The following is a 70,396-nucleotide window of genomic DNA, read 5'->3' as shown; positions in this document are numbered from 1 at the left end:
TAAATAAGTAACACACAGTAAAATGTTTATCCTGGCATGTAGTGAATACTGGGACATAGCTTTGCTGTTATTTTTGGCTATCATTCCCATCTCCTAACAGTATCTAGCTTGTAGTAGTTGCTCAATAAATGAAGAAATGTGGAGGGAGGGGAGAAAATTACCTTCCATCTCCTCCCTTGACATGAAGCCAAAAAAAAATGCTCTTTTATCAAGGTAGCACTCCAGATATAGTGTTTGTTTGCTGTTTCCATTCACCCTGAACTTATTGTAGAGCCCTGCCTGGCTTCAAACTCATGATCTTTCTAGCCTCCTGAGCGCTGGGATTACAAGAGTGTCCTCCCATGCCTGCCTTTCACTGGCCTCTCTTAAATTCTAGTTATGATCTGTTGTTGGGATCCCAGAGTCCTTCTCTAGTCCTCTGCTCCTGAATAGGGATCTGAGACAGACCTCAGATTTCCTGTTCTCAGTCCATAGAGTCCACTCATAGAGTGAAAAGGGAATTACAGGTGTTCTGGCTGCAAAAGCCATTCCTGGCTGGGTAACCTTGGCCATTTTGCCTTTCTGAGCACCCAGGTGGCAGTGCTACAATACAGAGGGCTGGGTGAGAGGTGATATTACCAAGTTGCACAGAGACTGTTCTGATGAGCTTCTTCCCTGAGACAAACCACTGCCTGCCCCAGAAGAGTAGGTAGGGCAGAGTAGGAGCTGAAGGACTAAGGACCCCCAGGATTTGAGATCCAGAAGTTACCACCGAAGAAGGATGTGCTACAAAGCACCCAAGCCATGAAAAGATGACACTCCAGACACCCCACCTACAATGGGACTAGGACCATGAGTATAGCTCAGGGCATTCATGTTTCTCATTCATATGCAGTTGAAGAAATTTAGTTAAAAAAGCACAATTCAGGTGTACACCAGTGGCTCATGCCTGTAATTTTTGCCTTTCAGGAGGCTAAACTCCAGAAGATCATGATTTGACACCAATGGGGGGGGGGGGGAGTCTGCAAGACTCCATCTCCAATTAACCAGCAAAAAGCTGATTGGAGACATGATTCAGGTGGTAGAACGCCAGTAATAAACAAGCTGATTGAACATGAGGCCCCAGAGTTCAAGCCCTGATATCAGCAACAACAAAAATGTAGAACTTACAAGGCACCGGTGACTCATGCTTGCAAACCTAGCTATTCAGGAGGCTGAGATCTGAGGATCACAATTTGAAGCCAGCCTGGGTAGGAAAGGAGTTGTGGCTCAAGTTGTAGAGCAGTAGCCTTGAGCTAAAAAGCTCAGGGACAGCAGCTAGGCTCTGAGTTCATGTCCTATGACTAGCACACACACACACACACACACACACACACACACTAAATTTTGTACTTTTTTGTGTGTCCTAAAATACTATTCTTCTTTTAATTTTTCTTTCCCAAATCATTGAAAAATTTAAGAACCGGGGCTGGGAAGGTAGCTCAGTGGTAGAGCGCTTGCCTTGCATGCCTGAGGCCCTGGGTTCGATTCCTCATAAGAAAAAAGAAGAAAGCTGGAAGTGGCGCTGTGGCTCAAGTGGTAGAGCGCTAGCCTTGAGCTGAATTGCTGAGGGACAGTGCCCAGGCCCAGAGTTCAGGCCCCATGACTGGACCCCCCCAAAAACAATTTAAGAACCAGGTTGGATGTAGCTCAGTGGTAGAACACTTGCTTAACATTTGAGAAACCCTAGGTTCACCCCACCCTGAGTACTGCCAGACAGAAATGAAGAAAGGAAGAAAGGGGGGGTGGGGGGGAGGGAGAAAGAGAGGGAGGGAGGAAGGAATGAAGGAAGGAGAGGGAGAGAGAAAGGAAAGAACGAAAGAAAGAAAGAAAGAAAGAAAGAAAGAGAAGAAAGAAAGAAAGAAAGAAAGAAAGAAAGAAAGAAAGAAAGAAAGAAAGAAAGAAAGAAAGAAAGAAAAGAAAGAAAGAGAGAAAGAAAGAAAAGAAAGAGAGGAAGGAAGGACGGAAGGAAGGAATGAACAAACGAACGAAAGGGAAGGAAGAGAGAGAAGAAGGAAGAAAGGAAAGGAGAAAGGATAGATGAAAAGAAAATGGAAGAATCCTTCATAGTTTACTGGCTGGGTTGGTACAGTCCATAGTTTTCTGAGCTCCCTTTTTAAGGCCCCAGTCTTCTATGACTCCTCCAACAGTGCCCCCTAGCAGCAGATCCAGTTCTGGGAGCTGTGGACAGCTTTGGCAGGCAGTTTGCAAAGCCCTGACTATTCTGAGCCTGCTGCATAGGTGTTACAGGCTAACAGAAGAGCACAAGGCACCCAGCCTGAATCTTTACCCTGGAGGAGGGGAGTTGCTAGTACAGAGGGAGTATCTAGGACAGGTTCACTGAGGATGGAGGATTCTAACAAAAGTTGGGGAAGATCCACGTCATAAGAAACCTTACCCTTTCCAGTGAATAAACCATTTCTGTCCAACTTGCCCTAAGGAAGTAGAGGAAAATGTGGGCCACTGGGAGAAAAAAGGCACTAGGAAAAACGTCAAAGAGGAAATGGCATTAGACATGGGATTGAAAGAGTAGGAATTCTAGGTCTAAAGCTCCCCTCCTCCTTTCCTACACACACACACACGCACACAGAGAGAGAGAGAGAGAGAGAGAGAGAGAGAGAAGCTATAGGAAGCTGGGTGCCAGTGGTTCATACCTGTACTCCTAGCTACTTAGGAGGCTGAGATCTGAAAATCATGGTTCAAAGCCAGCCTTGGCATGAATGTTGGTGAGACTCTGATCTCCAATTAACTATCAAAAATGGTGCTGTGTCTCAAAGTGGTAGGGCATTCTCCTTGAGCACAAAAGCTCAGGGACAGTGACTAGGCCTTGAGTTCAAGCCCCAGGACTAGCAAGAAAAAAAGGCTTTTCAGACACCAGAGTCTCATGCCTATAATCCTACTCAGACTTGATACCTGAAGATCACAGTTCAAAGCCAGCCTGGGCAGGAATAGCCATTGCCACCCTTAAGTGAGGCTGTGCACCAGTGGCTCATGCCTGTAATCCTAGCTACTAGAAGGCTGAGATCTGAGGATTGGGGTTCAAAGCCAGCCTGGGCAAGAAAGTCCATGAGAACCTTTATCTCCAATTAACCACCAGAAAACTGGAAGTGACACTGTGGCTCCAAGTTAGAGCGCTAACCTTGAGTGAAAAAGCTCAGGGACAGCACCCAGGTCTTGAGATCAAGCCCCACTACTAGCTAGCTAGCTAGCTAGCTAAATACCCATTACCAACACACACACACAGTCTTGCTTATGCCTGGGTTAACGTAGATTGCAGTCCTCTTATTTGTGCTTCTTTATATTCCTAAGACGGCAGGTGCATGCCACCACACCAGTTACTGATTAAGATGACATCTATTTATTTATTTATTTATTTTATTTTTTTGTTAGTCTTGGGGCTTGAACTTGGGCCCTGGCCACTTTCCCTGAGCTCTTCTGCTCATGGCTAGCACTATATTGTTTTGAGCCACAGAGCCACTTCCAGTTTTCTGGTGTTAATTGGAGATAAGAGTGTCGTGAGCTTTCCTACCTGGGCTAGCTTTGAACTACAATGAACCGTGATCTTCAGATCTCAGCCTCCTAAGTAGCTAGGATTAGAGGCATGAGCCACCAGCACCCAGCTGTTGTTCTGTTTTGTTTTATTTCTCCTGAGTTGGCCTGGAACAGAGTTCTCTCCCATCACCTTCCAAGTAGCTAGGATTACAGACTTGGGCTGCCTGGCCAGGCTGCAGTGGGGCTTTTCAGCAAAGAGGAGGGACTTACATCACTAGCCCTGTGATGGTCCAGGAAGAAGTTGGCGAGAGAAGGTGGCAACATGGAGAAATAACCTCCACGTGACAGGTACTTCAGAGTCTCTTCCCCAATCTGAGCCTCAGTTTCATTGTCTGTAAAATGAAGGGTTTAGCCATGACAGATGTGGGAGGTGACTCCCAGTGCTAATATTTTCCAGTTTGATGACTGCAGCTTTCTGCAAACATGCATAAAATAGATTAGTTTTAGCAGTAGTAAAACCCAAACTGAAAGTCAGATTTATCATTTTAATTAAATATACTTTACATTCTCACTTTCTAGTGAGCAAAATGTTCCCCCTATCAGTTTTCTCTTTGTGGGAGATAGTCATATCTGATTCTCAATTTCAGAGAATGCAAAACTAGCCACCTTATAAGAGGATACACAATTAGCAACCCTCTAACAGAGTTTTGTTTTTTTGTTTTGTTTTGTTCATTGGTTGTAGGATTTGAACTCAGGGCCTGGGTGCCATCCCTGAGCTTTTTTTGCTCAAGGCTAGCACTCTACCACTTTGAGCCATGGCTTCACTTCCAGCTTTCTAAAGGTTAACTGGAGATAATGTCATAGACTTTCCTGCTCTGTGATCCCTGCAATCATCAGATCTCAGCCTCCTGAGTAGCAAGGATTACAGGTGTGAGTCATAGGTGCCCGGGTAGATTTTTCTTAACAGAACAGTTGGACTTAATTACAGGAAAACAAAAAGAGTAGAAAAACAAAGTGTTGCAGAGGGCAGGGTCAATCTGGTTCTGGGACTTGAACTCAGGGCCTGGGCATTGTCCCTTTGCTTTTCTCACTCAAGGCTGGCACTCTACCACCTGAGCCAGAGCTCCATTTCTGGCTTTTTTGGTGGTTAATTGGAATTAAGAGTCTTGTGCACTTTTTTTGTCTAGGCTGGCTTTGAACAATAATCACCAGATATCAACTTCCTGAGTAGCTAGGATTACATGTGTCAGCCACCAGTGCCCAGTCTGCAAGTTGTTCTTAGAATTAGCTGAAGAACATGAGGGGTACACAAACAGGATCTGTGTTCCCCAACCCCACAGTTCTAGTTACTTGGATGGCAGAGATTGAGCCTAGGAGTTCAAGGTCCATGCCAGGACTATATAATAAGATTTTGTCTGAAAAAAAAATTATACTGTGTGTGTGTGTGTGTGTGTGTGTGTGTGTGTGTGTGTGTGTAGAATAACTAGCTAGGGGCTTGTGACTCACACCTGTAATCCTAGCTACTCAGGAGACTGAGATCTGAAGATCACAGTTCAAAGCCAGCCAGGCAAAAGTCCGTGAGACTTAACTACCAAAACCTGGAAGCAGAGCTGTGGCTCAAGTGGTAGAACACTAAAGCTCAGGGACAGTGCCCAGGACCAAGCCTCAGGACTAGCAAAACAAAACAAACAAACAAAAACTTTATCATTGTCTCTAGCTGGAGGCAGAGAGATTTTTTTTTTTTTTTTTGGTCCTGTTGTCGGGCCTGAACTCTGGGCCTGGGCGCTGTCCCTCAGCTCTTCAGCTCAAGGCTAGTGCTCTACCACTTGAGCCACAGCGCCACTTCCGGCTTTTTTCTTTTTGCTTATGTGGTGCTGAGGAATCGAACCCAGGGCCTCATGCATGCAAGGCAAGTGCTCTACCACTGAGCCACCTTCCCAGCCCCTGGCAGAGAGATTTTTTTTTTTTTTTTGTCGGTCGTGGGGCTTGAACTCTGGGCCTGGGCGCTGTCCCTCAGCTCTTCAGCTCAAGGCGAGTGCTCTACCACTTGAGCTACAGCACCACTTCCAGTGTTCTGGTGGTTTATTGGAGATAGGAGTCTCACGGTCTTTCCTGCCGGGGCTGGCTTTGAACCGCGATCCTCAGATCTCAGCCTCCTGAGTAGCTAGGATTACAGGCGTGAGCCACCAGCGCCCGGCTGGCAGAGAGATTTTTGATTCAGGATCTGGAAGTAGAAGTTTGGCTCCCTCTTTCATCCAGGATGGCAAAAGGCTCATTGTTCTCTGGACTTCAGAATGCTCTAGCTAGCCACTTCGCAGAATACAGAAAAGTAATGAGATAAGCGTATCTGGAAAGACTTAGGAAAACAATAAAGTGTAAAGCCCCCATGCAAGCACCCTATTTTGGAGCCTCAACTTGGACTCCAGAGCTGCCCTGTTCCCACCTGGATAGTCATTGTGTCCTCTCAGCATGGTTCACCCAGTGTTCTTCCTTTCTGCCATCCCCTTCTGCTCCCAGGTCCCCTCAGAGTGACAAGAGACCAGATCCTTATCCAGGCACTCTGTTTCCTAGGCTGTGGGCTGGACAGCTTCAGATTGTAAATTAACTTTCCTTGCTATCAATTACCAGATAAATCTGGGCGGACGTCCCTGGTGGAATCAGAAGGAGAAATGAATCTCTGAGCTTCAAGAAAGGTCTAGCGCCTCCAAAGTGGTCCGAGGCTAGGAGTAACAGAGTTTCTGTTTGGCGGGGAAGGCAAAAAACTGAAGAAATAAATCCAGGAAACCCCTCAATACTACCATTTCCTCACAAAGAGGCCAGGAAGTGTGGGATCTCCAGGTTTCTTCCAGCTCTGGGGTTCCCTGACCTTGTCTTAAGATGGCCGAGTGTAGTAGGTTCTGGTGGCTCACACCTGTAATCCTAGCTACTCAGGAGGCTGAGATCTGAGACTTATGGCTCAAAGCCAGCCTGGGCAGTGACATCCATGAGACTCTTATCTCCGAAAAACTACCATAAATAAATAAATAAATAAAAGCACCAGAAGTGGAGCAGTGGCTCAAGTGGTAAAGTGTTAGCCTTCAACAAAAGAAGCTCACAGACAGTACCCTGGCCCAGAGATTAAACCCTAGGACCAGAAGAAAAAAAAAAGCCGGGGAGGGGGGGGAAACATAGGGGAATGTGGCTTAGTTGTAGTGTGCTTGCTTAGCCTCCATGAAGCCCTGGATTCGATTCCTCAGTACCACATAAACAGAAAAAGCCAGAAGTAGAGTTATGGCTCAAGTGGTAGAGTGCTAGCCTTGAGCAAAAGAAGTTCAGGGACAACACACAGGCCCTGAGTTCAAGCCTCAAGACCAGAAAAATATATATATATATATATGGCTGAGTTTCTACTCAGTAGTTGCCTGTTCTTCTTCTTTTTTTGGGTCCAGTTGTGGGGCCTGAACTCTGGGCCTGGTCGCTGTCCCTCAGCTCTTCAGCTCAACGCTAGCACTCTACCACTTGAGCCATAGCATCACTTCCAGTTTTTTTCTTTTTGCTATGTGGTGCTGAGGAATCGAACTCAGGGGCTCATGCATGCAAGGCAAGCACTCTACCACTGAGCCACCTTCCCAGCCCCTGCCTTTTTTCTTTTTATTTATTTACTTATTAAATTTTTGCCAGTACTGGAGCTTGAACTCAAGACTTGAACTCAAGGCCTTGTGCTCTCTCTTGACTTTTTTGCTCAAGACTGCTGCTCTACCACTTGAGCCACATATCCAGCTTTTTGCTGGCTAATTGGAGATAAGAGTCTCATGGAATTTTCTGCCTGGGCTAGCTTTGAACCTTGATCCTCAGACCTCAGCCTCTAGAGGATCTAGGATTATAAGTGTGAGCCATTAGGCAGCTGGCTGTTGCCCATTATTTCTAATGACAAGAACAAATATAGACACTCTCAGAAAGCTGAATAGAAACTAAGTGGAATCAACAGAGTAATCTTTGCAGAGACAAATGGCATTCCCTCCACAGAGCCCCACCCATACAGGAGCTGTGGCCCCTCATAATTCAAATCCACAGTTAATTAAAAAGGGGAGCAATCTTGGACTCTGCCCAATTGGCTCTGATTCTATTCTAATCCTTCAAGCTGCTGACATTTGTCCATTTGTCTCTCTTTGAGAGAAAGGAAAAAAATTCAAAAGAAAAAAACCCCTCTATTCTGCCACTTTCAGAAAGAACCATACCTTGAGCAACAATGCTTCATCAAAAGCATAAAGAATTGAAATCTAAACTAACGAGGCAGACAGAACAGGACAATAATGGCTTCTCACTTTCAGGGGAAAGCTGAAATCCCTAGTACTTTCTATTTACAAATAGGAATTGCTTTCCTCAAGGCACCCTGGCCTCTGGCCTTCCAGCCAGCAAGCCTTAACCTCCAGAGGCAATGGTTCAGCTTTGTTTAAGGCTGTTGAAAGGTACTTCATTCCTGTAATCCTAACTATCCAGGAGGCTGAGATCTGAGAATCATGGTTCAAAGTCACCTGGGCAACAAAATCCCTGACACTCTTATCCCTAACTAACCAGCAAAAAAAAAAAAACCAGAAGTGGAACTGTGGCTCAGTTTGTTCAGTGCTAGCTTTAAATGGAAAAAGCCAAGGGAAGCTCCCAGGCCCTGAGTTCAAGCCCCAGTATGGACACTCTGCCCTCGCACTACCCAAAGGAAACAGAGTCCTCATCAGTAAGATTCTTCTCTGAAGACTGCTCTCCTCCAGGAAGCCCTCAGGGATTGAGCAACACATCAGTATTACCTGTTCCTTTGCTCTTTGGCTGAATATGCTCCCTTTGGGCTAGCAAGAAGACTTCCCTATCTCTGTGGGATCTCAAGAGAGAACTCTGGGAGATATTTGGGAGGTGGAGGTTGGGGTGATGTCCTGCTAGCCTAGCAAAAAGTTAGCAAGACCACCATAAAAATAAGTTGGGCATGATGGGGCATATTGTGCAGTTGATGTAGGTAGGAAGAGCATAATCTTAGGCAAAAGCACAAGACCCTACCCAAAAAATAAATAAAAGAGGTTGGGGACATGGCTCAAGTGGTGGATAGCCTGCTTCAAAAGTATGAGTCCCTGGATCCAATCCCAGTACCAACAAAAACAAACATATAAAACAAACTTAAAAACAAAAAAAAAGCAAATTTGGACTAAGTAGAAGGTGAAATGAGAAAGAGGAGGGAGGTTCCTTCCTTTCTTCTGAGCTCATAATGCCTCCCAAAGTGAAGGTATTCAATTTTGGCAAGACATCTGGGAAAAGAAGACACCAGAGTTGTGGGGTTTTGTTTTGGTTTTGATTTGTGTGCCAGTCCTGGAGCTTGAACTCAGGGCCTGGGCACTATCTCTGAGCTTTTACTCAAGGCTATCACTCTACCACTTGAACCACAGCTTCACTTCTGGCTTTTTGCTGCTTGTTTCTCAGATTTGTCTGCTTGGGCTGGCTTTGAACTGGGATCCTCTGATCTCAGCCACCTGAGTAGCTAAGATTACCAGCATGAGCCACCAGTGGTTAGCCTGGGGCAGTAGATTCTAAACTGAAGGGTATAAGGGGAGTACAGTTACTCTGTGATGATCTTTTGTTGTTGTTGTTGTTGTTGTGAAAATACCCTACAGAGGGGTTACAATTACGTGGGAAAGGTAATGAGTACATTTCTTATCAAGCATTGTTGCCTCCTCCTTTGTTTCCCCTTCCTATCCCTTCCCATCTCCCACTCCCCCCACCCCCATGATCTTCATGAAGGCTTTGGAAAAATGCACACACACACATATACATTGATGCAGGCTGTTGATTTTGGGGTGTACATTCATGTAACTGAACAAACCTCTGTGGTTTAGAGAAAGTAATGCATGAGGCAGGGTAAACGAAGTCCAAGAACGGCATCTTTTTTCTGAATATCCCCATAAAAGCCAACCTGGAGGACCAGATCATGGCCCTCTGCCATTCAATCTCAAAATCCTGCATGGGGAGGGCCATCTTCTTGTCTGATTCAGGCCCCTGGGGCAGCTTCCTCTCCCCCTCATCCCTAAACTCTGGTCTTTCAGCTCCTAGCAAAATCCCTGGGCTGCCTTTGGATGTATATTAGCATATCTAAAACCCACATTTACATTTTTACAATTTAAAGTCCCAGGAAACAAGTCAGAGTCCAGTCCCCAATCTATTAGTTTGAAGAAAGCCTTCAAGTGTGAAGAGCAATTGGTACTATCAGGTTCTGTGAACATCCAGGTACCTGGGTATGTCCTTGTGTGTCCATGTGTATCTGTGTGTGTTTGTGTGTGTGTATGTGTATGTGTGTGTGAAAGAGAGTGAGAGACAGAGATAGAGACAGACAGAGAGACAGAGTGACAGAGAGAGAGAGACAGAGACAGAGACAGAGAGACAGAGAGAGAGAGAGTGTGTGTGTGTCTTGGGTACAGCTATGTTCTCCATCTGGCCTGTTTTTTTCCCCTCAAAATGTTTTTCATGAGCCCAGAACTGGTGGCTCACACCTCTATTAGCTTCTCAGGAGGCTAAGATCTGAGCAGCTCTGGTAGAAAAATCCATGAGACTCTTACTAACAAGCAAAAAGCTGCTGGAAGTGGAGCTGTGATTCAAGTGGTAGAATGAATACCCAAACCCTAAGTTCAAGCCCTAATACTAGTGAAACAAAAAAAAGGTTGCATGCCTGTGAGTCCTCCGTCTGTTGTGTATCTAGGCACACGTTTGGAAGGCCTCAGCCATCTCATTTGTAATATGAGAAGGATCAGGGGAAGGTTGCTGGGGCTAATGTAGGGTTTGCTCCTACAACAGAGTACACAGAAGCAGGCTCTCTCATTCGGTGTCAGTTACTATGTGATTCCAGCCTCTGTCATTATGCTTCTCTGCTCACCTATTTTGGGCCATGGAAGAGCTTGAAAGAAGTAACAATTACTAGCCTGGGCATTCAATCAGCCACCAGTGACAACAGTGGCAGATACTGCGGGTGGTACATTCTCTCACTTAGCCTGCAGGCTGAGCCAGATACTAGGGAAGTAGGCCCTGCGATCTCTGCCAGGGCTGGGGGCGGTAGGGGGTGGGGAACAGGAAGGGGAAACAGATGCCAGGGCCCTCCAGAGAAATGAAAGAACTCAGAACCAGACAGGCACCCCTAGACAGGTCCCAACTGGACTGCCCAGTGCCCACTCAGAGACCCACTGGAATCTTCATTGTCATGGAGACCACATCAGAGCTTCCTCCTCCCCCACTGCTCCCCACCTAAACTGGTTCCATCCGCTCAAAGCTGGGACTTGCTTGGGCTTGTCTCTCCTTCCTCTGGTAGGACTCAGGTGCAGATCCATTCCTTTAGTCTTTATTGTGCCTATTCTCTTGACAAACTGATTTTTGTATAACCCTCTGGTTCATGAAAATGGTTCAGAAAAAGTTTATAAAAAACAAATGAGGGGCTGGGAAGGTAGCTCAGCGGTAGAGTGCATGCCTTGCAAGCATGAGGCCCTGGGTTCAATTCCTCAGCACCACATAAACAGAAAAAGCTGGAAGTGGTGCTGTGGCTCCAGTGGTAGAGCGCTAGCCTTGAGCTGAAGAGCTGAGGGACAGCGCCCAGGCCCAGAGTTCAGGCCCCACGACCAGCAAAAAAAAAAAAACAACAACAACAACAACAAATGATACCTCTTCCAGGCCCTAGGATGTTTGTACCACGAAGCTGAACCAAACATAGGGGCAAGGATGCTTAAGGAACGAATTCAAACTATCATGGAAGGGTTCCTGGAGGAAAAAATACCCACTGATGTGAGCCTCAAAGAATATTTTATCAGAGAAGAGAGGGGCATTATTTTTTAACAGCCAAAGCTGATCTTGTGGAACAAGCTTAAACAAGGGATCAATAGTCTAGTCCCAGGTTCTGTTCCCAGTTGGGCTCAAAGAACCTGCATGCACCATTTTATCTCTGGACCTCCACTACTTCATCTGCAGAGTGGGAGGGTGTGATTAGATATATTTTGAAAGCAGACTCTTCTCAAACACTTGTTTGTAAATCTTAGCTATTCAGGAAGCTGAGATCTGAGGATTGAGGCTCCAAGTCATCTTGAGCAGAAAAATCTGTGAGACTCTTATCTCCAATTAATTAGCAAACAGTCAGAAGTGGAACTGTGGCTGAATGGTAGAACTCTGGTGTTGAGCAAAAAAGCTAAGGGAAGCCAGGCACTGATGGCTCACACCTGTAATCCTAGCTATTTAGGAGGCTGAGATCTGAGGATCACGGTTCAAGGATAGCTTGGGCAGGAAAGTCAGCAACAATCTTATTTCCAATTAACCACCAGAAAACTAGAAGTACTTCAAAGTGGTACAGCACTGGCCTTGCACAAAAAAGCTCAGTGACAGTGCCCAGGCCATAAGTTCAGGCCCCAGTACCAATCCAAAAAAGGAAAGAAGGAAAGAAGGAAGGAAGGAAAGAAGGAAGAAAAGAAGAAAGGAAGGAAGGCAGAAAGAAAGAAAGAAAGAAATCAGCCCTTTGTGATTAAAGAGAGTTTCCTTGTGAAATCATAAACTAACCCTGGTTTTCCTCAAAGAAAGTTCATACACATAGAAGATCCAGACAAGTCCTGGAACAGCCCACCCAACTCCTGGCAGATGCTTGTCTAGGTCATAACAGCTGCCTACCTGACACCTGGCACTGTGTTTGGCATGATAATTATTGAAGTGATGACTGAGTAAATGACAGGAAGAATGATGACTAGCTTCTTGGACAAAACTGAAACCTTTCTTGTCCTTAGAGCATCAGATCACTTGGGGGTTGAGAGCTTCTTCTTTCTAAAAATGCATCACTTGCTTTCAGATAGGAGGGGAGGTGGCTCAGAGGAAGTTCCCCTTTCAGAAATTATCCATCCTGGAGTCTCTGGTTTTACAGCAATCAATAGAAAGTGGGTCACAAAACAGCTTGGCAGAGCATAGATCCCTAAGGAAAAGCCTGGATTCTGTGTCAATGTACATTTGTGGAGCACCTACTGTGTATCTGTTGCTGTCACATGGATTTATTAATTTATTCCTGTCCCCAGAGGACTGCTCAGAAGACCTTCAGGGATTGAAGCCATAAACTATAGTCTTGCTGATTAGCTGAGAATGACCTCAGGTGAGTAACAACCCTTTCCGAGCTTTCACTGTCATTATCTGTAAAATGGAAACAAAAGATCCACCGCACCAGGTTATAGGGAAGGAAACGAGCACGTGGAAGCAGAGCGCTTCATAAATGCTAATTATTGTTCCTCCCACGCATTCCCCCCGCCAGCGCACACACAAACATGTTCACATCACACATACAGACAGGTGCCAACGCCATCCGAAAGAACTGACCGCTACTCAAACTCAAGGCCAACTCAAGCCCAGTGGAGAAATTGCCCGATCCTCAGCTTCCCTCCTTTTTTCTCCGTTCTTTATGAATGAACTCGGGCCGTGAGGAGTTTATTTTTTTATGAATGGAAGCTCGGGACGTGAATGAAGTTGGAGCCAGCCCCTACATCCTCATTGGTTCTTACGTCTGGGAAACTCCGCCCCCAGGCTCGGCTGGACGAGTCTCCGGATTGGCGGGCGTGCCCGGCCCTGGGGTTTCATTCACAAAAGTCAATGAAACAAAGGGAATGGGGAGGCGGGGGGGAAGCGCGAGTCGAGGCCGAAGCAAAGGAAATGCACCAATCAGCTGTTCCCCCGGGCTCACAACTGTCTGCGGCGCCCGGAAAACAAGCCGGTGCGCGGGGGACCCGGGGCTGGGACCGCCTTGCTCCAGCCTAGCCCCTCGATCCTTAGAGTCGTCCCTAGTGTATGCTCAGCATCTCCTGGGACTCCAGCGCAGACGGCCGGGCCTCAGGTGAGGCTACAGAGGGCCGGGGGGGAGGAAGGGAGGGTGTCTGTGATTCCGGGCCCCCCCCCCCTTTGCCTCCTACACACCGCACTCTCTTCTCACCACCCGCCTCCGCAGATTCCAAGGCCTGGGGTGGGAGGTGTTGGGATTTGAGGTTGGAGGGGGCGCCGGAGTCGTGGGCGTGCGGATTTGTGTGCGCTCCTGCGCGCGCGCGCGAACACACACTCACATACACTCACACACACACACGCGCGCGCGCGCGCGCCCGAGTCTTATGTAACCTAGCCCGAGCAAAGCAGGTCTGTAGAAAGCAGAAACAGCGATCACGGCCCCCGGGAGCAGGTGGGACCTCCCTTGGCGGGAGCGAATTACAAACCTAGAAAGGCCCCGGGAGGCCGAAACCTCCCTCTCCCGCTGTCCCAGTGAGTCGGAGAAGTTTCGCCGTCGGACCCAGACCCTCAGGACTGACCCCTCCCCGCCATCCCAATCCCCTCCCACCGCAGCTCTCCCCCTCGGACGGTGTGCGAACGCAGCCCCCCCCCCCCCGCCCCCAGGTCTCTGCCCCCGCGCGGGGCCCCGGCCGTGTAGCCGCAGGGAGCGGCCGGATGGAGCGGAGGATGAAAGGCGGATACTTGGACCAGCAAGTGCCCTACACCTTCTGCAGCGTGAGCGCCGCGCCCGCCTCTACACCCGCCCCTGCCCTGCTCCCCGCCCCTGCTCGCCCCTTCCCCGCGATCTCAGCGGGATCCTGAACGCCCCCCCCCAATACCCCCAACCCTATCCCCCCCCAGACTAAACGCCTCTGGGTAACTCGAGGGCATTCTCCCCCCTTCTCGTAGAAATCTCCCGGAAATGGGAGCTTGCGTGAAACGCTGATGGTCCCGCAGGGGAAGCTCATGGACCCGGGCTCCCTACCTCCTTCCGACTCCGAAGGTAAAGAACCAGAAGAGACAAACCGCGAACCCCTCCCCACCCACACGCCCCCCCCCCCCCAACCCACCCGGCCAATCCTGAAAACATTCACCCAAGAGGAATGTTTTCTAAAAGGACTCACTCTCCCTGGGACTCTGTTCATCTTTTCAGTCCTGCTCCCAGTGGGGAGGGGGTCATCGCGCCTCGCTGGGGCTCTCCCACCGTATTCTCCTCCACCCCAGTACCAATTCCATTATCCACCCCTCAGATCTCTTCCAGGATCTAAGTCACTTACAGGAGACGTGGCTCGCTGAAGGTAAGTTGTTTTGTGGCTTTTTCTATGGGGGGGGGGGGTAGTACTTGACGTTGCCCACTTCTTCTGTCCCCTTCCCTGACTCAAAGCTTCTCCAAAGCCCCCTCCCCAAGTCCCCAGCCACTCCACTCTCCTTAGTGTTCTGGGTGGACACTTATATTGATATTTATTTTCTCTGCCCTGAGCCAGGCTTGTGTAACTAGGCCTGGGGATGAATCAGACCATTGTGTGAGGTATTTGCTTATTTGAATGGAACTTGGCCCCAGGCCCGTTTTCCTCGTTGAAATTTTCATTTGCAAAGTTTGTTTGGCAGAAAACTCTATGCCTAGGTGTGTGTTGGGATGTTGAGGTGGGAACAGTGAGGGATAAGGAGAAGGAGCAAATAATTTGTTACTTATCTTCCGGAGTTACCAAAACATTGGTTCTTATTCCCCCCCCCCCCTCCCTTGGTGCCTATTCTCAACTCTGAGGGCCAATTTACTGCCCAAGCCAAAAGAACAACAAAAGTTTCAATAATTCTTTTCTTGGTACTTTGGCAAAGAGCACCCAGGACTGCCTCCCCAAATAGCCTTGATTATAATTCTAATGGCAACTGGTTCTCTCTCCATCCCTCCTGAATACCTCCACCCCCAGGCCAGTTCCCCTCTTCCTGTATGCTGTGTGTGTGTGTGTGTGTGTGTGTGTGTGTGTGTGTGTGTGTGTGTGTGTGTTGGAAGTGGGGGAGGATGACTTAGGAAGCTGACCAGGATGGGGCCAGTGGCTGGAGCTGGTCAGGGTGGGGCAGTGTGTTCTGGTTGCACTTACTGGAGTGGTGCTGCAGGTGGGAGGCATTTTGGTAGTTTAGAGAGACTCTGAGAGGAAAAGGTTAACACCCCCATCTTAGCTAACATTGCTTTTAACACTGAAAACCAAGAAACCAAAACACCAGGACACCCTCCACCCCCACTTTAGGGTTTTTCTCTTTCTCAGGGTCTCCGTTTCTTTAACGTAATATCTCTCTTAGGAAAATTTAAAGCCTAAGTCCGCCTCCCCCAGGACACTCTGTAGAGGTAATTTAGGTAGGCAAAAAAGACCCCTGACCAGATCCAAGGACGGGAGATTGGGTCTGTCTCGGACATCTCAGTGCCTCCAAAATATATTCTGTTGACAGAATGACTTATCACAGAGTGTACCCTGAAGGGATTTGCTAGAATAAAGTAGACTGATGGACTGTGTAGGTGCTGGAGGAGTATAGGTTCTGGAGTAATATGCACATTTTCCCAGGTGCTGTCATGTCCTGTGTGCCCAGCTCAGAGTTAAACAGGCAGAGACCTTTGCTTGGTCAGCCCACCCCTCTCCAGGTTCCGGGGCTGGGCTGGAGCTGAAGAACTGGAGGTGTCAATTTCCATGAGCTTTCAAAGACTTCCTTTCCCATCACCTGATTTCTGACTTCAGTCTTGGCTTGCCAGGCTCCCTTCCTTGTCTGTCAACTGAGCTCAGTGGGCTGTTCCAGGACTGTGAGCAAGGGGTAGGCTCAGGGTGGCATTTTGGCAGCAATTGGCCAATTTGTGCCTGGGTTTGGGATTGGAGGGGGGTTGGAAATGTTCTTATCTTTCAACCTTGGGAGCCCTACCCTTTAGTGGTGGATTCAGAGATGGTCCATGTGTCTGTGGGTGTCATTGTGCCTCTGCATGTGTGTATGTGTGCGTGTGTGCATGCGTACGCGCGCGCATGTTACATGCTACTGCCTTGGGAGTCCCTGTACATTTAAATCCAGTGGGTGGGGAGGTGGGGGTGGGGAAGGCAAGGCGAGGGGGGGGGGCGCTGGGATCTCCTTGGTTCCTTCTCCTTCCTTCTGAGGGAGCAGCTCAGGTTCCCAGCTGGCAATGGATGGCCAGGCCTGAGGGGGGGATGCTGAGGCCACTCGTTCCTTCTCACTCTCTCTGCGGAGACAGATGCAGCTGCCGGGGCCCTGTCCCCCTGCACCATCTCAGCACCACCCAGGCCTCTTCTCCTGCCTCTTCCCACCAGGTCAGTGTCCTCTGCAGCCCAGGGGGAGCTTTGGGGTTATAAGGAGGGACTGTCACCATTGGAAACTTGCCAGTGATGGGGTACATTAGGAAGAATGGGGGCTAAAATACAACCCCCCCCCTTTCTCTGCTTGGTTTCTTCCTAAAGCCCCAATTTGGAGAGAAGCAATGGATCCTTGTAGTGTGGGTGTGGCTGGGCAGAATTTGGGAGATGACCAGGCTGGATCGGAGCAGGGAATCTACAGATGCAGATATGATTGCGGTTTCAATGACTGCTGTCTGGGCATTGAGGATGAGTGTTGATAGGGCCGTGTGTGTGTGTGTGTGTGTGTGTGTGTGTGTGTGTGTGTGTGTGTGTGTGTGTGTGTGTTAGAAACCTTTGGGGTTGAGTTTTCCTTTCCAGACAGAGGGGACAAAATGAGGCTAGGAGGGCATTTCTGGTTTCTGAATGCTTGGGATCTGTTGAGATGCCTAGAGACTGCTATGGGGAAAGCTAGGCTTAGGCTAAGCCTGAGATGGGTCTGACGTACTTGGTCTGGTTAAGGGTTCTTTTCCAGGCTCTTCTGGAGTCTTTGGGAACCCTTGAGGACTCAAGTAGTAGGGAATGTTGACTGGGCCATGTGTGTCCTTTGTATGAGGCTGGGGTCTGGGAATTTTCCAGCAGCTTTGTGGCTGGGTTGCAGGGTCTTTGATCTCTCTATTACTGCATGGACATTGTTGGGGGTGTACTGTACATGAAGGCATATAGATTTTTCTAGGAAAACGGCAATTAGTGGTTTTGATCAGAATCTGAAGACGGAGTGTGTGCTCTCCTTTTCAAAGGAATCATCATTCCCAACCCCTCTCCTAAGACTCCCACCTGCTAGTCCCTTGGCTCCCCTTCCCTCCAAGCCATATCTATAAATAAGAGAGAGAGAGAGAGAGCCCTCAGTGTGAAGGGCTGCGGCATTGCTGCGGGAGTGTGAGTCCCTGTGCATTTGTGCTGGTGACTCCACATGTCTGTCTCTTCCTCAGGTTTTCCCAGTTCAGTGCCTTCTTCTCCATCTTTGTGTCCATTTCCAGAAGGCTCCTGGAGACCAATGTCCCCTCCACAGATAGAGAACTGGTTTCTCCCAGCATAGAGCTGCCAGGGTGGGGGCAGGGTAGGGTGGGAGCTGAGGCCAGTGGTGTGACATAATGGAGCCAACGCTTTTCTGGTTGTCTCCAGCCCCTTCAACCTATAATTGGCCCTCCGGAAGGTAGCAGAGCCTGTATGGGATTAGATGTGTGGCTTATTCATGGACTGTAAGGCTGAGATGTTTTAACTTCCAATTCTTCTGGGTCCCACATTGAGAGGCCTTCAAGCCCCTCCTCTATGTTTACTGACTTTGGTGGCAGGGAGGGGGAGACACTCTAAAATTCTCTTTGTCTCTTTCTCTAGGCACTAAGCTGGTTTGGCATTTTCCCTTCCCCCTCCTTAATCATCTGCCATGTTCCCAGGCAGATCAAACCTACCTTAGTGCTGGGGGCACAGACCCTGGCATATTGGCATCGTAGTCAAAATGCAGCCAAGTCAACAAATACAGTGGTGACCTCTCAAAACCAAAGATGGTAATTCAGAATTCTCCTGCTCTCCAGGAACGCGCAGTTCTGGGTTACGGTTCCTATTTCTATTTTTGTTAATAGTCTCTGGGTGCCTGTGGGGCCTGTCCTATTCCTTTGGGAGAAGGCCAGTGTTTGGGGGATCAGCTGTGCAGGGGTTCTGGGAGGGAGATGGTACCACCTCTTTTGGGGTGTGATCCATGAGCTGGGGAGAAGGCTTTCTCTTTGGAGTTTTGGCTAACTTTCAGGCTGGAGGCAGGAGGAAAGGCCACAGGGCTCTCTCATCTCGAGTCCAGTGACGTCAGCAGGAGATGCCCCTGGCCCATTACCTCAATGGAAACGGATGGTTAATGAGCCTCAAGAGGGGCCCCAGAGTGCGTCAGCCACTCCCAAGTCCTGCATCTCACCTGCCCTGGGGAGCCTCTTGGCCTAAATCACAGGGAGGAAATGTTCACCCAGTTCCCATCACCCCTTTCTGTCATCTATGGAGTATATCTTGGATCAGTAGACTAGAGTGAACTTGGTCTTAATACCATGAGCAGCCTAGCAGATTTTTCATACCTTTATTTATCCAGTACTTTCCAAATGAGCTTGTTTTTAAGGATTCCCAGGAGCCCTTGTTACAAATTCAGGTGCTTGGGCCACCTCTGGCCCAGGATAAAGCCTGGAGTTTCTAATAGAGCCCAGGTGATTATTGAATAAGGCCAGTCAAGGGGTGGCTCCCTTTGGGTTGTAGATGTGAGGTGTGTATGGGGGGGGGGGGAAATGTATGTGTGTGTGTGTACACGCGCATGTGAGCATGTGTATGAAGGGATTTAATGTCCTACCAATTTGTTTGATCAGTTTAGGATTGTATCTTATCTTGTCACAAGTTCTTTTTTTCTGTCCTAGGGATTGAACTTAGGCCTGAACACTGTCCCTGAGCTTTTATTTTTCCTTTTTCTTAAGGCTAGTGCTCTACCACTTGAGCTACAGCTCCATTTCCAACTTCCATTTTCAGATGTAGGTGTGTGGTTTATTAGAGATGAGTCTCATGGGTTTTCCTGCCTAGGCTGGCTTCAAATTATGATCCTCAGATCTAAGCCTCCTATGTAGCTACAATTACAGACATGAGCCAACAGCATACTACTACAAGTTCTTTTGTTTTTGTTTTTGTTTGTTTTTTGTTGGTCATGAGGCCTGAACTCTGGGCCTGGGCACTGTCCTTCAGCTCTTTAGCTCAAGTCCAGTACTCTAGCACTTGAGCCAGAGTGACACTTCTGGTTTTCTGGTGGTTAATTGGCTCAAGTGGTAGGGTTAGCCTTGAGTGAAAAAGCCAAAGGGGAGTATAAGGCCCTGATACACCAGAGTGCTGGGGAGTGACAGGGAGGGAGGAGAAATCTACCACAGGTGAGCAGGGCCAGAACATATGAGGCCTCAAGAGTTTGAATTTCATCTTTTAGGCAAGAAAGAAACAGTTTAATTGCTGTTATAAAAAGATGACTTCAGGCTAGGAAGGTGGCTCAGTGGTATAGTGCTTGCCTTGCATGCATGAGGCCCTGGATTCGATTCCTTAGCACCGCATAAGCAGAAAAAGCTGGAAGTGGCACTATGGCTCACGTGGTAGAGTGCTATCCTTGAGCTGAAGAGCTCAGGGACAGCGTCCAGTCCCATGACCGATAAAAAACAAAACAACAAAAGCTGGGCTGGGAGTTCAAGCCCTAGGATGGGCACACAAACACAAAAAAGATTATAGAGAACCTCAGCTGGCCAGTAGGAAGCTGGGAGGAGAAGCAGGGCATTGTGATAAGAGGCTGTGGCTGAAGTCCAAGTCAGAAATTGTGGAGACTTGACCTGGCCTCCTCCCAGGTCAAGAGGAGTGTATATTTGCATACGCTGGGGGAGTAGACAACTATCTAGTCTGCTTGTATTCCTTCGTTACCAAGCTGAGATCCTCAGATCTCAGCCTTCTTTAGTGGCTAAAATTATATGTCATCCACACCAAGCCCTTATTATTTGTTTGTTTGTTTGTTTTATTTGGTCGGTTATAGGGCTTGAACTCAGGGCCTGGCACTGTCCCTGAGCCTCTTTGTGCTCAAAGCTAACTCTCTACCACTTGAACCACAGCACCACTTCTGGTTTTCTGGTGGTTAATTGGAGATAAAAGTCTCAAGGACTTTCCTGCCCAGGCTGGCTCTGAACTGTGATCCTCAGATCTCAGTCTCCTGAGTGGCTAGGATTACAGGTGTGAGCCCCTGGTTCCTGGCTCCTTTTTATTTCTTGAACCTTTTCTTTCTTCCATTCTACCACCTTTCCCAAGTTCTAGAACTCTTGGGCATCTCTCAGAATTTACCTGGGAAATGAAATGCAGATTCTCAAGTTCAGAATCTCCCTCATTTGATTGCAAGTGCATAGGATCTCATACATTGGGACTACACCACATGTGATTTCTGTGAGTTCTGAGGGAGCTTTGTAAACTGTGAAGGTGAAGGGCAGATCTGTCTACACTTCAGAAAAATGGGAGGAAGAGAGACAAAGCATCTAGGAAAAGCCTACAATCTACTCTAACAGGTTCTCAGAATCTTGTCTCCTAGATATGGAAAGCACCAGCATTTGGGATGGAGTTGCTCTCAGTCTAAAGAAAATTCTAGGCCTCTCCTGAGCTGTGCTTGTCTTCAAGGTGGCAGTAATACTGGTGTCTCCTAGAGACTGCCACCCATGGCTCCACCCAGACTCACCTCTAACCTCTCTCTGCAGCTCAGGTACCAGACAGCGATGAGCAGTTTGTTCCTGATTTCCATTCAGAAAACTGTGAGTAGAGAGTTCTGGGTAGGGGCTATGGATGTGGCTTAGTAGTAGAGTGCTTGCCTAGCATGCATGAAGCCCTGGGTTTGATTCCTCAGTACCATATAAACAGAAAAAGCTGGAAGTAGTGTTGTGCTCAAGTGGTAGAGTGCTAGCCTTGAGCAGAAGGAGCTCAGGGACAGTGCCCAGGCCCTGAGTTCAAGCCCCAGGACTGAGGGGGGAAAAAAGAAAGAAAAAAAAAAAAGAAAAGAAAAAGAGAGTTCTGGGTAGAGGAAATGGGGTCCAAGGTGGGCAGGGGTTGGGGAATGTCAGGAAGTAAGTCATATAGATAGAGTAACCTAAAAATGGCTTGCTCTCTCATAAACAAAAGGTAAAAGTCAGGGGCCCCCATTTTGGGGTTTAGGTTCAAGTCCTAAGGTAGGAACTGGGAGATGACCTTTAGTTCAAATCTGGGCTTTCCCTTCCCTAGCTGTGAGATCGCAAAGCAGATGCATTCTCTCTCCCATCCTCCATTTCCTTATATGTGCATGAGAAAGCCTAGGCCAGTTCATCAGGGCCGAGTTCTAGTTTTTTATTTTTATGCAATTTGGGTGACTTGGCCCCCTCGAAGACTGTTGGAATGTCTGTAGACATTTTTGGTTTGGATGTAAGCAGCATCTAGTGCAGAGAGGCTGGTAGTGCTGGTAATACGATCCAATATACCAGTGTCTATAGTCATGCCTGGAATCCCAGCGAATCAGAAAGCTGAGATCTGAAGATAGAGGTTTAAAGCTAGCCAAGGCAGTAAAGTCCATGAGACTTTTATCTCTTAATTAACTACCCAAAGACTGGAAGTGGAGCTGTGGCTCAAGTGGTGGAGCACTAGTCTTGATTGAAAAAGCTCAGGGACAGTGCCCAGGCCTTGAGTTCAAGCCCCACTATTGGGGTACACACACACACACACACAAATATCAACTGACAGTGCTCAACAACAACCCCACCTCCAAAATACCTGGGCCCAGTGTCAGTACCGTCACTGTCGAGAAAAGATGCTTGGATATCAGATGCTTTGCTCTCCCAGCCATCTGCAGCAATGAAATGAAGCATTGAGAAGAGCAGGTACCAGAACCTTCCGTTCCACAGCATCTGACTGGACCACAGGAAGCCAGGATATCACTCACAGTGGGGCTCAGCCTGGTGGCTGGAGCAAGGGCCACAAGAAAGGCCAGTGTTCTACACAGATAATTGGCAGCCTGTATATAATGTTATTCGGCTGATATTCAAGTAGGCTAATATCCAACCTGAACCAAAAAAGAAAAATTTCTTTTTTTATAGCCCCAAATAAGAAAACGTAACTTTCTCTTGGAATTTTCTAGGGTATTCAGGAAAACCAAAAGCTCTGGTTGGAGATGTTCACTTCTACAAAGCTGCCTTCTGAGACTGGAGTTTGCATTAAATGCTGAACTTTGTGTTGCTGTTTTAATTGTGTGTGTGTGTGTGTGTGTGTGTGTGTGCGCGCGCGCGCATGCGCACGCGTGCCAATACTGGGACTTGAACTCAGGGCCTGATGTTTTTGGTTACCTTTTTCACTTGAGGCTGGTACTCTACAACTTGAGCTATAACTACTTCCAGTTTTTTGCTGGTTAATTGGATACAAGTGTATCTCAGATTTGTCTTTCCAGGCTGGCTTTGAACTTGATCTTCAGATGTTAGCTTCTTGAGTAGCTAGGATTATAGGCACGATCCACATTTGGTTAATGTCAAATAAAACTACACATAATATTTAGTAGCCAGAATGTTCCAAGTGTTTGGATCTCAGAAAACCTGGAGAAGAGGCCTCATCGAAGTCACCCAGCAGGGCCTCAGAGAGCAGGTGTCTGAGTTCTACCTGTCTCTTGAGTGACACATGCTGGCCTTGCCCTGTCCCCCACCCCACAGTAGCTTTCCACAGCCCCACCACCAGGATCAAGAAGGAGCCCCAGAGCCCCCGAGCAGACCCGGCCGTGTCCTGCAGCAGGAAGCCACCACTCTCCTACCACCATGGAGAGCAGTGCCTTTATTCCAGGTGAGTCCTAGTCCAGGTAGATGAGGTTTGAAGGGCCAAGTTTCTGGATGTGAGAGCTCTCTGACACAGGATAGAGGCGGGAAGGAGAGGCACCCATGAGCTAAAGCAGCAATGAAGATCCAAGTTAGACTTCAGTGAGGACTTGCTAGCTCCTCTTAAGGGAGCAACACAGCTAATGGTTACCTCTAAGGAGGCAGAATGGACCACTCAGTGGATGTGTGTTAAGGTCGAGGGATCTGCTATCATCCCACCCAAAACTGTTGCTCTGTGCTGGGGAGAGTTGTTCTCAAGGTGAGGCTCAGTTTTAGGATTAAGGAAATAAGAATAGTAAGTAATTCGTTTGGTGTCAAGCATAGTGGTACATGCCTATAATCCCAGCACTCGGGAGGCTGAAATAGGAGGATCATGAATTTGAGGCCAACTTAGAGTACTTGAGAACTTATCTCAAAAAAAAATTCCTATGTCCTCACTTCCCTAGTGGTGTAGGGCTCAAAGATGCTTGCCTAGCTTCTCTGCCCCTCATCCCCATCTCCCCCAACTTCAGTGCCTATGACTCCCCCAGACAAATCGCCATCAAGTCCCCTGCCCCTGATGCCCCCGGACAGTCGCCCTTGCAGCCCTTTCCTAGGGCCGAACAGCGGAGTTTCCTGAGATCCACTGGCACCTCTCAGCCCCACCCTGGCCATGGGTACCTCGGAGAGCATAGGTAAGGAGACAGACCCACTGCACACTTGGGGACCCAAACTTGTCCAATCTGGCTTTAATCCCTGAGTTCTCCACAGAGACCTGGCATGTGGGAGGAGGGAAGAAAGGAGACAAGCTGGGAGTGGCAGGCTTAGGAGGGGTTAATGTAAGATTTTCTTCTCTTCGTTCTCCATCCAAATCCAGCTCCATCTTCCAGCAGCCCCTGGATATGTGCCACTCCTTCACGTCTTCTCAGGGAGGGGGCCGGGAACCCCTTCCAGCCCCCTACCAGCACCAGCTGTCTGAGCCCTGCCCACCCTACCCCCAGCAGAGCTTCAAGCAGGAGTACCATGACCCCCTGTATGAACAGGCTGGCCAGCCAGCTATGGGCCAGGGTGGGGTCAGTGGACACAGGTACCCAGGGGCGGGGGTGGTGATCAAACAGGAACAGACGGACTTCGCTTACGATTCAGGTAAGATACGCTTTCTTGGGGTGGGCTCTGAGGTGATCTTGTGGGTTTGCCAGGTGAGGTGGCAAGTGCCCAGTTAAGCCCCAGTAAGTCTCTCCAATAAGGTTTTCACCTTCCTACCATCTGTTTACCAACCCACCCAATCGCTTTTATTTTCATATTTGAAAGAATTGTCATGGGCTAGAGGCATGGTTCGAGCTGTAAAGCACCTGCACAAAACCCTGAGTTCAAACTTCAGTGCCAACAAAAAAGGTTGTCATTTTCTAGTTAGGAAAGGGGCACATAGATTTTTGCCTTTGGGTAGCTTGTGACAGTAAGAAAGTTAAGGCATTTATTTCTTTTTTTCTTTTTTTGTTGGGCCTGGGGCCTGAACTCTGGGCCTGGGCACTGTCCCTCAGCTCTTCAGCTCAAGGCTAGCTCCCTACCACTTGAGCCACAGCACTACTTCCGGCCTTTTCTGCTTATATGGGGCTGAGGAATGGAACTCAGTGCCTCATGCACACAAGGCAAGCACTCTACCACTGGGCCACCTTCCCAGCCCCAGGCATTTATGTCTGTTTAACAGTTATTCAGGGTTTTTAAGACTTGGAGTTGGAAGATACAGCGATGAGTGGAATCTATCATTGGTCTCTGTCTCCAAGAAGTTTAAAAATATGAATGAACTTAAATGAAGAGAACTATCAACTTAGAGCTAGCAGGGATCAAAGTTCTCAGTAGGAACACAGAATTAATGTGATTTCCTCATCTCCACTCTGCTTCTCGCCCCTAAGCTGGGTACTGGAAGTAGGGACTGTGTTACATTCTAGTTCCACCTGGCTGCTGACAGAGGGGAGATATACTCAGCTACAAGTTCCTAAGTAGCTCTAGTTTAAAGCCTCAAGCAGGAGGCAAAGCCAATCTCCAGAAGATCCAGGAAAACTCTGCCTACTCTACTTGCCTCCTGGCTGGTTACATTGTTATTAGCCCCAAATCTGCTATTTTGCATGGGAAAAATAAAGCCTGAGATTAGAGTAGGCTCAGAGCTGGCTAGAGCTTTACAATTTTTTCGTTTCCTGGTGCCCACAGAACCAGGGGCAGGGGGATGACGCACAGACCACGAAGCTGCTGGAGTTAGAACCAGATGGGGTGCTCCCCATCCTCAAATTTAAGCCTTAATTTAAGCCTGAGCCAGGCCTGGCAGTGTGATGGCTGGGTGGGAGGAGGTGGAGGGAGTTCTTGCTGCTGACCTTCAAAGGCTGTAGACCAACCGGAGGGTATCTTGTTACGTGCCCTTGAACTCCTGTCCCTCCCCCCTCCCCTGAATGGAGTCAGGAATTCCATTCACAAAATGGAGGCATGATTGAATCCTAAGTCCCACCTCCTTCCCCGGAGGTGTCGGGTTTCAGCAGCTCATTCATAGGTGGGAGTGGAGTGGGGCGGAAAGGGGTTGGAACTTGCACTCGTGGCGCTTCCAAAGGTGGAGCAGGGAGTTTCGAGTCCTGTGGAATGGAATGAAATGGAATGGAGTCGAGTAGAGTGGAAGGAAATGTCCATCAGACCCCAGAAAACGGCTTCATGCCCGCTGCTTCTTCACAGATGCAGAGAGGCTGGCAGGCTGGTGCATTTTTTTGTCTCTGTCTCTCTCTGATATACACACACACACAGACTGGGAACCTGACCTGCTGACCGGACGCGTGCTCATTCCAAGGGAGTCTTAGGCGTGGACACTGAACCCTTTCCCCGGAGGTTCATCTCTCACCCTTTCCTCCCCCTGAACTCACAGGAAACAGCTGTTCCCAGGAATCCTGGGCCTTGTGGGACAGCTTGCCCAGCCCCAGCTGCTGCCATCTATGCCCTCTGCCATAGCCCTCAAGCTGAGGGGCTCCCCCTCCAACTTCCCCTGGGATTTGGTGGTGGGCAGGACAGTCACCGGAAAGCAGGCTGGCAAGAATGCCTTGAATGTGTGTAGGGCTTCCTCCTCAGCCACCTATAACACCAGCTTCTTCCCCTGCAGATGTCCCTGGGTGTGCATCCATGTACCTTCATACAGAGGGTTTCTCCGGGCCCTCACCAGGTGATGGGGCCATGGGTAAGATAGCCCCTTACTTTCCCAGCCAAACCCTCCAAGTTAGGGGAGGGAGAGTAGTCTTAGGGGAAGGGGAAAGTTCCCTAGCCAGGAATCTCTTTAGATTCTGGGGAACTCTAAGATCTGAACAACTCCTAACTTCTTCCACAAGGATATGGCTATGAGAAACCTCTACGACCATTCCCAGATGATGTCTGCGTTGTCCCAGAGAAATTTGAAGGTCAGCAAAGTGATTTCATGGGAGGGTCAGGGTCTTGCCCTCTTCCAGCCCCCACAGGATCGCCTTGCTTTTCCTTTAAGAGATCAAGAAAGGGGCCCCTAAGAAGACCCTTGGGGAGGCCCCCTGGGAGAAGGGAAGAGGTTGGTTGAGAGAATAGAAGACACACACCTTATGCCTCCTAATTTCATGTCCTTAGGAGACATCAAGCAGGAAGGAGTTGGAGCATTCCGAGAGGGGCCACCCTACCAGCGCCGGGGTGCCTTGCAGCTGTGGCAGTTTCTGGTGGCCCTGCTGGATGACCCAACAAATGCCCATTTCATAGCTTGGACAGGCCGGGGGATGGAGTTCAAACTAATTGAGCCTGAGGAGGTGGGTCTCGCAGACATCCCCATCCATACTTGCCCACAGCTTGGGAACCTGGAGAGGGTGTCATGCACCTTTACAATTGTCCTTACTCTGCTTAACCTGAATTCTTGCCAAGCCAGATCCTGAGAGCCAGCTGGGCTAGTTGCAGGGCTAGCTTAACTCCTTGAGACAACAATTCCAAGTGTTCTTTCTGACCTGTCCCCCACTGTCCTCCACCCTAAAACTTGTCTCTTTTGTCCCCAGGTTGCCAGGCTCTGGGGCATCCAGAAGAACCGGCCAGCCATGAATTATGACAAGCTGAGTCGCTCTCTGCGATACTATTATGAGAAAGGCATCATGCAGAAGGTCAGGACTGGGGGGGAGGGGGGCCGGCACAGGACAAAGGAGAGGTGGCAGTGGCTGTGGGGAGGGAGTAAGGGAAGGACATGGAGCATTTCTCAGCAAATTTGTAGGAGCAGAACATGAATTAGTCAGAGGGCCCAGGACATGATGGGCAACCTCAAGATTCCCCTCAGGTAGAAATGTGCTAATGAAGCTGGGTGCTGTGGATTACAAGCTTATCACCCTAGCTATTTGGGAGGTTGAGACTGAGGATCATGGTTTGAGGTCAGCTGGAGCATAAAGTTTGTGAACTCCATCTCAACCAAGGGCTGGGCACTGGAGGGTACACTTGTTATCTAAGTTTCAGGAGAAACACAATGGCCTCTCTGGGCATGAGAAAACCGATGCATGAAGGAGCGGAGGCATGACTCAAGTGCTAGGGCACCTGTCTTGCAAGCACAAGACTAAACTCTCTAGTATATTTAAAAAAAAAAAAAAAATGCGCTAAGAAACTAGAGATTGCAATCAGAAGTGAACAAGGACCAGAGACATGAAGGAACTGGTTTCAGAAGGGAACTAGTTTGGGAGGGAAAGGTGGCCCAGCCTTCTACCCAGACCAAGACGAAGGCTACATTCTCTAGTCCTGTCCTGAGGTAGAGGTCATAATGGCTCACCCAGCCCCTCTCTTTCCATAGGTGGCCGGCGAGCGTTATGTGTACAAGTTTGTGTGTGAGCCCGAGGCCCTGTTTTCTCTGGCCTTCCCGGATAATCAGCGTCCAGCCCTGAAGGCTGAGTTTGACCGGCCAGTCAGTGAGGAGGACACAGTCCCTTTATCCCACTTGGACGAGAGCCCTGCCTACCTCCCAGAGCTGGCTGGCTCTGCCCAGCCCTTCGGCCCCAAGGGTGGCTATTCTTACTAGCCACCAGTGACATCCTCCTTGCCACAGGTAGAAGATGCCCTGTGTACGTATTGATGAATCTGATGTTGGGGAAACCCTCAATCTGAAACCCACAGATGTCAATGGGGAAGGTCCCCCAATGTCCCATCAGTCACCTTTGCCCCAGACTCTGGGCTGCTCGCCTGAGTCTTTAGGGAAGGACAAGTGGAGAAAGGCCAAGTCCAGAGGCAAGGTCTCAGAAGTTCCCCCTGATGTTTCACCTCTGCCCCAGGTCAGTTCAGACTCTGCCTAAATCCTCAGATGTTTAAGTCCTGCTCCCCTTCTCCCAACACAGATAACAAGCCTTTGTTCTGTTCCGGGGATAGAGAAGTGTCCCAACTTCATCCTGTCAGGGCCCAGAGGTTCCCTAAGCTCCCCAGTTGTTCTACTGCAGGGGACCCAAGCGTGGACTCTGCACTCCATCCCAAGCTATGGCCCCAAAAGGCCAGGCTGTCCTTTCTTGGTGCTCTGTGCTCCGTGCTCCCAGAGGCAGGAGCAGGTGGGGTGTTTGGTGGAGGCAAAGGGCATGGGGTTCTGCTCCAAGGATCCTTTGTCTCCCCCCTGCCTTGTCCAGGCCCACACAGGCCTGGGATTCCACCTCCACCCCATCTGTCAGACCTTAATAAAGGCCCCTGCTCCTCACTTCACTCTTCAATCTGCAGTTCACTGGCATGGGGCAAAGACCTGGGGTGGAAAGAGCTCTGGCTTCAGGGACAGATGACTGAAGTTTAGGGTCTGTAACACTTTTCCTTGAAGATGTGGGAAAAAAGCAATTCACCTCTGACTTTGATATTACTCTGAAAAATGGATTTCATTATACTTGCTCTTCCCTCTCCCAGGGTTATCATGCCAGGATGCCTAGTAGACAAAAAGTGTTTTATAACTCAGTAAGGGCCCTTAGCCACCGTTAGCATGGTCATCATAGCAGGCTGCCTCCCTCTGGAGTTCACTCCATGATCACACTTGCTCCTATGACCAAGGTTGCCTCATGTGTACCCCAACTGACCCTCCTTCCAGCCTCAGATAGAGACAAGGTTTTGGAGAAAGGCATCAGGCATGGGTGTAGGGGTAGGCCAGGTCCATGGTAGGCCAATGAAAGAGACTCAGGGCAAAAGGCAGTGTGGATGGGTAAAAAAGCTGACAGCTAGAGGCAGTGTGGAGGAGAGGAGCAAGCAGTGGGGTAAGATATGAGGGGCAAAATGGGTATGGCTAGAGAGAGACCCAGTACAAACTGCTTACCAAGAGAGAGCAGAGATAAAAACTTAAGTTTCCTATTCAGTGGAACCGCAGAGGTGCAAAGGTGGCACTGGTCCAGTTCTGTTAAAAGTCTGAACCACCTCTGACAACAGCCTCAGGCTAGCACCAATCCAGGACCTGGCACACTTACCAACATGACTATAAATAAAAAGCAACATTTTCTTTCCCTAGGAAAACATCAATTGTCAACATACCAAAAATTTAGAGCAAAAGACAACATCTTTTTTTTTTTTGTCCTGGAGCTTGAACTTTAGGTCTGGGCACTGTCCCTCAGTTCTTCAGCTCAAGGCTAGCACTCTACCACTTGAGCCACACTTCCGAGCTTTTTTTTTCTGTTTATGTGGTGCTGAGGAATTGAACCCAGGGCCTCATGCATGTGAGGCAAGCACTCTACCGCCAAGCTTCCTTCCCAGCCCCGACAAAATCAATTTTAAAAAACATGTTTTAAAAAATAGATATAATTTAATTCTGTAATAAAGCCAGGTTATCATGTTGGGAAGAAGGTACAAAATGTGTGGAAATTCAAGGTCTGGTGCAAGAGTCCATTAAAAAAGCTCTCCACAGGCTAAGCCATTTGCTCCCTGTTCTCATCTGTTCCTTAAACTGCAACTCAGAGCTCTGCTCAAATCCTCAAACATGGAGGAACACTGCTCTGCTAGAAAGAACAGCCACCAGCCAGAGGAAACTGGCCAAAGGAGGTGCTCCAGTGGGCGTAAGAGCCTGCAGAGCAGGCTCTTATGGGAGTGGCATATGTGCACAGAGATGCTGCACATGTTCAAGGCAGCAAACAGCATCCTAAACTAGGATCCTGCTAAATTAGGGGAAACTATATTGTAATGGCTAGAAGACTCCTGTTGTGTGTGTGCACAGATACCCCACATCTTCCTGGGCTGTCAGTCATGTGAAGAACTGGTTCCACTATGTGAGAGCAGCCTCCACTCTGCTGTCAACATGGCTATTCTGAGGACAAAAGCACATTGTGATCACAGAGAAGGGACCCCAACTTGGTGATAAATGTGGTCAAGAAACACCCACACAGTGGGGATCTTACCTACCTCCAGCAGAAGGATAAGCTGCCCTGCTGTCCCTCTGGCCTACTAAACAGCCTCTTTCAACCTAAAAACCCAGCGTCATCTTCTTAGGTACCAAGAGTGTCAGTGCTGAGCACAGCTGGGACAGGTCTGGCCACCGCAGCCAGGGGCTGCTCCAGATCAGGGAGATCCAGGCTCTAATAAAAACGGGAATGGGGTGCTGGGCCTTGTTCAGTTTCATCTGGCAGTCCCTGCACCGTCTCTTCACAAGGCCTTCCAGGATGCCGACACACTGGCCCTTCATTGCTGGCCTGGGCTCACTGAGGAGCTCACTCTAACAGAATGGAGAGGCGCTCACTCAGCTTAATGAAGGGCCAGGGATCTGCAGTCAGCACGCTCCCTGGCCTACATTCTCTCTCTTGGAGTCTCTGAACTGTGTCTTTAGGGTGCTTTCTCTGCTGCCAGGGACCACACACATTTCTTTATACTCTAGAATGTCATGCAGTCTCTGGCATACAAGTCTAGTATTTACGCAATTTCAGAGTTTACTAACATACAGGGGTAAGCAGTGGGTGCCCAATCTTTCAGGGACTTCAAAAGTCTTACCCAGCAGGACCTGCTGGGCCTCTTCACGTGCTTTGCAGGGGAACACTAGGAGGTGGTCATTTCCCAACTAAATGCTAGGGGAAAACAAACAAAAAACAAAACAAAAACAACAACAACAACAAAAAACAAACTAAAACCCACTAAGAACAGCCCCAGAACACAAATCGGCTGTTTTTCTCTTGGGGTAGGGGAGGGGAAGGAAGGGGAGACTTCGACTCTAAAACCCCCTTAATTAAGTCCACTGAGGATGTCAAGGGGAAAAAAATATTCAAAAACAATGCAGGGTGTATTCACTGGATGTTTCCAAAAGAATGAGGCACAATATACATGGAGAGAGGGGAGGGGAGATCCTCTGTGTTCACACGTGGCATCTAAACTATCAGGTGCCAGACTGAAACTCTGTGGCACATCGACTGGCAGGGCTGGGCTTGCTCCTCCAGGGCTGAAAGGTCTACGCTGGGCATCATGTCAAAACCCAAGGGTTAGACTCTGGTTTCAGGGGTTTGTCTTTACCCCGATTCCAAGCTGAGATGCTAACCTTTCAGCAAAAAGAAACAGAAAGAATCACATTCTTGTTTCCTTGAAAAAATAAGTAATTCTAGGTCAAGCTAAAGGATGGACAGGAAATGATGGGCAGGAAATGAGCCCCCACTGGAACAAGCACTGTGGTTCTCTCCTCCAGGGAGCACCAACCGGGAGACATCAGGGTTCTCGTTGGTCTGTCATGTGTAACACACTTGCTTACTCCCCTTTTCTATCCCAAGGATGCACAAGCTGCCCCTTTCTTGAGGATGATGTAATGTGTCCCCAGGCTGGCTGTGAGACCCAAGTAGCCCCAAAACTTGGGTGGGTTGGTGGCTATGGTCAAAGCCAGGCTTACACCAGAGAAGAAGAGTCACGTGTAAGAAATTGCCATTAAGACATATAGTCACAAGACAGCTGTATGTTCCATATCAGCTTCTCATCAGCAAGAGGAAGGCTAAGCCCTGGCCATGTTGCAGGATGGGCAAGTGGACAAGCTTGCCTCTCAGCGTCGCCGGAAGGCCCGGGATATTCTCCAGGCATTTGGCTCCTCGTAGCGGTTGTATAGGGGTTCGAGTCTCTGCTGCTTCTTCTGCTTGCTTAGCTTGGTTGGATCAGAGACCTTGAAGAAGGCTGGGGCAAACTCCACGAGCCACCGGGGGTCAATGGTGGTGACTTCACGCATGTACTCCTTTGTGGTCAGCACCAGTTCATGATACACCACCCTGAGGGCAACAGATATGACTCAAAGCTTGGATCACAGGCCCCATTCCAACCAACCTGGTCCTCAGTGGGCCACAGCTAGCCAGGTACTTGCCCTCTTATTTCTGCTTGATTCCATAAGAGACTGGACTGTCTATGACAACTAAACTGCCATACTAGGTGCCTACACCCCTCAAACACAAGAAAATTCACAGGAGAATATCTTCTAGTCTTAGCTCTGGCTTGAAGTACTTAAGGGACATGGATCCAGTGCTACCCTTTTCTCAGGATCTGTTTCTTGCTCCATATATAAGAGGGTGGTTTTTCTGATGGTTTCCACAGAATCCTTGGTTTCTGTGGAGGGACTTGCAAAGTACTGCAAGGAGATAGGGCAAGGTGGCAAGAGTCTAACCCTCCTTCTGCTGTGGGAGCAGGGTGGTTTTGTTTTTAATATTTTATCAAGTAATTGGATAAACAGGTTTCAACTCCAGAAGTCAAATTATGAATACAATGTTATCCCTTATCAATGTCACCCTCCATTGTTTAAAGCAAGCAGGTTGATGTTAAGTACAAGTTTTCCATAAAAGTCCAAGTTTTTTACACATGCTACTTAAAACCTTTTTTGTGCCAGTCCTGGGGGTTGAACTCAGGCACTGTCCCTCAGTGTCTTTACTTAAGACCAGTGCTCTAGCATTCTGATAGTTAACTTGGAGATAAAGAGTCTCACAGACTTTCCTACCTGGGTTGGCTTTGAACAGTAAACCTCAGACCTCAGACTTCTAAGCAGCTAGGATTATAGGTGTGAGCCACCAACACTCAGCCTCTTAAATTATTATTTTCTTTTTTGACAGTCTTGGGGCTTGAACTCAGGGGCTGAGCAGTCCCTGAGCTTCTTTTGCTCAAGGCTAGCACACTACTACATGAGCCACAGCACCACCTCTGGCTTTTTCTGTTTATGTGGTACTGAAGAATTGAACCCAGGGCTTCACGTATGCTAGGCAAACACTCTACCACTGAACCATATTCCCAGTCCACAGCTACTCAAACTTTTAAACCATTTCACTAAACATTTTTTCTTTTCTTTTGTCGATTGTAGGGCTTGAACTCTGGGCCTAGGCACTGTCCCTGATCCCTGTATTCTTCAGATCAAGGCCAGCGTTCTAACACTTGAGCCACAGCACCACTTCTGTTTTTTTGTTTGTTTGCTTGCTTTTGCCAGTCCTGGAGGTTGCACTCAGGGTCTGGGCACTGTCCTTGAGCCTCTCTGTGCTCAAGGCTAACATTCTACCACTTGAGCCACAGTACCACTTCTGACCTTTCTGTTTATGTGGTACTGAAGAATCCAACCCAGGGTTTCATGCATGCTAGGCAAGCACTCTACCACTGAGCTACATTCCCAGCGTGCTCATGCTGGCCAGTAGTGAAGCTTGAACTCAGGGCCTTGCACTACTGCTTGGCTTTTTCACTCAAGGCTGGTAATCTACCACTTGAGCCACATCTCCACTTCTACCTTTTTGCTGGCTAATTGGAGATGAGAGTCTCAGATCTCTCTGGCTTCAAACCCTGATTCTCAGAACTCAGCCTGCTGAGTAGCTGAGATTATAGATGTAAGCCACTGGTGCCCAGCTGAGTTTTTCTCAAAAGTGCTTGGTACTGTGCCTACTCAGGCTAGTACTGTCCTAGAAATATAGTAGTGGAGAACACAAGGGCAACACCTGGAGATGTATATGTTCTCTCTGCTCAAAAGAACCCCTAGGACCCAGAAGCAGCACCTACCATTCTGGCTGTCTGTTGAAGAGCGCACTGGAAGGGTGGATGTAAACCACCTGCTGGTCGATCAGGGTCCTATAGCCCTCCTGCGGGTCTTTCTTGGCAGCATTACGGAAGAACCCACTGCAGATGGCCTTCTGCACTCGGACTGTGGACTTGCCACAGGACACCACATCCAGCTTGTGTCTATCAGGAGAATAAGAGCAAGAACATGAAGTGACTCTTTCAAGTGTGCTATCTTCCAGAATGAAAGTGCCAGTGCTCCCAACATAAGGCTTTCAGAGTAGTTTCCAGGATCTTCCTCTCACAGCCCCAAGTGTAGCAGAGAAACTCCACAGCAGGTTAGATGGAGGTGCTGTAAGCCAGACACTTCCTTTAAGCAAGAATTCTACTCCAGACTAGTAACGTTCCAGTGCCTTATAAACAAAGCATTTTTCAACCAACAAACTGCTTTCCTCTTAGAAATTTTGTGTGTGTGTGTGTGTGTCATGAAGCCTGAACTCTGGGCCTGGGCACTGTTCCTCAGCTCTTCAGCTCAAGGCTAGCACTCTACCACTCGAGCCAGAGTGACATTCCCGGCTTTTTTTGCTTATGTGGTGCTGAGGAATCAAACCCAGGGCTTCATATATGCAAGGCAAGCACTCTACCACTGAACCACCTTCCCAGCCCCCTCTTAGGAATTTTTTGAGCTGATTATTAGCTTGTCTGGGAAGAAGAAGGAATACAACATGGACAGAAAAACTAGGAGCAGTGAGAGGACAGGTGCTTTCCAGGTCCATTTAGAGACAAACATGTGACACTCAGCCCAGACACATTCCTCACTTACCTGTCCATTATGCCTAACATCTGCTTACGGATGTCCTGGGCCCGGCGCAGGGAACGGGCCTGGATAAAGTTCTCGTAGCACCATGGGTTGGAGAACTTGTTGTTTTTCCAGGAGTTGTACACAGCCAGAAGGGTGAGATGGTCCCCTTCAGTCTGGTGGAATTTGGCCTTCTTCTGATCTGCGAGGGCTTGCTTATCCTGTCAGGTGGTGTGACAATGGTCATTTCTCACCCAACAGCTTCTAACTGAATATCCGAATTACTAGGGAGCCCTACCCAGCCAGTCATGTCAGCAGTGCCCCATCAAGCATCACAGTGGCAATATGATGAGTCTACCCACCCCTGTCTGAACTGGGAGCTAAACATCCTACCTTGGGCCTGTAAAAGACATTCTGCACTGACAGCATGGACACAATGGTCAGCATTTCTTCACTGCAGCCTAGATGCACAGACATGATGAGCATTTTGCACAGCATTGGTTCTAGAGGGAACTCTGCCATCTAGAGGGAGAAGAAGAAACTGTACAAGTGAGACACTGGACAGAACGACTATAGATGTTCCCAAATTGTTTCCTTTCCCAAGTAAACCCCAATGAAATGCAGGTGACCAAGAACATAACTACTAGCCAAGTATGGTGGCTCATACCTATAATCCTAGCTACTCGAGATCAGGAAGATCAAGGTTAAAGGCTAGCTGGAGCAAAAAAGCTCATAAGACACCAAACTCAATCAACAAAAGGCTTGGTGCAAGCCAAGCACTGGTGGCTCACACCTGTAATCCTAGCTACTCAAGAGGCTGAAATCTGAGGATCACGGTTCTAAGCCAGCAGGGGGCAGGAAAGTCTCTAAGACTCTCATCTCCAATTAACTACAGAAAAAAGAAGCCAGAAATGGTGCTGTGGCTCAAAACTGTAGAGCATTAGCCTTGAACACAAAAGCTCCGGGACAGCACCCAGACCAGAGTTCAAGCCCCAGGAATTGGCGTGCACACAATTTAGCTGTATGGGAAGTATAAATTGGAGGATCTTGGTTGAAGCTGGCCTGGACATAAAAGCTAAAGCAAAACCCTATTTGAAAAATAACTGAAGCAAAATGGGCTGAATACAAGGCTTAGGTGGTAGAGCACTGGTCTGACAAGCTTAAGTACCTAGTTCAAACCCCAGTACTGCCAAGAAAAAGAGTATAAATAACTGCCAGAGGACCACAATTTGAAATGAGCCCAGGTAGAAAAGTCTGTGAGATTTATCTCTATTAAACTAATAACAACAACAACAACAAAAAGCTGAGAAGCTAGAAATGTTGCTGTGACTCTGGTGGAGCACTAGCTTTGAACAAAAGAAGCTCAGGGATAGCAGCCAGGCCAGAGTTCAAGCCCCAGGACTGGCATACACACACAAAAAAAAGCATGTGTGGGGCTGGGAAGTTGGCTCAGTGGTAGAGTGCTTGCCTTGCATGCCATGAGGCCCTGGGTTTGAGTCCTCAGCACCACATAAGCAAAAAAAGCTAGAAGTTGCACTGTGGCTCAAGTGGTAGAATGCTAGCCTTGAGCTGAAGAGCTGAGGGACAGTGCCCAGGCCCAGAGTTCAGGCCCCACAACCCGGGGGGTGGGGGAGTAGGGAGCATCTGTAACAGGATCCTAAGTTTATAGCTATTCAGGGCTACACAGCAAATTCCAGGTCTAACTAATCTACGTAGCAAGATCTTGTGATAATTTACACATGTAATACCAGTTACATGGAAGGCAAAAGACTGGAGGACAGCAATTTGGGGCCAGCCCAGGCAAAGTTAGCACTAGACACTATCTGAAAAGCAAACTAAAAGCTGAAAGGACCTGGGGAAAACTCGTAACTATTTATTGCTGAATACAGAGACTTTGAAAGGATGTTTTGTCTGTTTTTGAGATAGGGCCTTGCTTATATAGCCCAGGCTGATCGTGTATGCTGAGGCTCCTAGGTTTTAAGACACTTCTGGGTGTGGTGGTGCACACATGTAATCCCAGCACTCAAGATGCTGAGACAGGAGGATGAAGAGTGTAAGTCTAGCCTAGACTACATGGCAAAACCCTGTCTCAAAAAAACAAAAATTAGGGGGGGGGCGGGGGGAGGCTGGGAAGGGAAAACAAAGGAGGAGGCTGCAATGCTTGATAAGAAATGTACTCATTATCTTGCCCATCTAATTGTAACCCCTCTGTACAGTATTTTCACAATAAAAAATAAAAAAATTTAAAAACAAAAACCCAAAAATTAGCTTGTTTTTTGTTTTTTTTCTTTGTCAGTCATGGGGCTTGAACTCTGGGCCTGGGCGCTATCCCTCAGCTCTTAGCTCAAGACTAGCGCTCTACCACTAGAGGCACGGTGCTACTTCTGGTTTTCTGGTGGTTAACTGGAGATAGGAGTCTCATGGATGTTCCTGCCCGGGATTGCTTTGAATCACAATCCTCAGGTCTCAGCCTCCTAGGGTAGCTAGGATTATAGGCATGAGCCAACAGCACCCAGCTTTCTGTAGTCTTTCTCAGCCATAAAATACCTGGCCTTCTCTAGAAAATCATTTGTAGTAGTTGTTTTAAGGAAAAAATTTTTGGCTGGTCCTGGGGCTTGAACTCTGGGTGTGAGCGCTGTCCCTCAGCTCTTCAGCTCAAGGCCAGTGCTCTACCACTTGAGGCACAGTGCTACTTCAAGTTTTCTGGTGGTTTATTGGAGATAAGAGTTTCATGGACTTTCATTCCCAGGGCTGGCTTTGAACTGCAATCCTCAGATCTTAACCTCCTGGGTAGCTAGGATTACTAGCCCGGCTAGTTTAATTAAAACAAAGACTAGATTAATATATCCTGAGTAAGATTAATTATGAGTAAAAATCTTTTTGTTTTAGGAAGAATCATTTTAAAGTGATTGTAGAAAACTTCAATTTAAAAAAATATCTAGCTTGGGGATTTAGCTCAGTGGAAAAGCACTTGCCTGGCAAGTTTGGTCCTGAGCTCTGGGAGGTGAAAAAAAGTAGCTGGGCATGATGGTGAACATCTGCAATCCTAGCAATTAAGAGGCAGAAGCAGAGAAATCTAGAATTCTAGGTTGGGGCTGGGAATGTGACCTAGTGGTAAAATGCTTGCCTAGCATGCATGAAGCCCTGGGTTCGATTCCTCAGTACCACATAAACAGAAAAAGCGAGGAGTGGTGCTGTGGCTCACATGGTAGAGTGCTAGTCTTGAGCAAATGAAGCTCACGGACAGTGCTCAGGCCCTGAGTTTAAGCCCCAGGACTGACAGGGAAAAAAAAAAAAAAGGGTTCTAGGTCAATCTGGGCTATGTATCAAAGCTTCTCCAGGATCTCAGAGCTTACTTTTGCAAAACAAAGAAAATGGTAGAAGGCTGGCTTGAGAATCTTCATAAAAGTACTGGAAGTCACATCTGTCACTTACCCTGCGACCCAGGCGAGTAAGCAGGCCCTCATCATCCAGGGCCCCCAGTGTATATAGCTGCTCCATGGCTGTGATCAGAGTTTCCATTGGTGGGGCATCCATAAAGTCAAAGGACAGCAGGTCATTAATGCCCATGGCCTAGGATGGAGAAAAGAACGCAGAGATAGAAGTGGGGGTGGGAGTCAGCCTCACCATGTTAGTGCCATGGATGGAGGTCCTTTTAACTTTCTTTGCTTTGCCTCAACTGCCATTAGGAAGTACCAGTAACCTCCAGGATAACTCTGAAAACACTTCCTCAAAATAACAACAAATATAATTCAAAGACATATGACACAACTAAAAATGGGCCAAGAACTTAAAGAGATATCTCCAAAGAAGAAACACAAAGGCAAACAAGCCCTAGTAACCAGAGAAATTGCAAAGAAAAAAACACAATAAGTGCTGAGGATGCAGGACAGTGCTTGCCTAGTGCTGGGTTCAATCCCCAGCACTGCAATAAACAACCAAAAACCATGGTAGTATAAGAAACTACTTCATAACTACTAGTAGTAACTTAATAAAAATAAATAAGACCAACAGCTGGGCCCCAGTAGCTCAAGCCTGTAATCATAGCAACCCAGGATGCTGAGATCTAAGGATCATGGCTAGCAGCTAATCCAGGCAGGAAAGTTCATGAGATTTTTATCTCCATTAACTAGCAAAAAGCCAGAAATGGAGTTGTGACTCAAGTAGTATAGTGCCAGCTTTGAACAAAAAAACTAAGGGAGAGTGCCCTAGGTGAATTCAAGTTCCACACACACACAAAGAAAAGGTGATGAGGGCTGGGAAGGTGGCTCAGTGGTAGAGCGCTTGCCTTGCATGCATGAGGCCCTGGGTTCGATTCCTCAGCACCACATAAGCAAAAAAGAAAAAAGCCGGAAATGGCGTTGTGGCTCTAATGGTAGAGTGCTAGCCTTGAGCTGAAAAGCTGAGGGATAGCGCCCAGGCCCAGAGTTCAGGTCCCACTACCGGACCCAAAAAAAAAAAAAGAAAAGGTGATGAGAGCCAAGCATGTGCCACCAATCTACAATCCAAAGCAAGACAACTGTGAGTTTGAGACCAGCCTGGGTTAGACAGCAAGACCTTGTCTCAGGGAGAAGAAAAAGGATTACAATAGCTGCAGTATAGCTCAGTGATAGAGAAAGTGCTTAGTATGAGGTCCTTGGTGACAATACCATATTTTGTTTTATATGCATTTGATAATAATAATAATCAAAGAAGACAGTATGGCAGCTTGTCCTCTTATGTATATCATCTTTACTGTGCATCTATGAGGCTCAATAGGTGGTAGGCATGTAAATATGACTTACATATCTGTGACCTTTGCTCTCAAGAGTTCATAGTGGGTGAGGTCTGTGCTCATGAAACCCAACACAGCGTGGTCTGCCTGAATGGTGTCTGGGACATTTGTTAGCTAACACTGGATAAAAGAAAGAGAGTGATGTACTCTCCAAGTGTGTGTAAAGAGCAATGGGGTAGGACCCAAGGTTTTCATTTCTTTCTCATAGTAATCATGTTCATAAACACAGCAGGTGTTCAATAAATGCTTATGTGTGAATAATAACTATAAGGAACCATATTAGCAATCATTAAACATTGTGCCAAATGCCTTTCCTGATATTGTTCCAGTAACCTTTCTAACTACTCCCTGTCTGAGACAGGATTATAGATAAACTTGCCCATGGTCACATAGCTTAGACAAGAGGCCTGAGTCACAGATGCCACTCTGCTGGCACTACCAAGACAGAAGCAGGCTTTTTTTCTGAAGCTCTGTTTTAGTTTCTTTTACAGGGGATTAATAATAAATGGCAAGAGAGCACTCGGCACCAGTAAACTGCCAGGGCTTCAGGGCAGCACTGGCGTCGGGGGACATGCCATCAGCTGGGAAATTATTCATTCAGCTGCTCCTGCCAAAGCAGAATGAAGGCTCTCACTGGGGACCTGGAGAGGAAGAGCAATGATTCCGAATGAAAACCAAGCCCCCCAGAGGCCAGCCTGAAATCCACACTGATAGCCTTCCCCATATCCCTTGCAAAGATATTGGACAGGAAAGCTTTCCCCTCCTGAAAAAAAAAAAGGGGGAGAATCTGAAAGCTAAAGTGATTGAGGTTAAGTGTGTTTGTCTACAAATTGGCAAGGATTTTTTGGTTTTTGTTGTTGTTGGTTGTGGGGCCTGAACTCTGGGTCTGGACCCTGTCCCTCAGCTCTTCAGCTCAAGGTGAGCACTCTACCACTTGAGCCACAGCGCTGCTTTTGGCTTTTTTCTGCTTATATGGTGCTGAGGAATTGAACCCAGGGCCTCATGAATGCAAGGCAAGCACTCTACCACTAAGCTACCTTCTCAGTCCATTTTGTTCTTTTTGAGAAAGTGCAAATTTCTTTGTAGAACACGCTCCTAGCTAAAACTTATAACAACTAAATACCCTGCTGATGATTATGGGAAGAAATCAATGTGTGTTCAAAGCAGACATGCCAGCCTCGCCCCAGACCGGCCGTGAGGAGGCTGTTGGCACAGCCATTTCATTTCACTCAAAGGGACTGGTTCCATGAGGTTACTCAAGTATTTAACAACATTCATAAAACAGATTCATTTACAACAGCCAGGGATTGAACTGTTGCAACAATCATTCTAATAAGACAGTGATTTCTACCTTGAGGGACAGTACGGTGCTTGCCAAGTTGGTTCTCTGAATTTCTGGCACGTTGGTGGTCAGCATTTCATCTCGGTAGGCACGTTCTGTGTACAGCCTGTAACACTTCCCTGGGCCTGTTCTCCCAGCTCTGCCAGCTCGTTGCTTAGCCTGAGCCTAGGGGTGAACATAGAAATGCAACATGGCTGTTACATATTGCTTAACACTTTGCCCAGGAAGTCTGTGGAGGGAAATGGGCATGTAGCAACTAGCAAAACCCAAGATAGAGATGCTTTAACTTCCTCTAGAGCCATTTCTTTTTTTTTTTTTTTTCCTTTTTTTGTCAGGCTTGAACTCAGGGCCTGGGAACTGTCCCCAAGTTTTTCTGCTCTAGGCTAGTGCCCTACCACTTGGAGCCACAGCTGTACTTCCAGTTTTCTAGTGGTTAAATGAAGGTAAGAGTCTCACAGACCTTCTTGCCTGGGCTGGCTTTGAACTGTGATCCTCAGATCTCAGTCTCCTGATAGCTAGGATTACAGGTATGAGCCACCAGTGCTCAGCTTTCTAGGACCATTTCTAAGACTATGACAAATACTTTTCCCAGCCTTCTCCACTCAGAATTTCAGGCAAGTTTGTTCAAGGCTGGCAACTGCAAGAAAGAAAGATGAAGAAATGAGAAAGCAGAAAAGTAACAAAATACAGTTACAACCAAAACTGTAAAAGAACTAAACTATATTAATCATACAATGATTTGTATATGTGTGCTGGTCTTGAGGATTGAATTTAGGGCCTGGGCCACATATCTCTGAGCTCTTCAGCTCAAGGTGATCATTCTACCATTTGAGCCACAGTGCCACTTCTTGTTTTCTGGTGATTAATTGGAGATAAGAGTCTCATGGACTTTCCTGCCCGGGCTGGCTTCGAACCACAATCCTCAGATCTCAGCCTCCTAGCTAGGATTACAGGTTAAGCCACTAACGCCCAGCTTGTGCCACGCCTCTTGAGTTCTTTTGCTCAAGGATAGCTTTCTATCACTTAAGGCACAGCTGCACTTCTGGGTTTTTTTGTGTGCTTAATTGGAGATGCGTCTTATGGACTTTCCTGCCCAGGATGGCTTTGAACTGAGACCCTCAGATCTTATCCTCCTGAGTAGCTAGGAACAAGTGTGTGAGTCGCTGGTGCCTGGCTATTCTGCACCATTTAAAAAATCATGTTTGTACTAGGTACTGGTAGATCATACCCATAATCCTAACTACTCAAGAGGCTGAGATCTGAGGATCATGTGTGGTTTGAAGCCAGCTCAGGCAGAAAAGTCTGTGAAACTCTTATCTCCTTAAAATTAACCAGAAAAAAATCTATAAGTAAGCCAGGTGCTGGTGGCTTATGCCTATAATCCTAGCTACTCAAGAAGCTGAGATCTGAGGATTGCAGCTTGAAGCCAGCATGGGCAGGAAGTCCATGGAACTCATCTCCAAATAATCACAAAAAAGCTGGAAGGAAAGCTGTGGCTCAAGCTGTGGACTGCTAGCCTTGAGCAAGAAAGCTCAGGAATAGCACCCAGGCCTAGCACCCACACATAAAAAAACATGATCAGAGAGGTGGCTCAAATGGTAATTATCCAGTAAGCACAAGACCCTAAATTCGAACCCCAGTACAGAAGGGGAAAAAAATGCTCATAGGGGCCAAGTACCACTGGCTCATGGCTGTAATCTTAGTTACTTGGAAGGCAGAGATCAGAAAGCTAGCAGTTTAAGGCCATAAACACAGGACTCTATCTTAACAGCTGTACAACATGGCATATGTCTGTCATCCTAGCTTTTGGGTAGCATAAATAGGAGGATCATGAGTATAATAAGGAGGATATGGACATATACTTAAGACCCTATTCAAAAAATAATGAAAGCTAAAACAACTAGGAGACATGGCTCAAGTGATAGATACTGCCTAGCAAGCTCAAGGTCCTGAGTTCAACCCCTAGTTTACCCTAGCTCCCCAAAATAGGTGACCAGGTAATTTATTTTGTACATATAACTGAGGCAGGCTACATAATTACCAAAGAAATAAATATATGCAATATATATAATATTTGTATATTTATACATATTATATATATATATAAATTATGAGTTTTTAGTGTCTCAGATATTTGTAGCTTGGTACTTAAAAAAATGCATTTTCACCAACATTTGTGTTATCTATATGCTACAATCCAGTTTTGTTTTTTTTCCCCCTTCCTTCTTGTGGTGCTGGGGATAAAGGCCAGGACCTCACACATGCTAGACAATCTTTTTTTTTTTTGGGGGGGGGGGGTCCGGTTGTGGGGCCTGAACTCTGGGCCTGGGTGCTGTCCCTCAGCTCTTCAGCTCAAAGCTAGCGCTCTACCCCTTGAGCCACAGCGCCACTTCCGGCTTTTTTTTCTTTTTGCTTACATGATGCTGAGGAATCGAACCCAGGGCCTCAGGCATGCAAGGCAAGTATTCTAGCACTGAGCCAACTTCCCAGCCCTAGACAATATTTTGAAATACTACTTTAGACCACAAACAAATATGAAACCTTCCCTTCACATAATAAAAGATTTCAGTATGTGAAGTAAGTTTGAAGTACAAAACCATAAAACATTTCAGAAAGGCACTAAACCAGATTTTCAGAAAGCCACTGGTAGAAGCCACCATACCTGAGAAATAGGTGTCACCACCAACTGGTCAATCCCTGTCTTAGAATTGTAAACTTTCTGCTTCACAAACCCAGGGTCCACCACATAGTAGATGCCATCGATAGTCAGTGATGTTTCTGCAATGTTGGTGGCAATCACGACCTAGGAGGACAAAATAACAGCTGGAGTGACCTGAGTGTGCAGCAGCACATCTGAACTCAGACATTTCCTGAGGAAGTATGCTCCTTCTCTAGAAAGTTCAGATGTCATTTAATTCTAGCTCAGTTTCCAAAGCAGAAGATGAGCTGCCTTTATCCAAAGGGTTAGGTTGGAGAGAGGCTGAGACCTGAGAGAAGCAGGCCAGGAAAGAGCTAAGGCTGATCACAGCCACTTTCATTTGGTGTAAATGGCTTCATAGCTCATTGTCTAGATCCAATGTTGATTATTACAATTTTAATTTTCTAGCTCCCTGGGAAAGCAGATATTTCCTGGCATCACATGTGCCAGTACAAAATGAGATTTTTTTTTCCCCCACCAAGATATCTGGACTACAAAATAGGCTATATTATACACACACACACACACACACACACACACACACACACACGTGTGTATATATACATATGTGTGTATGTGTGTGTATATGTGTGTGTGTGTGTGTGTGTGTATGAAGAAAAAAAAGATTCTTTTTCCTGATCATAAATGAAGCATAAGGTGACAGATCAATTTCAGGATTTGTGTGTGTGCAGCAGTCCATGTGATCTACAAGTGTGTCACTGTTCTTCTACCCAGAGGATCAGCTTAAAAAACACAACTGCTTGGAAAAATCATTGCTAGAAAGTACCAAAATATTTCACTCCATACCAACATCTTACTGGCGTGCCACAGAATTGCAAAGGCCCAGCTTAGAAAATGCAACCATCAGGGATGGGACAGAGGAAGAACTTACCAACTTACCCCCAAACCTGCTCCTCCTTTACATGCCAACTAACTGCCCTAATCTGATCATTACACACTGAATATTTATATCAGCATATCACAATGTACCCCTAAAATTTGAAAAATTATGCGTTAACCAAAAATAACAAATCAACTGGAGGAAGTGCACAAATCACCCGGCTGACCAGGTAGACAAGGCTGGACCAGTCTATAGCCTCACATACAAGGCTTGCAGACTCCTTACACAATTCCTACTATGGTTGGCTGCATACTGTACAGCCAGGTGATTTCAGCACATGTTTAGCCCACTGTTACCTTTCTGCTGCCAGGAGGAGCTGGGTCAAAGATCCGGGTCTGCATCTCACTGGGAAGAGCAGAATACACTGGAAGGATAATTAACTCTGGAACATCAGGTCCCAAGGATTTCATTCTTTCATATAGGATCTCACAAGCAGTATCAATCTCTTCCTGACCAGTCAGGAAGACCAAGATATCACCTAGGAAGAGAATGGAAAATTTACTGTGTGTGTATGTCAACATGGATGTTTATGTGTTTAAGAGATGGGTCCTACTATGTTGCCTGAGCTGGCCCTAAACTGAACTCAAGTAATCTTGCTTCATCATCCTGAGTAGCCGGGCCTCCAGGTGTACACCATCAGATCTGGCGTAGTGTTCTATACAAAGGCTACAGCACATTAACAGATCTCTAAGTAACAAAAAATAGACACTCATATTGTGGCCTCTAAGTAAACCAGGAAGTTATTATTGGTTCACGTTTAAATAGGCACACTTGGCTGGGAAGATGGCTCAGTGGTAGAGTGTTTGCCTTGCATGCATGAGGCCCTGGGTTCAATTCCTCAGCACCACATAAGCAGAAAAAGCCAGAAGTGGCACTGTGGCTCAAGTGGTAGAGCTCTAGCCTTGAGCTGAAGAGCTGAGGGACAGCACCCAGGCCCAGAGTTCAGGCCCCATGACTGACAAAAAATAAAATAAAATAAAAATAAAAAAAATAGGCACACTTAAACCTAGGCATCATTCTTTATATTTTTCACAACCACAATCATTTCAAACACACAATCCTGAAACTTACAGGATTTAAAAGGCATTTCTGAAAAGTTTAGCAAACAAAATATCCCCATAATTAGGAGTTTTAGCCTAAAAGAAAATGGAAATCAGGTCTTCTCCCTCACCTGGTGGCTCAGTTAAGTGGATCTGCATGACAGTAATGAGGCTGGCATCCAGGTAATCTGTCTCAGGTTCCTTTGTGTACAGTATTTCCACTGGGTAAGTTCGGCCTGGGATGGTGAAGATAGGTGCTTCATAGAAGTACTGAGAAAACTTCACTGCATCCAAGGTAGCTGAAGTGACAATCAGCTTCATGTCCTGCCGTTTCTGAACTGTCTAAAGGGAAATACGATGTGCTTACTAAAAAGGACCACTCAAAAGGTACAGGAATTCCAATCCTAGTCCCAGAAACCAGCTCTAACAGCTAAAAGGGTCTGAGACCACCTACTTACCTTTTTCAGCAACCCAAAAAGCACGTCTGTGTGAATTGTTCTTTCATGGGCCTCGTCCAACATGATGATGGCGTACTGAGTGAGGTCAGGGTCAATCAGGCATTCCCTGAGCAACATGCCATCTGTCATGTACTTGATGACTGTCTCGGGACTGGTGCAGTCCTCAAATCGAATTGTATAGCCCACCTAAAGCAGAACAGAAGTAGAAAATCTAAGATACAAATCTCTCCTTCAAGCAATCATCAGGTAAAACTTCAACCCAGCCCAACTGGTACTCATAATCTTTTTATTTATTTATTTTGGTTGGTTGTGGGGCTTGAAATCTGAGCCTGGGCACTGTCCCTGAGCTCTTCAGATCAAGGTAAGCACTGTAACACTTGAGCCATAGTGCCACTTCCAGTTTTCTGAGTGGTTTATTAGAGATAAGTATCTCACAGACTTCCTTCCCGGGCTGCCTTTGAACCTTTGAACCACAATCCTCAAATCTCAGCCTCCTAAGTAGCTAGGATTACAGGCGTGAACCACCGGCACCTGCTACTCACACTCTTAATATAGAAATTTGACCAAGATTACAGAGATTTCATCTAGTAAAGTCTGCTTTTGGACTTGACCCTGAGTAGACCAATGACAACAATGAAAAGCTCTCATTATTTCTGATTTCTTACTGCATCCAACATGGCTAAAGTGAAAATCAGCTTTCTCATTTCTCAGAGAGAAATCAGGAAAAACAAACAAAAACTATCATTTTTACTTTACAGATGAGGGATTTGTACCTTCATACTTTTTTTCTGGCATTTCCACAGCAGTTTTACTAATCACTTACCTCTTCTTTTTTTTTTTTTTGCCAGTCATGGGGCCTGAACTCTGGGCCTGGGCGCTGTCCCTCAGCTCTTCAGCTCAAGGCTAGCACTCTACCATTGGAGCCAAGCACCACGTCCAGCTTTTTCTGCTTATGTGGTGCTGAGGAATCGAACCCAGGGCCTCATGCATGCAAGGCAAGCACTCTACCAATGAGCCACCTTCCCAGCCCCACTAATCACTTACCTCTTGACCTAAACAACAACCAAATTCCTCTGATACTCTTTTGGCCACGGACATGGCTGCCACTCTTCTTGGCTGTGTACACCCAATCTTGCCTCTGGAAGTGTAGCCTGCCTCTGCTAGGTACTGGGTAATCTGCGTTGTCTTCCCAGATCCTGTCTCTCCAATAACAATTAGGATCTGATTGTCATGAACAGCCTGAAAGCAACAAAATGCAAATAGATCCATTAAAATTTGTCACGCCTTATTCTGGATTAAATTACTAATGCTTCTGTTCAACATTAAATTAGAAATTACAAACACACCCATATAATGAACCCTATGGAAGTGTTTCTAGCCATTGCCACTCCCAATCTCTCACAGCTCTCCCCATAAAGTTATCTTTTTCTTATTTCTGTACTATTTGTAACAACAAAAGGTTGTAATCAGCCTACAGGTCTATTAACATAGGACTAGCTACATAAACATACCTACATAAAAGCACTGAAAAAGCATTTTAAAAAGGGGCTGGGTGGTGGTTGCTCATGCCTATAATCTGAGCCACTCAGGAGGCTAAGATCTGAGGACTGCGGTTCAAAGCCAGCCAAGGCAGGAAAGTCCATGAAACTCTTCTCTCCAACTAACTACCAGAAAATCAGAAATGGAGCTGTGGCACAAGTGGTAGAGTGCTAGCCTTGAGCAAAAGAGCTCAGGGACAGAGCCCAGGGTCTGAGTTCAAGCCCCACAACAAACACCAACAACAACAACAAAAAGGAACTGGGGCATAGCTCAGTGGTAGAGTGCTTGCCTAGTGTGTCTAAGACACTGGGTTGGATTCCCAGCATCCCAAAATAAAAACATAAAAAAAGAAAATGAGATACATTAATAAGTAAAAAAGCAAGACACCAAGCATATATGTAATCTGCTGTCATCTACAAATATATACTGTATATATAAAACGTGTGTGTAGCACATATTTATACTTGTTTATACACTGTGTTGGTTGGATATGGTTGAAAAAATTCACTGAAGCTAGTAAACTTGGTTCGATGCTCTTATACACAAAACTCTAAAAGGCAGAAATAAGTAGCTAAAAAGCAAAGTCTGTGCCAATATGGATTCAGAATCTACCCTCTACTTATCCCTTTTGTGGTACTCAGGCCTTCATGCTTGCTAGGCAAGTTCTCTACCACACCTCCAACCCCTTTTTGCATCAGTTATTTTCAAAGTAGAGTTTTTCATTATGCTAGTGAAGGCCTGGGCTGTAATCCTCTTAACTTGTGGTTCCCCATGGTGCTTCCATGCAAGGTATCTGGTGTATGAAGCCACAGTGCCCAGCCATTGGTTAAGATGGGAGTCTCTCCAACTTCTTTTTGCCCGATCTCGCCTGGAACTGTGAGCTTCCAGTCTGTGCTTCCCAAGTAGCTAAGATGAATAGGCTTGAACCACCTTGCAGTGGCTGTACCTTTCTTTTTTTTGGTAGGTTATGGGGCTTGAACTCTGGGCCTGGCACTGTCCCTGAGCTCTTCAGCTCAGGGCAAGCACTCTACCACTTGAGCCACAGTACCACTTCAGGCTTTTTCTGTTTATGTGGTACTGAGAAATTGAACCCAGGGGTTCATGCATGCTAGACTAGCACTCTACGACTAACTAAGCCATATGCCCATATCCTTTTCTGGAAGAACCACTTCAAAGAAGAACATACCTACCTAGCCACTTTCTGTTCTAAAATGTCATTTCTCTTGGAAAACAGCCCTCCCCCCATATATCACAGAAGGGCTTCCCACCTGGACCAGCTGCTCTTTCAGTTTATAGATGGGCAGGCTCTCCCTCTGCTCGAGGATGGACATCTGGGTCTTTTTCCCATAAGAAGCTTTGTTGCCTCCAAAGGCATGCTTCTTCCACTCGGGAATGTCATTGGGCATCATTCCAATGCCCCTCATGTTGGCAGCAATCTGCCTGCCTTCCGCTGGAAGGGAAAAGAGACAACTTAGTACTACCCTCAACATGCCACAACATACCAGGGTAAACAACGAAACAGTAGGTGGGAACCACATATGTGGTATTTCATTCAGCCTGATCCTTGAACAGTGGTGCTAAGACACTAATAAGAAGAAAAGAATGGAGAGGGAGAGACAGGGCAAGGAGGGAAAGAGCCTAATAAATGGTATCATATACTTGTAATGCCCCCCCAAAAAAGAGAAAGGTTAGTATACAGAAGTGAAGACCCAATCACTTGAATCCAGCTAGATTCTTTAAATAAATAAACAACAAAAAACCCTGCTATACTCTGATTTCTCTTTAATATAAATCTTTCACCTTTAAAAAAAAATAACTACTCTGCTGGGCACCAGTGCTCATGCCTGTAATCCTAGCTACTCAGGAGGCTGAGATCTTAGGATCATGGTTCAAAGCCAACCCTAGCAGGAAAGTCCATGAGACTCTTATCTCCAACTAACCACCAGAAAACCAGAAGTGGCGCTGTGGCTCAAATGGTAGAGCACCTGCCTTGAGCTAAAGAGCTCAGGGGCAGCACCAGGCCCAGAGTTCAAGTCCCACAACAAAAACCAACCTAACAAAAAAAACTGCTTTACTGAAATGCAAATCATATACTATATCCCTTTTCCAAGTGTCCAACTTGGTGGTTTGTTGTATATTCACAATGACAGTTGTGCAAACATCACCATTAGCTAATTTTATTTGATTTGCTTTATTACTTTGTGTGTGTGCTGTACTTGAGATCCTTGCACTCTAGCCCAGCCTACTTTCTCACAGCTGGCACTCTGTCACTTACACCTCTATTCCACCTTTTTTTTTTTTGCCAGTCCTGGGGCTTGAATTCAGGGCCTGGGTACTGTCTCTGAACTTCTTTTGCTCAAGGCTAACACTCTACCACTTGGGCCACAGCACCACTTCCAGCTTTTTCTGTTTATGTGGTACTGAGGAATCAAATCCAGAGCTTCATGCATGCTAGGCAAGCAATCTACCACTAAACCACGTTCCCAGCCCTCTAGTCCAGCTTTTTGATGGTTAATTGAATATGGAGTTTCAAGGACTTTTCTGCCTAGGCTAACTTTGAACATGTTCAAGTCTTAGTCTCCTAAGTAGCTAGGAATACAGGTATGTGTCCCGTGCCAGTAATTTTATAAAATTTTCATCATTCTAAAAAGAAATCTCAGCTGGGACCCTGCACATATTCCCCCTCTGAAAGACTAACTCCTATGTATCCTTTATCTCAATCTCTACAGGTAGTAATATCCTATAACCTGTAGTTCTACCACAATACTTCATACAGCATTCATCAGGAAATAATTTGCTATTTGGTAATTATCTAGTTAATGTCCACCTCCCTTACCTCATCACAGCAAGGATCATGTCTAATTTGCAGCTTTATCTCCAGGCAACTAACACAACTATTGACTCTGTCCAATAGTTAAGAATTATAGCACAAAAAATTACAAGAAAGGGAAGTTTTAAAATTATATTGTCTGTTGTATTTTGGGGGGGGGGGGCAGGCTTGGGGCTTTAACTCAGGGTCTGAGTGCTGTCCTTGAGCTTTTTGCTCAAGGCTAGGACTCTACCACTTGAGCTACAGCTCTACTTTCAGCTTTCTGGCAATAAATTGGAAATAAGAATTTTACATATTTGTCTGCTTGGGCTGCTTTTGAACCCATGATCCTCAGACCCAGACTCCTAAGTAGCTAAGATGATAGGTGTGAGCCACTGCCACTGGCACCCAACTTTTCTTTTTTTTTTTTAAACAGGAATTGAACTCAGGGCTTCACCCTTGCTAGGCAAGTTCTCTACCACTTGGATCATAGTTATGTGTCCAGCCCCTAAATAATTATCATTTTTCCCGTTTATGTGGTACTGAGGAATCAAACCCAGGGCTTCATGCATGCTAAGGTCGCACTCTATAACTAAGCCACATTCCTATTATCTTTAGATAATATCTTTTTTGGTGGTGGTGGTAGTCATGGAGCCTGAACTCTGGGCATGGGCACTGTCCCTCAGCTCTTCAACTCAAGGCTACTGCTCTACCACTTGAGCCACAGTGCCACTTCCGGCTTTTTCTGCTTATGTGGTGCTGAGGAATCAAACCCAGGGCTTCATGCATGCAAGGCAAGGCAAGCGCTCTACCACTGAGCCACCTTCCCAGCCCCAGATAATATAATTTTTAGAACTAAATTTAAAAGGTTATTTAGAAGAATAATTCAAGCCACTCCAATTATTTCACCAAAGGTATTTAAACATTTGTTTTAAACATCTGCTTATAAGATATATTAAAATTCTGGTGCTGGTAGTTCATGCCTGGTAATTACTTAGGAGGCTGAGACCTAAGGATTGCAGTTTAAAACCAGTCCAGGCAGGAAAGTCTGTGAGACTTATCTCCAATTAAACAACAAAATGTGCTAAGGGGAGCTGTGGCTCAAGTGGTAGAGCACCAGTCTTGAACAAAAAGCTAAGGGATAGCATCCAGACCCTGAGTCTAATTCCTAGAACTAGCACACACACATATACACACACTCTTACACAAATAATAACAAAAAACCCCAGCAGGCTGGGAATATGGCTCAGTAGTAGAGCACTTACATGCCCAGCATAACCAAGATCTGGGGTCAATCCCCAGTACCACCAAGAAAAATATAGCAAACCAACATGCTCTAAGACTATTCAGTACGTGTTGGCACTACTGTGTCTACATACACATAAAGGCTCAGATTTCTGAACAAGAACCACAACCTCCAATGCTCTTACCATCAGGCAAAGGATCAACCCAGTGTTTGTTGAGTCCCATGGGAATAGAATCCATCTCCGCTTCCCGCTGGGCTTGCTTGAGTTCCCGCCTTTCCTTGGCCAAAGCACTCTGCATCATGGCAGCCTGGGAGAGGGAACCATCTGGGTTCTGCAGCAACAGAGAGGAAAGCAACACACATTAAGTGCCTAGGAAATAAAGGCAAGTGGTTAAGCCACTATGATATAAAGTCTTAGGCCACAGATGAAACAAAGTTCTTATCAATAAACCAGACTACATGAAAGCAATGGATAAACCATAGCATACACAAATAACACAAAAAAACAACTAAAGGAACTAGGATTTTTAACTTGAAAATGAAAAAAGAGAATTAGGAGCATTATTACTTTTACTTATTTATTTACTTAGTTTTTTGCCTGTTGTGGAGCTTGAACTCAAGGCCTGGGAACTGTCCCTGAGCTCTTTTGTTCAAGCCAAGTGTTCTAACACTTTGAGCCACAGTTCTATTTCTAGTTTTCTGGTGGTTAATTGGAGATAAGAGGATCATGGACTGCCTGAGCTGGCTTCAAACCATGATTTTCAGTCTCAGCCTCCTGAGTAGCTAGGATGACAGATGTGAGCCATTAGCACCCAACCTAACATTATGACTTTTAAACATTAAGAACTCAAAAAACGGATAGGAAGTGCTGGAGGCATGGCCCAAGTGGCAGAGTACCTGCCTAGCTGTCATAAGGCCCAGGTTCAAATAAGGAAGGGGGAAAGAGGGGAGGGAAAAGAGGGAAAGAGAAGGGCTGGGAATGTGGCTTAGTGGTAGATGCTTGCCTAGCATGCATGAAGCCCTGGATTCAATTCCTCAGTACCACATAAACAGAAAAAGCTGGAAATGGTGCTGTGGTTCAAGTGGTAGAGTACTAGCTTTGAGCAAAAGAAGCTCAAAGACAGTGCCTATGCCCTAAGTTCAAGCCCTAGATCTAGGAAAAAAAAAAGAGGGAAAGAAGAAAGGAGTAAGGAGGTAGGGAGAAAGGGAAAGGAGGAATGGAAGGGTAAGGGAAGGGGCAAGAATTGTTACATAACCCTAAGAACTTCAGACAAATGTGGCACTCAGAGATCTCAGCTCCAAGAGCTAGTAATCAGTTCCATCTAGGATGTACTGTATTTCCTTCAGTTGCTGGTCAACTCCCCTACACTAACCAGAGTGCCAGCAGATGTCAGATGACCTCAGGGGAAAGACAGACACCACAGGAATTGCAAAGGTACACTAGAAGTGCATATAGGTGCTGGTCTGGAAGGCTTTTAAATGCTGTCTCTTCCTAACTGCTGTGTGCATTCTGATTTGTATTTTCCTCACAGCTTTGCCCTCCACCATACCCAGTGCTATTCCTTTTGATGGGGACCAGCCACTATTGGCAAGTGAACCTCTGAATGTTGCCTTGGAATCTTCAAGATCATTCATTATTTAAACCCTGAGTAACTTGGACAAAGAAAAGATGACAGATGAAACTCTCGTATTTATCTATGCTTTTTCCCTAAATACACTAAATGAATGTAAACAAAACTTAACCAGGCAAAAGCAGCAGAGCTAGGCCAGTCTCCACACATCTAGGTCCTAGCTACTAGCTAGGTGGCCTGAGTTCTGCTATACAGACTGAATAACCTGATCTGTTACTTGAAGAAAAGAAGTTCATTGGTATTTCCAGGTAAAAGTCCCAGTACTTCTTACCTTAACAATTTTGATGGGGCTCATGTCCATGCTTTGCTTGGTGTGACCTCTCAGGAATGGAGGCTCTTCCTCAACCAGTTCAATCTCAAGGTCCTCATCTAAAAATCCAGCAAAAAGAAAATTAGGAGCTGAGAATGTGGCTTAGTGCTAGAGTGCTTGCCTAGCATGCATGAAGCCCTGGGTTCTATTCCTCAGTACCACATAAACAGAAAAAGCAGGAAGTGGAGCTGTGGCTCAAGTGGTAGTGTGCTAGCCTTAGCAAAAGAGGCTCAGGGACAGTGCCCAGGCCCTGAGTTCTAGCCCCAGGACTGGCCAAAAAAAAAAAAATTTTTTTCAAAAGAAATTTAGCCATAAACAAAAGAGAGAACCAATAATTTTCACCAAATGAAGATCAACTAGCTTTATTAAAAGGACAGCAATGGCTGGATACTAGTGGCACATGCCTAAAATCCTAACTACTCAGGAAGCTGAGATCTAAGGATCAAAGTTTGAAGCCAGGCAGCTCATACAATTCCAAGAGACTCTTATATCCAATTAATCGGCAAAAAGCCAGAAGTGGAAGCATAGCTCAAGTAGTAGTGGTAGTGCAGCCTTGAATGAAAAAGCCTGGTACCAGCATAACACATATACCCAAAAGACAGTGATACAAGTAAAACTCTAACCTAGTGAATGTCCCTCCCACTTTCAAGACCCTAAAGCTATTTCTAGGGCATTTGTGATGCTCCATAACACAAACTAATTAGAGCTGTTTTCAAAAGAAACTAAGCTTGGGGAAAATACTATTCTGACATTCTAATTGTTTCAAGACATTTGCCATTCAACCTCACAGGGAATAATCCTTAACCCATATAGACTAGGCAACACCTTTTTGTTTTTGGTGGCAGCCCTGGGGCTTGAACTCAGGACTTGGGTACTGTCCCTGAGCATTTTTTAACCTCAAGGCTAGTACTCTACAACTTTGGGTCACAGCTCCATTTCTCACTTTTGGGTGGTTAACTGGAAAAGCCAAAGAGTCTCATGGACTTTCATGCCCCGGGTAGCTTTGAACTGTAATCCTTGAGTAGCTAGGATTACATTTGTGAGCCAATGGCATGGAGGGAACAATGTTTTTAATTGTTGGATAAGTGGACAATGCTAAATACCAGTAAGGTATTATGTGTCAAAGTGTACATTATTACAAAAGTTTTAGCTGGCTTATAAAATAAACACACATTTTTCCTACTACTCAGTAATTTTTCTGTATATTATATGAAAGCACATATATCTTAGTATATAGAAACATGCACTAATAGCCGGGCGCTGGTGGCTCATGCCTGTAATCCTAGCTACTCAGGAGGCTGAGATCTGAGGATCGTGGTTCAAAGCCAGCCCGGGCAAGAGAGACCGTGAGACTCCTATCTCCAATAAACCACCAGAAAACCGGAAGTGGTGCTGTAGCTCAAGTGGTAGAGCGCTCGCCTTGAGCTGAAGAGCTGAGGGACAGCGCCCAAGCCCAGAGTTCAAGCCCCACGACCGACAAAAAAAAAAAAAGAAACATGCACTAATTGGCAAATATAGAGGCCTTATAATAGTCTTATATAAAAAGGCTTAAGAGGGGGGCTAGGAATGTGGCTTAATCATAAAGTGCTTGCCTTGGAAGCATGAAGCCCTGGGTTTGATTTCTCAGTACCACATAAACAGAAAAGGCTGGAAGTGGCACTGTGGCTCAAGTGGTAGAGTGCTAGCCTTGAGCAAGAGCCTCAGGACTGGCAAAAAAAAGGCTTAAGAGACAGGCACTGGTGGCTCACGCCTATAGTCCTAGCTACTCAGGAGGCTGAAATCTGAAGAATGTGGTTCAAAGGCAGCCAGGGCAGAAAAATCCATGATACTCATATCTCTAATTAACCACCAGAAAACTGGAAGTGGTGCTGTGGCTCAAAGTGGTAGAGCACTAGCCTTGAGTGAAAAAGCCCAGGAACAGTGACCAGGCCCCAATTTCAAGGCCCACAACTGACCAAAAAAAAAAGGTTTCAGAGAAAAAATATATATCTCTATCATATATCCATCAAAAAAAGTAAAATGGGAAAGTTGGTCGTTGTGGTACACCTGCAATCCTAGTACTTGGAAAGCTGAAGGCAGGATGATTGTGAGTTCAAGAGCAGCCTGGGCTACACAACTGGTCTCAATTAAAAAAAAGTAAAAAGAGGCTGAGATTTGAGGATGATGGTTGGAAGCCAGCCTGAACAGGAAAGTACTTAAAACGCTTATCTCTAATTAACTTCCAAAAAGCTGGAAGAAGAGCTGTGACTCAAGGGGCAGAGTGCTAGCTTGAGCAAAAAGATTAGGGACTGTGCCCTAGCCTTGAATTCAAGCCTCAGCCTGGTGCACACACAAAAAAGGAATAAATTAGAGTAAACTTATTCTAGAACAAGGAAAAAATGAAATATAATGATAAATATAATGATAAATATCAATATAGGCTAAGTATTAAAATAATGATTTGGGGCTGGGAAGGTGGCTCAGTGGTAGAATGCTTGCCTTGTATGCACGAGGCCCTGGGTTCAATTCCTCAGCACCACATAAGCAAAAAAGGCCAGAAGTGGCACCGTGGTTCAAGTGGTAGAGCTAGCCTTGAGCTGAAAAGCTGAGGGACAGAACCCAGGCCCAGAGTTCAGGCACCATGATTGACAAAAAATAAATAAATAAATAAATAAAATGATTAAAATGAGCAAAGTCTAAAACCAGACTAATGTGTTTAGGGACAAATATACAGATAATAAGCTTTAAAGAAAAGAAAGTGAATGATTAACACAAAATTCAGGATGGTGATTACCCCTGGAAGGAGAGAAGGTTTTCATCAGAAGGAGGCAGCTTCAAAGAGCTGGTAAAGTTCTGCTTCTCAAGTTGAATAATGAGAAAAAAAGCTGCTCACTTATTATAGTTATATAAATCACAAATACAAGGATGTGGATTTATTTCTGTATTTGTTTTTTAAAAAAAAGTCATTAATAACCAGGTGCTGGTGGTTTACTTCTGTAATTCTAGCTACTTAGGAGGCTGAGATCTTAGGATTATGGTTTGGATTTTTGGATTTTTTTTTTTTTTTTTTTGGTTGGTCGTGGGGCTTGAACTCTGGGCCTGCATGCTGTCCCTACACTCTTTAGCTCAAGGCTAGTGCTCTACTCCTTGAGCCACAGCGCCACTTCCAGGATTATGGTTTGAAGCCAGCCTAAGCAGGAAAGTCTGTAAGACTCTTATCTCCAATTAACTACAAAAAAAGCACGAAGCAGAACTGTGGGTCAAGTGGAAGAGCACTAGCCTTAAACAAAACAAAGATCAAGGCTAACATCCTGGCCCTGAATTCAAGCCCCAGGAACAGCACAAAACAACTACAACAGGAACCCATACTAACAGGCTGAGCTCATTACTATTTCTTTTTTTTTTTTTTGCCAGTCGTGGGGCTTGAACTCTTGGCCTGTGCGCTGTCCCTCCGCTCTTCAGCTCAAGGCTAGCCGCTCTACCATTTGAGCCACAGTGCAACTTCCAGCTTTTTCTGCTTATGTGGTACTAAGGAATCAAACCCAGGGCTTCATGCATGCAAGGCAAGCACTCTACCACTGAGTCACCTTCCCAGCCAACTCATTATTATTTCTGAGGCAACTCAATCATCTAGGTAAATCTAGCAATTATGCAATAATTACCAAGTTTACAAAATCATTATTTACTCCCTAAAATAAAATTATAACCCTTTTGTTGTGTGTCAGCACAAGACCTTGAACTCACGGCCTTGAGCTCTTGCTTGGCTTTTACACTAAGGCTGGCACTCTACCACTTGAGTCACAGCTCCAACTTCTGGCCTTCGGCTGGCTAACTGAAGAATCTCTTGGATTTGTCTACTCAGGCTGACTCTGGAGCTCAATCCTTCTTAGTCTCCGGAGTAGCTAGGATTATAAGTGTAAACTGGCAGCTCCCAGTTCAATAATAACCTTCTATAGCCTATAACCTTACTATAAGCAGTAAGTATAACAACATACACTTGGCCTTTGTGCTTCAACAAGAAACAAGTGGTAAGCCCAGAGGAATAGATGATTAGTAGACATTGGGCTGAACTACCAACAGCAGCTCAATGACTTATTTATGTTCCCAACCCATTATCCCTCTCAATCCAAAGGACAGGTTACCTTCATCATCATCCACCTTAGGAAGGATGCCAGTCTCTTCATCAAAGTCTGGAAACTCTTCTTTGGAAAGGACATTAGCAGCAATCATCTAGCCATAGGAAAGAAGGCAGCATTTGTATTTGCTAGATCAACACTTTTTTTTTTCTTTCTTTTTTGTCGGTTGTGGGGCTTGAACTCCTGGCCTGGGCACTAACCCTCAGCTCTTCAGATCAAGGCTAGCACTCTACCACTTGAGCCACAATGCCACTTCTGGTTTTCTAGTGGTTTAATGGAGAAAAGAGTCTCATGGACTTGGGGCTGGGAAGGTGGCTCAGTGGTAGAGCGCTTGCCTTGCATGCCTGAGGCCCTGGGTTCAATTCCTCAGCACCACATAAGCAAAAAGAAAAAAGCCAGAAGTGGCACTGTGGCTTAAGTGGGAGAGCGCTAGCCTTGAGCTGAAGAGCTGAGGGACAGCGCCCAGGCCCAGAGTTCAGGCCCCACAACCGGACCCAAAAAGAAACAACAACAACAAAAAGAGTCTCATGGACTTTCCTGCCCTGGCTGGGTTTGAATCATGATCCTCAGATCTCAGCCTTCTGAGTAGCTAGCATTACAGGCGTGAGCCACCATCGCCCAGCAACATTCTTCTTTACATGCAGGAAACCAAGGGTCTTTTCCTCCTCTGACCCAAAATGTCACTGCCTCAAATGGCACATACCTTATTCTTGGAGCTCTACAACACTGCTAAAAGCAGAGGTTCCGAAGTTATTCCCAGGAAGAACTAAACACCTTTCTTATTTCCACAGCACTCTACACATCTTATTACATGACACATTACACATGGCTATTCCTAATTACTTCTTGGTTAGCTTTTCTGCTCCCTTGAATTTTTTGTTGTTGTTGTTGTTGTTGTTGGTCATGGGGCTTGAACTCAAGGCCTGGGCACTATCCCTGAGCTATTCTATCACTTTGAGCCACAGCACCATTTCTGGTGGTTAACTGAAGATCAGAAACTTATTGACTTTCCTGCCTGGGCTGGCTTTGAACCATGATCTTCAGAGCTCAGCCTCCTAAATAGCTAGGATACAGGCGTGAGCCACAGGAGCCTGATACGGACTTTTTTCTTCCTGGTCCTGGGGCTTGAACTCAGGACCTGGGCACTATCCCTGAGCTTTTGTGCTCAACACTAGCACTCTACCACTTGAGCCACAAGCTTCACTTTCCACTTTTTGGTGGTTAGAAAGAAGTCTCACAGACTTTCTTGCCTGGCTGCTTTGAACCATGATCCTTATATCTCAGCCTCCTGAGTAGCTAGGATTACAGACATAAGCCACTAGCACCCTTGGGCTTTTTAAGTTCCTCAAGTGAATGAATCATTTGTTTTTGGAGCCCTACTATTAAACAGCCCTTGGTACATCTTGGTTCTAATGCTTCACAGAAAATGGTGGAAACAATAACAAAGAATTAAACAGCAACTACTGTCAGGCACCAACCTAAGAGTTAACTCTATTCACCTGTATTCCCACACTGTCACTAGTAGCCCTGTTTGACAGATGAGTCAAAGACCACACAATTAATAAGTGGTCAGAAATCACACCAGGATCAGTGCCTAGGGCCCACATCCTAGACCACCATGCTACATGATAAATGGCCCTGTGGCTGTGAATGATGATGGCCCTAACCTGTTTGATCTCCCACTTCTCTGGGTCAGAGATGCGGGTGAGGCGCTTGCGCTCCAGAGAGTCATCCTCTACTTCGGGGGCACTGACAAGGGAGAGGTGAGTGGGTCTGTCCGGATTCCGCATTGAAGTCTCCTCATTGGTCTCCCCAACCAAATTTCGCCGTCGATTTGGGTTTAGATCTTCTCCCGTCTCTTGATCTACATCCTGGGGCACAGAAACACAGGAACTAGCTCATTTGCTGTCTTCTTACACTCTCTTGGTCAACAGATGTGCCAACTGGCTGGACATCTTACCTACCTTCATGCTCAAGCTGGTCTTGGTCCCAGTGAAGGACAGCACTTTGACTTTGACTCTCTGGCCTTTGCTCACCACATCAGCAACATTGGCCACACGGCCTTCCCGCCGAAGCTCAGAGATATGCACCAGGCCTTCCCACCGCTTCCTAAGGGAGACATAGTCATATTTGGATCATGCCTAAAAAACCTTTTTCCTAAACCAGTTTCTACCCTTATTGAAAACAAACAAAAGAAAATACAGTTTTTGCACACTTTTTTTTCCTGTCAGTCATGGGGCTTGAACTCTAGGCCTGGGTGCTGTCCCTCAGCTCTTCAGCTCAAGGCTAGCACTCTACCAGTTGAGCCACAGCGCCACTTCCAGTTTTCTGGTGGTTAATTGGAAATAAGAGTCTCATGGATTTTTCCTGCCCAGGCTGGCTTTGAACCATAATCCTCAGATCTCAGCCTCCTGAGTAGCTAGGATTACAGGCGTGAGTCACCACTGTACCTGGTGTCTTTGCACATTTCTTCTAATCCTAGCACTTAGAAGCAGAGACAAGAGAATCATGAGTTTGAGGCCAGCCTGGGCTATGTGATAAGACTCTGTCTCCAAAAATATGAGAAGGATCCTAAGCCCACAAGGTAAATAACAAGAAGGTCAAGTAATACAACAATACTAACATTACTACCCTCCCAAAGAAAAGATGTGGTTAAGAGGGTAGGGTGAGGAGATATAAATTCTCCAGCAATGGGGCTGGGAAGGTGGCTCAGTGGTAGAGCGCTTGCCTTGCAAGCCTGAGGCCCTGGGTTCAATTCCTCAGCACCATATAAGAAAAAAGCCGGAAGTGGTGCTGTGGCTCAAGTGATAGAGTGCTAGCCTTGAGCTGAAGAGCTGAGGGACGGCGCCCAGGCCCAGAGTTCAGGCCCCACAACCGGACCCAAAAAAAAAAAAAATTCTCCAGCAAAGGGTAGATCTTCTCAAAGTTGAGGAAGAAAAGCTCTAGCACATTAAAAACAAAAAAAAAGAAAAAGGACAAGGCCAGGATCTAGTGATCCTAGCTACTCAGGAGGCTGTGACCTGAGGATCTTGATTCAAAGCCAGTCCAGACAAGAAAGCCATGAAATTTACCTCCAGCTAACCAGCAAAAAAGGCAGAAGTAGAGCTGTAACTCTAACTGTGCCAGCCATAATCAAAAAACTAAGGATAATAACCAGAGCATAAGTTCAAGCTCCAGTCTCAGCATGAGAAAAAAAAAAAGTCAAAGAGTGGTGGTATAGCAGTATATAGCAGAGACCTTGCCCAGAGGTCTTGGGCTTGATCCCGGCACTTCCAAAAAAACCCAAAAACATAAATTTCTAAAAACTTGGTATAGTTAATTTGATTAAAGTGTCAATAAAGCATAACATCTTGGAATGTGAAAACCTCAACATAAAGGTCTGCACCTCACTGTTGTAAAAGTGGTGACCATTACCTTAATCCCTCCAGCTGTACAAAGCATCCAAACTGCATGATGCTGGTAACTTTGCCATTGTAAATGTCCCCGATGGCAGGCTCCTCAGGGGGAGGGCGGTCCACATGCTTATCCCGCCATCTGTCCAGATTTCTCTCTCCATACTTATCCCGGTCCTTTCGGTCTTTGAGGGGGCTGTGACTCTTGCTCCTGGACCGATATCTAGACTTCCCTTTATTTCTCTCTCGGGTCCTGGAATGTGATCGAGAGCGGGATCGGTATCTCCGCTTGTGGTCTCTGTCTCGCTCTCTGTCTCTGTCTCGATCTCGCTCTCGGTCTCGGTCACGTTCTCGATCTCGACTCCGACTCCGCTTCTTTTTCTTTGTCCTGTCCCTAACAAATCAACAAGTACCTGTTTGAAAAAGAAATCAGCCCAATTTCATCTTTGCATCCCCAAACATCCAGCACAGTGCCATACCCATGGCAGGCATCTACTATGTGCTGAACTGAATTAGCTTCAATGATAATGACACTCCTGCAAGCCAATAAAGAAACAGGATACATACATATTTAGCCTTCTTTTTTTTGGTGCTGTTACTGGGGTTGAACTCAGAGCCTGAACACTGTCCCTGAGCTTTTTTGCTCAATGCTAGCATTCTACCATTCTAGCCACAGCTCCACAGCTTCTGGCTTTTTGGAGGTTAAGTGGAGATAAGAGTCTGGCTGGAGCCGGTGCCGGTGGCTCACGCCTGTAATCCTAACTACTCAGGAGGCTGAGATCTGGGGATCACTGTTCAAAGATAGCCAGCCCGGGCAGGAAAGTCCATGATACTCTTATCTCCAATAAACAACCACTGGAAGTGGTGCTGTGGCTCAAGCGGTAGAGTGCTCGCCTTGAGCTGAAGAGCACAGGGACAACACCCAAGCCCAGAGTTCAAGGCCCACGACTGACAAAAAAAAAGTCTGGCTGGTTTTGAACCAGAATCCTCAGATCTCAGTATTTGAGTAACTAAGCTAACAGGTGTAAGCCACTGGTACCAAGCACATTTAGCCTCTTTTAACTCCAATCTCTATCTAGCATTTGCTGCATAAATACTCTTAACCAGGAACAATGAAAACAAGCCCAAGAATGATAGATTCCACAAAACTGCCCCAAATTTTGCTTAACTGGTCTAAATAACGCAACTATTATAGTATCATAAATAAAAAAAAAAAAAAAAAAAAAAAACAGGATATTAGTGACAAACCGGTGTTCCGTGTCTCTCTGCTTCTCTTGGCCTGCTGCACTGGGCATTAAGGCTTCCAGTTCCTTTAAGACATCCACGGCAACCTTCACATCATCTTCATCCAGCATGGTCTACAGGTGCAGAGATGAGCAAAGTTAGGAGGAAAAGGGGATAAAAACACAAGCACCCTTCGGGCGCCAGTGGTTCACACCTGTAATACTAGCTACTCAGAAGGCTGAGATCTGTAGATCACGGTTCAAAGCCAGCACGGGCAGGGAAGTCTGTGAGACTCTTATCTCTAATGACCCAAAAGAAAACCAGAAATGGCATTGTGGCTCAAGTAGTAGAGTGCTAGCCTTAAGCTGAAGAGCTGAGGGACAGCACAGGCCCAGAGTTCAAGCCCCACCACTGACCAAAAAAAAAAAAGTTTCCCAAAGAGCCGTGAGCTGATGGCTTATGCCTATAATCCTAGCTACTCAGGAGGCTGAGCTCTGAGGATTGTGGTTTGAAGTTAGCCTGGGCAGAAAAATCCCGGTGAGACTCTTCTCTCCAATTAACCACCAGAAAAACAGAAGTGGTGCTGTGGCTCAAAGTGGCAGAGCAGTAGCCTGAGCAAAAGAGCTCAGGGACAGCACCCAGGCCCTGAGTTCAAGTCCCAGGACCCTACACTTCCTTCCCTGCTTTGCTCTCCGTGGCCCTACCACTGATATCACTCTCTACAGTGTACAGTGGGTAGCACTGTATACATATAATACAAGCAGCATTTTTGGTGCTGGGAAGGTGGCTCAGTGGTAAAGCGCTTGCCTTGCATGCATGAGGCTCTGGGTTCGATTCCTCAGCACCACATAAGCAAAAAGAAAAAAAAGCCAGAAGTGGCACTGTGGCTCAAGTGGTAGAGCGCTAGCCTTGAGCTGAAGAGCTGAGGCACAGTGCCCAGGCCCAGAGTTCAGGCCCCATGACCGGACCCCCCCCAAAAAAAAATAATAATACAAGCAGCATTTTCATCATATGAGGAAAACCAGAGGTGATTTCAAGTACATAAAAAGATATGTAGAAATTATGTAGATATGTACAAATACTACACCATTTTATATAAAGAACTAGAGTACAGATTTTCATGTAAGAGGGTTCTGGAGCCAATCCCCTGCAGATACTAAGAGGCAACTATACCTACTTATTACATTAGACTACTTACATGTTTATTTCCAGTTCACCATCCCAAACTATAATATAGTCATCAAGAAGGAAAAAAATAGATTGGAGTGATAACTTAAGCGTTAGAGTGTCAACCAGAGGCAAAAATGCTGAGTGAGAGTTTGAAACACTGAGTTCAAGTCCCAGCACCAGCATACCTCCCCAAAAAAGAGGAAAACTCTTTATCTATTCTGTTCATTGTATATACTAGATATAGAACTTTGAGGCTCTAGGCTCCCGGTGTCCAGGCCGCTCGGGCCGCTGCAGGAGGGCACCGCCGCCGGCCCAGTGAAGCCGGGGGCCAGAGCGGCCGGGCACCGCCGAGGGAGGAATAAACCAGTAAAACTGCAAAAAGAAAAAAGAACTTTGAATAGTGGTTGACATATAAAATAATAAATACTTGCTAAAGTGAAATCTAGAAGTCAAAATACCTAAAAAAAAAAAAAAAAAAGACACCTTTTAATATATGTAATGGAAAAAAAATCTAATTTCACACATTAGGCATGTACCAGTAACTGTAAGTTACTTCATAATGATCTCACATTTCTGATCCATCCCTACCCATTTCCCTTCTCTGAACCCTTTAACACTATTCTATGCAAACATAGTTCAAGCTCAGGGAGCAAACAAATGCTTTCACTCTGAAAAACAGGTCACAGCACAGGCAGTTACAATTCAGCAGGGCACCGGTTGCTCACGCCTATAATCCTAGCTATTCAGGAGGCTGAGATCTGAGGATCAGAGTTCAAAGCCATCCAAGGTAGGAAAGTCTGTGAGACTCTTATCTCCAATGAACCACCAGAAAACCGGAAGTGGTGCTATGGCTCAAGTGGTAAGAGTGCTTGCCTTGAGCTGAAGAGCTGAGGGACAGTGCCCAGGCCCAGAGTTCAAGCTCCACGACCAACAAAAAAAATTGAGCCGGGCACCAGTGTCTCACGCCTGTAATCCTAGCTATTCAGGAGGCTGAAATCTGAGGATCTTGGTTCAAAGCCAGCCCAGGCAGGAAAGTCCGTGAGACTTTTATCTCCAATAAACTACTAGAAAACTGGAAGTGGTACTGTGCCTCAAGCAGTAGAGCGCTGGCCTTGAGCTGAAGAGCACAGGGACAGCGCCCAAGCCCAGAGTTCAAGCCCCATGACCAAAAAGAAAAAGAAAAGTTACAATTCAGAGAGTCACTAACGAGACAAAGAATAGCGGTGGAGGACACACACTTAGAGCAGAAGTTCTCAAAATGGTATCCGTACCCGAACAGATGGATTGTCTGGCTGGCAAAGGACCGGGAAGAGTTCTTTCAGCTTTTCTTTTTCTGTTTTGGGTTTAACTGGATCTTATTTCATTAAAGAGCATGATGAGGTTAAAAAATAAGAGAGACAGATTTAATATTATTAATAGTTAACAAAATAACTTCAACATTACATTTACATTAAACTGAAAAAAGAATGTGGTATTTTTGTTACATGCTAACCACATAATTACTAGAAACACAATTTAATTTCCTATTAAGCACACATTGCCTGAAGAACCCTCAACAAACTCTCTTGCCATGTACAAAGAACAGTGCAGCAGCATCCACTGGCTTAGGTCTTAAAGTCATGTGAAAAATTTTACCAGAATGTTCACTTGCTGTCAGCTGCTGAGAGGAAAACAGCACAGTTTACAGGATGTTCATAATCTAAACCAGGCTGGACACTGAGGTCTGCTGGAAGTTGTGCTCACCTTTGCTAGTAGAAGGCTTTGCTGGAGGGCGCATGGTTTGTATGAGTCGAAGTAGATTACTAATAAGAGAATCCTTTGAAAAGAAATACAGAACAAAAATTGTCAGCCATTAAATCACTGATTAAATATACCTAGAAAAGGGAAAAAGACAACCTGGTACCAGTGGTTCATGCTTATAATCTTAGCTACTCAGGTGGCGAAGATCTGGAGAAATGCAGTTCAAAGCCAGCCTGGGTAGAATAATCTTGCAGACTCAATTTCCAACTAACCGGTAAAGTGTTGGTTGGGGGCATGGCTCAAGTGGTAGTGTCACTATGAGCAAGCAAGCCAGGTTTTTCAAGATCTTCTTGAGTTCAACCACAATACCAGCAGAGAAGAGAGAAGAGAGAGAGAAGGGAAAGAGGGAGAGAGGGAGAGAGGGGGAAGGAAGAGAGGGGAAATAGGGAAGAGAGGAAAGGGGAAAAAGGGAGAGGGAAAGGAGGGAAGAAGGAAGAAATAGAGGAGACAGAGACTGTCTTAGTGGAAAGGGTGATATGTACTTGAACTGAGCTAACCAGAACAAATGAAGCACCAGATACCAATCAGCATTAAGCCAGATTAGTAGCTCCAGAGAAAGCTGATGTTTAGGACTCCTTGAAAAGTCAATTTGTAACCTTAATCCATTTATTTCCCATACTTCCAACATCTTGAATCTTGTTTCTGCATTCAAGATTCACAGAACAAATATATAAACATCCACAGAGGAAAGCCCACTGCATCTCCCTACAAAGGTGTCTCAAGAAATCGGGTTCCCTTGGCCCTCCTTCATGGCACAAAAACATTACTCATTTAGTGGCTTACTGAACTGGTACATACAGTATCCTGTCTATATCCAAACCCTGTAATAAGTACTATCAAAACTTAAATTTAATAGTGACATTAAAAAAAAATAGTGACATTAAATATACATACTGTGAATTCTGCTCCATTTTTGACAAGGGAAGACTTAAATGTATCAAAAGTGGTATTTTTCTCAGCAAGACTGATCACAAATTCAGCTACAAAGGAGAAAAAAGAATTGAAAAGAAACTTGAGGAAGAAATTAGTTTTAAGCATATTAAAGAACAAGACTAAACTGGGTGCTAGTGGCTCATGCCTGTAATCCTAGCTACTCAGGAGGCTGAGATCTGTAGGTTGCAGTTCAAAGCCAAACTGAGCAGGAAAGTCCATGAGACTCTTATCTCCAATAAAACTACCAGAAAACCGGAAGTGGTGCTGTGGCTCAAGTGGTAGAGCTCAGGTACAGCACCCAGGCCCAGTGTTCAAAGCCCCATGACTGACAAAAAAAAACAAAAAACAAAAAAAAAAAGACTAATTAGGGTATCCAACTGTCATAATGACCGAAGGATATCATGTAAAGAAAGAAAATTTAGATGGTTGAAATTATTATCCTTGTATACCGAATTAAGTATTTTTTTGTCCCTAAGTACTGGGGTTTTAATTCGGGATTTTGCATTTGCTAGCCAGGTGTTCTATCACTTGAACCAGTTCTTTTGGTTCCGCTTATTTTAAGATAGGGTCTTACTCTTTGCCCTAGCCAGCATGGGCCATGAGCCTCCCATTTTACACATAACTGGGATGCAGGTGTCCATTACCAGTCCCAGCATTTTCTGTTGAGATGGGGGGTCTTGGGCATTTTTTGGCTGGAATGGCCTCAAACCTCAATCCTCCTATTTCATTGAATAGCTAGGATTACAGGTGTGAGCCACTGGGACCTGGATTTAAAGAGAACTGTGTGCATGTGTGCACAAGCACATGCACACGCTGGTACTCAGGAGCTAGGCACTCTTCCCTTAGCTTTTTTGCTAAAGGCCAGAGTTCTGCCACTTGAGTCATAACTCTACTTCCAACCACTTGAGTCATAACTCTACTTCCAGCTTTTCACTGGTTAATTGGAGATAAGAGTCTCAGGATATGAGATCTGAGGATTTCAGGCTGGCTTTGAACCATTATCCTCAGATCTCAGCCTCTGAGGGCTAGGAATACAGGCATGAGCCTTTTTGGTGACATTAAGTGAAAGTCCATGAGCCATCAAGCTACATGGTTATAACTTATGCATAATAAAGTTAGCATAGAGCTGGGAAGATGGCTCAGTGGTAGAGTGCTTGCCTTGCATGCATGAGGCCCTGGGTTCGATTCCTCAGTACCATATAAGCAGAAGTGTTAGCCTTGAGCTAAAGAGCTGAGGCTCAGAGTTCAGGCTCACGACCAACCAAAAAAAAAAATTTAACAGCAATGCAATGGTTAACAGTTGTTTGGCATTACTGTCAAGCATTATGCTAAGGGTTTTAAATGCTGTCCTCAAGATCTTCCTAAGTAAGTACTACTATCATATTGGTATTTAAGACACCATCCTAAGCTGTAATCCTAGCTACTCAGGAGGCTGAGATCTGAGGATCATGGTTCAAAGCCAGCCCAGGCAGGAAATTCCGCAAGACTCTCATCTCCAATAAGCCACTCAGAAAACCGGAAGTGGTGCTGTGGCTCAAGTGGTAGAGCACTAGCCTTGAGCTGAAGAGCTAAGGGACAGCACCCAGGCTTAGAGTTCAAGCCCCAAGACCGACAAAAAAAAAAAAAAAGACACCATCCTAGTCAATCGTAATTGGTGGAGCCCTACATTTGGAATCCAAACAATTTGCCTCCACTCAAATTCTTTAGAGACAGTTGGAGAGAAAATTAAGTCACACGATGTTCAGCGTGTCAAGCTTAAGGAGCATTTTATCCCAAAGCAGGCAGGAGCATATTCATATTCACCAAAGTTTTTAGGTTTCCGATTTTGAGTTTAGGGACGCTCAACCTTGGATGGAAGGCAAGGGAAAAATAAATACTGTCTGCAGTGCATCTTCCTAGGTGCAATGTGTTGACTCTGTAAGGAAGACATTATCATCTCACTTCACAGACGAAAAAAAAAAAATAGCTTCAGAAAAACTATCTCTCACTTAAGTCATGAATCTGATCTCACTAACCTTTTTTTTTTTTTTAAGCGGTGGTGCTGGGGAACAAATCTACACACTCTACCACTGTACCATCTCCCCTGCCTTCTCCTACCATGTGACTCTTGTTTCCCTCCACCCTTCCATCTGACTTTCCCACATATTTAGAAACAAGAGCAGTCAGATGGCAATTTCTCAGTCATCTTCCTACCACCAGTCTGTAAACCCACCTACATTCACAACAACATACTCCTGTTGGGCTGGGAATGTGGCTTAGTGGTAGAGTGCTTGCCTAGCATACATGAAGCCCTGGGTTCAATTCTTCAGTACCATATAAGCAGAAAAAGCAGGGCCACAGGATATATTGATTCAAGTCTGGCTGTTGTTCTCGCTCTCTCTCTGGTTGTGCTCACACTCTCTCGTGGGCTTTCCCTCCCTCCCTCTCTCCTCTCTCTCCCCTTCTCCCCCCCCCCCCCTTTCTCTGGCCAGTCCTGAAGCTTTGAACCCAGGGCTTGGGGACTGTCCCTGAGCTTCTTTTGCTGAAGGCTACCACTCTACCAACACTATCTCCCAAAGGCTAGAGGACCAAATAAGACGAAGTAAATAGAGCTGGCCAGAATGCCTGGCATACAGTTCACATCCAACAAACAAACGTCAGTCATAATTGTCCATCTACGAGGCGGCAGCTGTTGTCGTTGTTAAATATGTTTAAGCACCGGAGACTGAAAAATTAAAAACAAAAACTAAGTAGAGATGGTCAGCCCGGCCTGACTCAACAGTTCTGAGAAGTGGTTTCTAACAGTTCAGTTTGGAAGGTCTTCCAGCAGAGACCAGGGCGGCTACCTCCCTCCATTTCAACCCCACACCGCCCATCACCTCCTAGCACCGGCTTCGCTCAACCCCCAGCTCCGAAGGCCGAAGGGACCTTCTCCAGCTCACCTAGATCCTTGTCGTTGATCCCTAAGTGATTGTCCAGTTCCGTGCAAACCTTCGATACCAAAGACAAATATTCGAGTTTGGCGAGCTCCTCCGCAGGGCCTGGCTCCGAGGCCATCAGCATTCCCGCGGTGGCCACGGCCACAGCCATAGCGACAGCTTCGGCCCCGATGGCCTCCTTCCGGACGGCCAGCGCTCACTCGGAACTGCAGCTTTTACTTCCGGGTCTCTGCGCGACTTTGTTTACGGTGAGCTGAACGCGAAGGAACTTTTCTAGTCTCTCGCAGGCGGATCATAGAGCTCACACAGGAAGTTCTTGAGGAAGGGACGGCAAGAGGGAGTTGCTCGGCAGATCGAATGGCGCCCTCTATAGGCGAGAGGACTCTCCCCGCCCTCAGATCCCGCGATGTTCATTCTTAGAACACTCCCGCACGACGTCAACAGAGGGCGACAGTGGCCTGCTCCAGGAGCGCCGGGAGGAGACCGCCGCGAACAGCACGCGCATGCGGCTGCGAAGCCATAAGAAACGCTAAATTCATTTCTGGAACTCTGTGTTCCTAGGCCTCTCTCCTCTTTTGTGGCTCCTGGTATCTGATCTCGAGCGACTTTAAACGATGCATTCTGGTTCTGTCATTGACTCTTCTCATTTTAACAGATGAGAAAAACACTGACGAGCTAGGTGACCTTGGTCAAGTTCCTCTGTTCCTCATCTGTAAATGGGAATAGTATGGTTCTAACTGCTTTACATGAGAACTGAGTGAAATAATTACGGGAGAGCCTGATGCATGATAGGCACACTGTAAATGGCAATTGCTGTTATGTCGCAAGGCTGAAACAGTGGTGCTGAGATCAGTCAAGCAGCCTCCTGTCTTGTGAAACTTCCCAAATTCTACTTGTCCTGTTGCCAGTACCATTCGTCTTCTCAGAACTCATTCTTCACCAATTATCAGCTGTGCTGTGAACTTAAGATCATAAACTCAGGTCTCCCAACTTCTGCAGGTCTCTTGCCCTTTGAAACCCTAAGGTAAGGTGAGGCTTTCCCCACACTTCTGTACTCAATGTGAGAAAGCAAGTAGGTTTGATTGACCCTGTCAATCAAAGGGAAGAAAATTAGCCCCTCCTGCTTTCTGTTTTGATTGCATTGCATTCCTGTACCTGTGGATTGCATTTATCTAGCATTTCACAATGGACTAGAGAATTGCAGACAGTCAGAGAAAAACCTGAGCTGTGTTTTTCACTGTTTCCAAGAGCTAATTCCCTGCTCTAGATTCCTCAGAAATCAGTACTGCACACGCTGAGCTCTTGGCACGCCTCCTTTCCTTTCTCCTTCTCTTTTTCCCCA

General features: G+C 46.2%; 2 protein-coding genes across 2 annotated transcripts; one reads left to right on the top strand and one right to left on the bottom strand.

Annotated features, from left to right (window-relative positions):
* The first annotated feature begins 13,167 nt into the window (after positions 1-13,167).
* On the top strand, positions 13,168-28,706 carry Etv4 (ETS variant transcription factor 4). The gene is made up of 13 exons (XM_042673540.1): positions 13,168-13,363; positions 13,912-14,022; positions 14,197-14,290; positions 14,538-14,585; positions 20,909-20,962; positions 22,874-23,000; positions 23,545-23,706; positions 23,889-24,157; positions 26,148-26,222; positions 26,371-26,439; positions 26,636-26,808; positions 27,049-27,150; positions 27,822-28,706. The coding sequence occupies exons 2-13, from the start codon at positions 13,963-13,965 to the stop codon at positions 28,044-28,046; spliced, it is 1,458 nt and encodes a 485-aa protein (XP_042529474.1). The 5' UTR covers positions 13,168-13,363; positions 13,912-13,962; the 3' UTR covers positions 28,047-28,706.
* Positions 28,707-29,756: 1,050 nt separating this feature from the next.
* On the bottom strand, positions 29,757-69,241 carry Dhx8 (DEAH-box helicase 8). The gene is made up of 23 exons (XM_042673538.1): positions 69,058-69,241; positions 66,098-66,183; positions 65,147-65,219; positions 64,675-64,757; positions 62,258-62,367; positions 61,032-61,403; positions 59,582-59,726; positions 59,285-59,488; positions 57,624-57,711; positions 53,464-53,561; positions 51,746-51,893; positions 48,775-48,956; positions 47,012-47,206; positions 45,968-46,153; positions 45,641-45,851; positions 44,766-44,947; positions 43,533-43,673; positions 40,880-41,035; positions 38,190-38,327; positions 35,148-35,276; positions 34,779-34,975; positions 33,959-34,138; positions 29,757-32,205 (listed from the first exon to the last, which is right to left on the bottom strand). The coding sequence occupies exons 1-23, from the start codon at positions 69,203-69,205 to the stop codon at positions 31,986-31,988; spliced, it is 3,672 nt and encodes a 1,223-aa protein (XP_042529472.1). The 5' UTR covers positions 69,206-69,241; the 3' UTR covers positions 29,757-31,985.
* Between the last annotated feature and the right edge of the window lie 1,155 nt (positions 69,242-70,396).

Source organism: Dipodomys spectabilis, unplaced genomic scaffold (assembly GCF_019054845.1).
Source record: "Dipodomys spectabilis isolate Male_0828 unplaced genomic scaffold, ASM1905484v1 ptg000018l, whole genome shotgun sequence".
Taxonomy (NCBI): Eukaryota; Metazoa; Chordata; class Mammalia; order Rodentia; family Heteromyidae; genus Dipodomys; species Dipodomys spectabilis.
The sequence above is the reverse complement of the archived record's forward strand: the minus strand, read 5'-3'. Positions and strand labels throughout refer to the sequence as shown.

Excerpts from the sequence above, each read along its gene's own strand:
- Etv4 (XM_042673540.1), top strand. The coding sequence starts at position 13,963 with ATGGAGCGGAGGATGAAAGGCGGATACTTGGACCAGCAAGTGCCCTAC. Across the intron at positions 20,963-22,873 it reads TGATTTCCATTCAGAAAACT|TAGCTTTCCACAGCCCCACC; the intron begins GTGAGTAGAGAG and ends CCCACCCCACAG. Across the intron at positions 26,223-26,370 it reads ACCAGGTGATGGGGCCATGG|GATATGGCTATGAGAAACCT; the intron begins GTAAGATAGCCC and ends TTCTTCCACAAG.
- Dhx8 (XM_042673538.1), bottom strand. The coding sequence starts at position 69,205 with ATGGCTGTGGCCGTGGCCACCGCGGGAATGCTGATGGCCTCGGAGCCA. Across the intron at positions 64,758-65,146 it reads AAAGCCTTCTACTAGCAAAG|ATCCAGTTAAACCCAAAACA; the intron begins GTGAGCACAACT and ends TAATGAAATAAG. Across the intron at positions 34,139-34,778 it reads ATGTTAGGCATAATGGACAG|ACACAAGCTGGATGTGGTGT; the intron begins GTAAGTGAGGAA and ends TTCTCCTGATAG.